The sequence below is a fragment of the Glycine max genome, chromosome 2 (genome assembly GCF_000004515.6).
Source record: "Glycine max cultivar Williams 82 chromosome 2, Glycine_max_v4.0, whole genome shotgun sequence".
Lineage (NCBI taxonomy): Eukaryota > Viridiplantae > Streptophyta > Magnoliopsida > Fabales > Fabaceae > Glycine > Glycine max.
In genome coordinates, this window is record NC_016089.4 from 42,215,202 (window position 1) to 42,286,288 (window position 71,087).

At 31.7% G+C, this 71,087-nt stretch overlaps 7 protein-coding genes and 1 pseudogene across 17 annotated transcripts; 5 read left to right on the forward strand and 3 right to left on the reverse strand.

Moving 5' to 3' along the window:
- The first annotated feature begins 7,170 nt into the window (after window positions 1-7,170).
- LOC100779493 (pentatricopeptide repeat-containing protein At1g09900) lies at window positions 7,171-9,938 on the forward strand. Of its 2 annotated transcripts, XM_041008186.1 has the most exons (3): window positions 7,171-7,340; window positions 7,578-7,688; window positions 7,783-9,938. In XM_041008186.1, exon 3 carries the CDS (start codon window positions 7,939-7,941, stop codon window positions 9,742-9,744), a length of 1,806 nt encoding a protein of 601 aa, XP_040864120.1. In that variant the 5' UTR covers window positions 7,171-7,340; window positions 7,578-7,688; window positions 7,783-7,938; the 3' UTR covers window positions 9,745-9,938. The 2 variants fall into 2 exon arrangements, with proteins under 2 accessions (XP_040864120.1, XP_025981968.2); XM_026126183.2 differs by lacking the exon at window positions 7,578-7,688.
- A 1,456-nt stretch (window positions 9,939-11,394) lies between these two features.
- On the forward strand, window positions 11,395-12,811 carry LOC100780561 (pentatricopeptide repeat-containing protein At1g09900-like; annotated as a pseudogene).
- A 6,309-nt stretch (window positions 12,812-19,120) lies between these two features.
- LOC100816213 (serine hydroxymethyltransferase, mitochondrial) lies at window positions 19,121-26,399 on the forward strand. The gene is made up of 15 exons (XM_003519160.5): window positions 19,121-19,429; window positions 19,533-19,577; window positions 19,655-19,741; window positions 19,861-19,982; window positions 20,098-20,174; window positions 21,302-21,426; window positions 22,205-22,297; window positions 22,947-23,039; window positions 23,133-23,330; window positions 24,289-24,393; window positions 24,538-24,603; window positions 24,761-24,838; window positions 25,538-25,649; window positions 25,731-25,841; window positions 25,931-26,399. The coding sequence occupies exons 1-15, from the start codon at window positions 19,346-19,348 to the stop codon at window positions 26,077-26,079; spliced, it is 1,545 nt and encodes a 514-aa protein (XP_003519208.1). The 5' UTR covers window positions 19,121-19,345; the 3' UTR covers window positions 26,080-26,399.
- A 2,541-nt stretch (window positions 26,400-28,940) lies between these two features.
- Window positions 28,941-32,577, forward strand: LOC100781103 (putative pentatricopeptide repeat-containing protein At1g68930). Of its 2 annotated transcripts, none has more exons than XM_014768918.3 (2): window positions 28,941-29,324; window positions 30,088-32,577. In XM_014768918.3, exon 2 carries the CDS (start codon window positions 30,278-30,280, stop codon window positions 32,270-32,272), a length of 1,995 nt encoding a protein of 664 aa, XP_014624404.1. In that variant the 5' UTR covers window positions 28,941-29,324; window positions 30,088-30,277; the 3' UTR covers window positions 32,273-32,577. The 2 variants fall into 2 exon arrangements, with proteins under 2 accessions (XP_014624404.1, XP_003518275.1); XM_003518227.5 differs by having other exon boundaries at window positions 28,942-29,324; window positions 30,101-32,577.
- A 1,072-nt stretch (window positions 32,578-33,649) lies between these two features.
- On the reverse strand, window positions 33,650-40,227 carry LOC100816735 (CBL-interacting serine/threonine-protein kinase 8). Of its 3 annotated transcripts, none has more exons than XM_003519161.5 (14): window positions 39,675-40,227; window positions 38,648-38,710; window positions 38,134-38,205; window positions 37,924-38,031; window positions 37,768-37,842; window positions 37,597-37,650; window positions 37,359-37,484; window positions 36,828-36,917; window positions 35,823-35,945; window positions 35,226-35,345; window positions 34,906-35,022; window positions 34,359-34,415; window positions 34,183-34,257; window positions 33,650-34,093 (listed from the first exon to the last, which is right to left on the reverse strand). In XM_003519161.5, exons 1-14 carry the CDS (start codon window positions 39,831-39,833, stop codon window positions 33,998-34,000), a joined length of 1,335 nt encoding a protein of 444 aa, XP_003519209.1. In that variant the 5' UTR covers window positions 39,834-40,227; the 3' UTR covers window positions 33,650-33,997. The 3 variants fall into 3 exon arrangements, with proteins under 3 accessions (XP_003519209.1, XP_040864132.1, XP_014624411.1); XM_041008198.1 differs by lacking the exon at window positions 39,675-40,227 and adding an exon at window positions 38,802-39,477; XM_014768925.3 differs by lacking the exon at window positions 38,134-38,205 and having other exon boundaries at window positions 39,675-40,180.
- Window positions 40,228-43,124: 2,897 nt separating this feature from the next.
- On the forward strand, window positions 43,125-47,796 carry LOC100817275 (glycine-rich domain-containing protein 2). The gene is made up of 8 exons (XM_003519162.4): window positions 43,125-43,552; window positions 44,471-44,588; window positions 44,709-44,966; window positions 45,259-45,717; window positions 45,854-46,386; window positions 46,769-46,964; window positions 47,095-47,247; window positions 47,358-47,796. Exons 1-8 carry the CDS (start codon window positions 43,392-43,394, stop codon window positions 47,466-47,468), a joined length of 1,989 nt encoding a protein of 662 aa, XP_003519210.1. The 5' UTR covers window positions 43,125-43,391; the 3' UTR covers window positions 47,469-47,796.
- A 934-nt stretch (window positions 47,797-48,730) lies between these two features.
- On the reverse strand, window positions 48,731-49,810 carry LOC102666247 (uncharacterized). Its single transcript, XM_006576002.1, has one exon. The coding sequence runs from the start codon at window positions 49,808-49,810 to the stop codon at window positions 48,731-48,733; it is 1,080 nt and encodes a 359-aa protein (XP_006576065.1).
- Window positions 49,811-62,328: 12,518 nt separating this feature from the next.
- Window positions 62,329-68,966, reverse strand: LOC100817808 (phosphoglycerate mutase-like protein 1). 7 transcript variants are annotated; one of them, XM_041008204.1, is made up of 11 exons: window positions 68,783-68,877; window positions 68,640-68,662; window positions 67,568-67,629; window positions 66,794-66,901; window positions 66,404-66,483; window positions 65,373-65,535; window positions 64,532-64,606; window positions 64,303-64,391; window positions 63,735-63,854; window positions 62,836-62,880; window positions 62,329-62,755 (listed from the first exon to the last, which is right to left on the reverse strand). In XM_041008204.1, exons 3-11 carry the CDS (start codon window positions 67,625-67,627, stop codon window positions 62,671-62,673), a joined length of 825 nt encoding a protein of 274 aa, XP_040864138.1. In that variant the 5' UTR covers window positions 67,628-67,629; window positions 68,640-68,662; window positions 68,783-68,877; the 3' UTR covers window positions 62,329-62,670. The 7 variants fall into 7 exon arrangements, with proteins under 7 accessions (XP_040864138.1, XP_006575370.1, XP_014624433.1 ...); XM_006575307.4 differs by lacking the exon at window positions 68,640-68,662 and having other exon boundaries at window positions 68,783-68,966; XM_014768947.3 differs by lacking the exon at window positions 68,783-68,877 and having other exon boundaries at window positions 68,640-68,776.
- Window positions 68,967-71,087: the final 2,121 nt, after the last annotated feature.

A 71,087-nucleotide genomic window follows, 5' to 3' on the forward strand; every position in this document is an offset into this window, starting at 1 on the left:
TTACAACACAAATAATGTCACATCAAGAATTAATCACACACTTATTAACAACCAAAACTCATTCACAATTTCACATCTCATAATGTCACAATCCACCATCACATGCTTTCACGTATCTCACAATTCAACACCTGTTCTATTTTACACTTTTACTCAATCTCAATAACAATATTATAATCTCAAGGCAACATATTATTCCATAATTCATCACATATTTCATTTATAAGCATTGCTCATGAATTATACAATATCACGACCTCACACTCATGTTTCAAACATGTTTAACACAATTGCGTTATAATTTAACACTGGTTCCTAACTAGGAACCTACACTTTCTCTTTAACACTGCGCATAAACATTGTTCGGGTTATTGTATAATTCATAGCTCACAATATAATTAATGTAACATCAAGTGTTAAACACATCCACTTATTCAATTCGAATATCATGTCCACACTTTAACATCTCATAACACCACATCAACCATCTCATAACATTCCTAATGATATTCATAAGGTACAACATACACATGTTCATCAAATTTAACCATAATATTCTCAAACTCCAACGCTTAATAATTTTTTGGAATCATACTATAACACTCTACAATATTATTTACATAAATTATTAATATAAATAACTACCTCTATATATATAAACTAGCATACATCATATTGAATCACAAATTACAAAGTAAGCTTTTAATGCACAAATTCTAAATAATTATATGAACACTTTGGTCAATTTCAATTATGATATTAATTTTTTAAATTATAAATAAAAACATAAAAAGAAAGAAAAAGAGAAAATACAAAATCAATATCTCTCTCTAAATTTCTCCTTACTTTATTTCATCAATTCATATTAATTAGAAAAAAAATACTCGATTTATAGGGTTCACGCTCAACACAATAGCATATCAATTTCACAACAATTAGTTTGCCAAACATATATAATTCACTGTAATAATTATAGGGATAAAATGAAAATTGCAAAAACACCCCAAAACGCATTCCAATTGATATCTCTAAGGATTCCTACACATGTTCTCACTAATTTCCAATTGTGAATAACTCATCCCTTACCTCTGAGCGGACTCACGTGTCTTCAGCTAGCGATAGCAGCATCTCTAGGGGTTCCCTGAGATTCCTCCAGTTATTCCTCCGACTGCTCCGATAGAATTCCCAAACGTTAGAGAGACGGAGAAGAGAGTGAAACCTCCACTTGTACTGTCTTCATGCGATTTCTTTTTCTCCCTCCAAAAGTTTATCTCGCCAATCCCAACGGTGAAAGTGTCCGCAATTGAATTTCGAACAACATATCCAAATTTCATGAAAATCCAACGGTTATCGAAATCAGGATCGTAATTTTACCGAGACAGTTTTGGGTTTCTGCGGGAAATTAAAAGGCTACAATGTGAAGGGTTTTACTATAAGCTCAGATATGATTTTGAAATTCCCAACGGTGGGAATTCTTGGAATTGGGTTGTGAAACTGGTGTTTAAATATCACGACGATCCAACGGTGAATAATTCCGAGATCGTCGTTTTTCTGAGACAGGTTTAGTGGGTTGCGGGAAAAAGAAAGAGTTTTGAGAGGAGAAGGGAAAAAATGAAAATGAGAGATAGAGGAGGCTGAGGAGTCAGTCTGAAAAACTTAGCATGTTGTTATTTATAGCTAGGGACATTTATGACCTATTATTTACTCTATTTATTTATTTTTTATTATTTTTACTAAAAATCTTTTTAAATTTATTTATGAAAAAAATGGAATGTTACACTTTCTACATGTTAATGCACCCTTGATGAGATATACACGAGAGTGAAGAATAAAAACAATGTAAAGAGGGTAAATAATCCCTTACAAAAGCATAAAGAATAAATATATATCATTCCACAGTTTTTTTTGGCAAAATCCACAGTTTTTTAAATAAATTGTTTCCTTAACCTAGGTTCTAGATCCACCACTTCAATTTGGTGTATTAGGCTAAGCAATTGTTCCAAGTGTGACCAGCTTACAAACTATCCCATACCTCTGATAAATCCCTCCATATCATCTTCCCCTTATATATGTTATATGCTTAAAATGTATCAACTCCCAACCAACACCAATCATACTATTATGCATACATTGCTTCAACAGAAAAAACTCATGAACTTATTACGCAGACACAGTTAAACAAGCCAGCGGATTTGCATACCAACTTGATAGAGGATAAACTAATGAAGCCCTGGTTGCTTCCGTGACCTTAGCCAGTTCTAGGACACAAATTAATCTCTGTCAATCAAAACTTTCCCTATGAACATACTTGTAAGCATGTAATCCCTTGAACCAATTCCCTTGAACCCCCAGAAAATCATACAGTTCAAGAAATTCAAATAGATTTGTTTCTCTATTTCTCTTTGATACATATTCACAAACATATGGTGGTCACAATCTATCTCAACTCCAAATCCATTCAATTCACACCCACCAACATATCAAAATCACGGAAACAAAATAAATAAAATAGAAAACGAAACAAATAAAAAAAATCAAGCAACCCTTATAACTACAAAAATGAAATCAAAATCAAACAAACATAAACTTGAAAAAAGAAAAGAAAAAAACAGAGATGAGTGAGGGAGAGAGGAACTTACCAGCGAGAGGAAGAAAAGTCACGGAGAGGGAGTGGTAGCTTGTGACGCTGTTGAGAGGGAAAGAGAGAGAGCTTGTGATGGTGTGTTGAGAGGGAGAGAGAGAGCTCGTGGTGTGTGGTGTGCTGAGAGAGGGATACAGGGAGGAATTTTAATTTCTTTGCTTTTTAATGAGAATTTCAAATTCTCTCAAATTAGTATATTAAAATACTTTGTAAAAATGACAGCATTTTAATTACTTTTAAAATACTCCATCCAAACATATTAGATTATTGGAAGGCAATTTAACATCTCTGTTGAAATACTTTACCCGGTTAAATTTTCCCATCCAAACACAGGGATTCTCCTGATTTAAAAATATGATCGATCAAAACTTGTAATTTTTATAAAGTTTTAACCAAATATATAAAAAAATATTAGTATAAAAGTATCAAAGAGAATGTTATCAGTTTTTCTCATTTTTAATATACTATGATTTTTTTTAGATTTATCGAGAGGAATTACCATTTTCACTAAAAAGTTGTCTTAGGAGATCTAACTAAGAAACTTCACTTGAAAAAAAATAGATTAAACATATTTAATATTTGAGCTTTTGTTAGACAATATCATTTATATTGGACTTAAATCATAAAAAGACATTCATGTCCCTGTATGTTTATCTCCCTCTCTTCCCTCTCCCCCTTTACCTTCCCCGATACAAGTAGCCATGTCCTCCGTGCCACCTCCAATGAAGAGATTGTACCCACCATCGAGATGCAAGCAACCACGTCCTTTGCACCACCCCCAAAGATGAGACTGCATTCACGCTGTATAACAAAATTGTGTTTTGTTATTTTGTTTTTTTATTCCCTTTGTCAACAATGAAATACAATCAAGTTATACATTATATAAAGAAATTATACTTTTATTTTTTTTTTCATTTTTATGTGGACAACAAAAATATAATTTTGTTATATAAATCTACAATAGAATCGTGTTTTTATGGAAAGGGTAGTGAGAGTAACATTTTTTGTAGTGACAATAGTAACTTCCTTCATTTTTTTTTTTTTTACTTTTAATATTTTTAGCTGTTTGGGCTTTTAATAATTGACCTTGGTAGTCTTTAGGTCTATAATAAGAAAAATGTTAAACTTATCATTAATTTATGACACATTTTGAAATGATACTTTAAAGTTTTACTATAGAAAATTCTTTTTTGGTTCTTATCTTTGAATTTTTTAATTTAAAGTGATGAATCTTCATCTTAATTTATCTTTAAATTTAAGGTATTAGATGTAGATATTATACCATAATCCACAAACACTACTAACATGTGTTAATTAGGATGATCATTGGTCCTTCTAAATCCATAGACCGTTAACGAGTGTCATGTAATAATAGGGATAAAAAAAATAAAAACTTAACTTTTTGAGAGATAAAAGTCAAAAGAATTTTTTTATAAAGACTAAAATCAAAATTCGTTAAATTTACATAGAAAAAAATATTCAAGCTTTAATATAATAACCAATAACAGATTTAAAATGTTATCAAATGCTTTTAAAGAAAACAATGCTTAAATAAAAAATCCATATTGAATATAGTTTATTTTTTTGTTTTAAAAATACTTTTTATCACCCTTTTGAATTTAAAGCCCTTAATAAGTCATTCAAAGAAAGGTACTGATATTATAAAAAAGAAAACATATATTAAGTTACAAAAAAATATCAAAATAATATTTAATTTAGTCAATTAGTAATTTGTTTTAAATACACATTCAAATTTCAAACAACACATATAAAATGAAAAATATAAACAACACATGTATAATGATGTAAAAAAACACATGTAAAATAAAATAATATTTAAGAAGAAGAACAGTGATAACTCATTCGTGAATGAAATTTTTTGAGATTCATAATTGATTATTGACATAACTACAAGATTTTAAAAGCATTACTTTTTGTTTATTAAATGCATATATTATTTTAAAAAAAATATTCATAGTAAATAATAATTTATAAGAAAAGCTATAAAAATATAAAATATTCATTTTTAACACACTTTTATATATTTAAATTATATATAAAAATAAAAGTCCAAAATGATTAAAATTATATATTTATATATTAAAATAAATTCATAAAATAAAAACATAATTGAAAAGAATGACTCGCTGAAAATAGTAGCAAAAATTGACAAATACCTCTCATCAAAATGGTCATTCAAAATAAAAAAAATCTTTTTATTTTATTTAATTTATAATTTCAGTTTTTTCATTTTAAAATAAATATATTTAGTCAGATTATTTTAGAAAATTTGTAGTATTTATCAAATTCTTTATGCTTTATTTATTTTATTTTTATCTAATTAAACCTTAAGCCTAACATATTTATTTAAAATATCATAAAAAATAATTTAATTAATTAAAATATAAGAAATAAAAAAAATATAGCAAAAGCTAAGGATTAAATCAAAATTATAAAATTTTCTAAACAAAAAATTAAATATCTTTATTTTAAAACAACAAATGTTAACAAATGTCTTAGAAGGTTAGTTAAAAAATTAAAAGAATATTTTTCTTAAAATATACAAAATTATGTTTTTGATAAAAAAAAAATTACATTCTCTTGTAATTTTCCTATTTTTTTTTAATTCTTGATCAGTGTCATAAGCACGACCCTTTTAAGATAGTAGGTAGAAATACAAATTTGGGTAAATAGTCACTTTTGTCCCTTAATGTATAATTCACTGACAAATGCACTTTTGAAAGATGAAAATACAAAATTTAATCCCCGAAAGTGTAAAAAGTACGATAAATATATCCTGACGTTAATTTTCGTTCGTCACCGTTAATAAAGTCGTTTACATAACATAGAAGAACAAATTTATCACTGAAATGATGACCAATATGGATTGTCAGCATATGGATATATTTGTCATAATATTTTTTTTAACTTTTTATCTTTTCACTCCGGTGTGACAGATGCATTCCTGAAAGATAACAATACAAAATTTAGTCCCCGAAAGTATAAAAGTGCAACAATATATACCTGAATGCTACTAATAGATTGTGACTAATTATTATTATTATTATTATTATTATTATTATTATTATTATTATTATTATGTGTTTATAATTTAATGCTCATGTTTGTTTAGTACTTATCTAATATATTTTTTAAATTGCCTTTTAACATATATATATTTTTATTATTTTGATTTTCTTATCAAACCTTAATCTTTACAATTTTAAAAAATATTATCTTATATCTTATAATTTTATCAAATTTCTACTAAATTTCTCATTTTTAATCTTTAAAATTATTCTATATCCCAATTTTAACTAAAGTAATCTTATATTTAGATTGAAAATAATATGTCGAGATTTTTGAGTAAAAAAAACACAATCGGCTGCGAGACCAAATTTATTTATTTCAGAAAAAAAAAATTAATCAACTATATTTTTTTAAAAAAGTATCACAAAATTTAAACTAGATAAAACTAAAGTAGAATTTTTTAAAAAAAGTCTCACAAAATTTAATCAACTGAGTTATCATTTTAAAAAAATAAAAGTCTTTTAATTCTTGAAAATTTTTTTCTTCAGTTAATTATTAATCTTTATTATGTGCTCTTCTATAATATATCAAATGGAATTTAAGGTCGCTAAATCCTCTAAATCAGCGAGGGATACAACTCTACTTTTCGCAAGTAATAAACTTTTGTATTAGTTTTTTTTAGTTAACCTCTATATTAGTTTAAACATTATTGTATTTTTTATTTAAATTTATTTGGATTCTTTATTTATTAGTAACTGTTTTTCATTTCATTCATATTATGTATAATAACTTTTGTTTCAAATGGAAACACATAAGGTTTATCAATGAGATTCTTTCATATTTGAGGTATATATATATATATATATATATATATATATATATATATATATATATATATATATATATATATATATTGATTAAGGAAAAAGACTTATAATTTCAATTTAGTTCTATCTAGTTTAAATTTTCTGAGACTTTCTTTAAAAAAAATAGTTGATTATATTATTTTTTAAAAATAAATTAATTTAGTCATGCGGATCGTTTTATTTTTTCTACTCGAAACACTTGACATATTAATTTGAATCTAAATATTAGAGTACTTAAATTGGAATTGGGATATAGAATCATTTTAAAGATTAAAAGTGAGAAATTTAGTAAAAATTTGATAAAATTATAAAATATATGATAAAATTTTTTTACCAATAAAAATTAAGGTTTGACGAGAAAATCAAAATAATAATAATATATATATTAAAAGACAATTTAAAAATATATTTTATAAATATTAAATAATAATAATAAATTATTAACACATAATAATAATAATTTATTAACATCTGATACTTTTTCTATTTTTAGAATTAAATTAAATTTTATATTTTTATCTTTTAGAGTTTATCAGCGAAATCAAAAGATAAAAAAATAATATTATGAGAAATATGTGATATGAAAATGAAAATTCCAGCAACAAGACAATGATATTTACACAGATGCACTACTGCGGAAACCGATTCCACTTAGGCTTGGCGCTATATATGAACATTGAACCCTCTGCTGTCTCCCTAAGCTGACGCACAACCTAGTACACACACCTTCGCAGTTTGCCGCTCAACACTGCACAGCGTTGCCACAGTTACCTCTGTCGTAGAGCAACCTCTTCACCCACCGGGTAAGTAAAACCCTCGCTCTCTCCGCTTTTTCCCTCCTTATCATTATCCCGTTTAGAAAAGGTTTAGGGATTCTTCTAGCATCAGTGTGATACCGTGGGGGAATACAAGCAAGGATTAGTCTGAATTTCTGTTTCAGAAACTTTGAGGTTTTCCTCTAGAAAACCATGAGTTAGGATTTCTGTGTAACTTTGTGTGTTTTAATTTTACTTGGTTTGTTGGATTGTTTACTGTTATAGGTTCAGATTTGATGAATGACTAGTGAAGTAACTATGTGAAAGTTTGCCCTTGGTGTTGTGTTGTTGTCGTGGATGCTTAGATTTTGACTATCATTAAGGCAGTTACTGCAGGTTTCACTGTTGGCTTGCCTCATTTTTATAGCATACTTAACCTTTTTAAGTATATTAACTTGTGCACTTATGAAATGCGTGATTTTGGTCTCAGGTTATGGGAGTTGGTGAAAATGGATTTGGTGGCATGAGAGTTTGTGTAGCAAGTGTTGAAAGATGGTGAAGCAATGGACTTGGTCATTTAAACACTTCCACTGAGAAAGTTGTAACACTGATTCTGCATTCAATTTGGTGAGAGTATATAATATATATGGCCTGCAAATCTCACGTATTTGGTCTGTCTGGTGGGGTTATTGACTTTAGAAAACCTAAGGGCACTTGGTCTAGAAAGCATTTGGGCAATTGTGTGTTTGCTGTTTCGAAATATGAAAATTCTGGTTTGAAAGGTAATCTGCAACATTCTGAAAGATTCTCTAAAGGTGCTTTAAATGGGGTCAATACATCCTTGAATTTTGAGGAGTCTGAGATTCATCATCTCTGCAGGTTGATTAGAAATGGGGAATTGGAGGAAGGTTCTAGGTTTCTTGAGTATATGACTAACAAAGGAAAAATCCCTGATGTTGTTGCTTGCACTGCTTTAATCCGTGAGTTTTGCAAGATTGGTAGGACTAAGAATGCAACTCGAATCATGGGAATTCTGGAGGAGTCTGGAGCTGTTATTGATGCAAACAGTTACAATGTTTTGATTAATGCTTATTGCAAATCAGGGGAGATAGAGGAAGCCTTGCGGGTTTTAGATCACACGAGTGTTGCTCCAAATGCTGCTACATATGATGCAGTTTTGTGTAGTTTGTGTGATAGAGGGAAATTGAAGCAAGCCATGCAAGTACTTGACAGGCAGCTGCAAAGCAAGTGTTACCCAGATGTAGTTACATGCACTGTATTGATTGATGCAACTTGTAAAGAAAGTGGAGTTGGTCAGGCAATGAAGCTGTTCAATGAGATGAGGGGAAAAGGATGCAAACCTGATGTGGTTACATATAATGTTCTTATAAAAGGGTTTTGCAAAGAAGGTAGGTTGGATGAAGCAATTATATTTTTAAAGAAATTGCCATCCTATGGTTGTCAGTCTGATGTGATTTCTCACAATATGATCTTGCGTAGCTTGTGTAGTGGTGGCAGATGGATGGATGCTATGAAACTATTGGCTACCATGCTTCGTAAGGGGTGTTTCCCGAGTGTTGTTACTTTCAATATCTTGATCAATTTCTTGTGCCAGAAAGGCTTACTAGGTAAAGCCCTTAATGTCTTGGAGATGATGCCAAAGCATGGTCATACTCCTAATTCCAGAAGTTTCAATCCATTGATTCAAGGGTTTTGTAACAGAAAAGGTATTGATAGAGCAATTGAGCACTTGGAAATAATGGTATCTAGGGGTTGTTACCCAGATATAGTGACCTATAATATTTTGCTAACTGCATTATGCAAAGATGGGAAGGTGGATGATGCAGTTGTGATACTGAGCCAGCTAAGTTCCAAGGGTTGCTCTCCTTCTCTAATTAGTTATAATACAGTGATTGATGGGCTTTTGAAGGTTGGAAAAACAGAGTGTGCTGTTGAACTTTTTGAAGAGATGTGCAGAAAAGGTCTTGAAGCAGATATAATTACTTACAATATAATAATTAATGGGCTTTTAAAGGTGGGAAAAGCCGAACTGGCTGTAGAGCTCTTGGAAGAGATGTGTTATAAGGGTCTTAAGCCTGATCTAATTACTTGCACTTCAGTAGTGGGGGGCCTAAGTCGTGAAGGAAAGGTTCATGAAGCAATCAAATTTTTCCATTACTTGAAAGGGTTTGGTATTAAACCCAATGCATTCATTTATAACTCAATAATGATGGGACTATGTAAAGCTCAGCAAACCAGTCTTGCCATAGATTTTCTGGTTGATATGGTGGCAAACGGATGTAAACCTACTGAGGCTTCCTATACTACTCTCATAAAAGGCATTACTTATGAAGGATTAGCTGAGGAAGCTTCGAAGTTGTCAAATGAATTGTACTCCAGAGGACTTGTGAAGAAAAGTTTGATTGTAAAAGTAAGTCAAGACGTAGAATAAAACATCAATAACAATAGCCAAATCTTATCCCATTAAGTTGGGTTCAGCTACATGGTCTCGTTGATCCCTTTTCAGTTCTATCAAGAACCAAAATTTCAAATCAATAAGACCATTTTTGTGATAGTTCTATAAACCAATTGAGATGTAGTATACAATGCATTTTTACATTGCACTACTAAATGGCTCTTTCTATTTATGAACTTAGATTTTGTTGTCCCCTATTTTAGTTACCACCGATCACTTGGTCTAGTTTACAGATTTTCGTTTTTACGTTTCAATTTTGTAATCCCCCCTTATTATAGATTATAGTTTGTGTTTCACTTGTTGGTCTAGAATATAAATATTCAATTGATCGTCTTCTGAAGCCAAACTATATTTTTGTGCTGGAATTCTGTAATTATGATGAATTTTGTTTTATATCATCGATTGTCTTAAAACTTTAAATTATGAAAGTGTAGGAATTATATGGACATTAGTTGTTGTGTGAGATTTTGGCAAACAAATTTATGCGTTTTTCTTTGGGTCAATCATTTGATAATTTCATGATTGATCTCTGCCTTTCCAGCCTTTTTTTTCTTCTTCTAATTATTCTTTTACAAAATAACCTCGATAGAAATTAGTTTTCATTGTGTATGACTACAGAATGAAGACAAGTCTTTGTTTTGTACATGGACCAAATACACAACTAAAACTAGTTTCCGTTGCCTAGTTAATTTATCTTTCCATTTGTGTGTAATGTTTTTTTATTATGTAATTTAATAACTTTAATGAATTGAATAATTTGTTAAATAAAATATTATTTGTTTTGAATGATTTTAGCAGTTGAATAACTTGATAAATAAACAAAAATGAGGCAAAAATATGGAACAAATCAAATATTTGTACAAAACTAGTATTCTAACTTATGCAAGGAACATGATACTTGTCTTTTTTTATACATATAAACTAAAAAGTATAACAATATGTTTTAAAATAAATAAATTATATTATAATCAAATTTTTTAATAAATAAATATTTTTGATCATGTACATTATATTTGTGGTTAATGATGAGCAATTTATATTATAATTCAAGGTTATTTTTAAATATTGATATTTTTTAAAAAAAGTATTAAAATTTAATTTAGAAATAAAGATAAAACTATAAATTGAAAGAGATAAATTGTTAAGAAAATCCCTAAAAACGTCCAAGAGAAAAAGATGTTCTTGTTGAAGAATAACTCTTAAAAATATTTTTATATAAGTCAATTATTCTAATTTTGTATAGAGACGATACAAAATAATAGAATAGAGTAAAAAATAATATCAAAACATCATTGAAAAAATCATGTGATCCATATAATAACTAAAGGTTAAATTGATTTGCAGGTTTCTGAATTATTATTTTTTTCAGTTGGATCCCTGAATTTATATTTATTTTTTAAATTTTCAGGAACTTAATTAAAAAAAATAGTTCAAGAGCTTAAATAAAAAATTATCAAATAGTTCAGAAAATTGTAGATAATTTAACTTAAATTAAACTTAAAATATGTATTTGTTGGGGTAACTATATTATTGATATGATTTTTTTTACAGTATTTGTATGAAAAATTTAAAGTACGTATTTAAGTTCATCAATGTTTTTTTTTTTAAAAAAAAAAAGTTTCGTTAATGGGTCCATACGTTGATCGCGTGCGTTGATCAAGTAATTAATCAAATACGCTTCCCGCTCTTCTCTCCTTCCCTTTATATACAGAACACAACACAATACAACCTTACTACTCTACACTGCACACCGTTCCCACAGATTCCTCCGTCGTAGATGTCTAATGAAGGATTGAGAGCAGTGTGAGACTTGGGCAAGGGGGAATCGAAATTGAAGCAAGGGGTGGTAGTACTTGACAGACAGTTGCAAAGTAAGTGTTACCCAGATGTAGTTACATGCACTGAATTGATTGATGCAGCTTGTAAAGAAAGTGGAGTTGGTCAGGCAATGAAGCTGCTGATTGAGATGATGAGCAAAGGATGCAAACCTAATGTGGTTACATATAATGTTCTTATAAAGGGGATTTGCAATGAAGGTAGGTTGGATGAAGCAATTAGATTTTTAAAGAATTTGCCATCCTATAGTATTCAGCTCGATGTGATTTCCTATACTATTATCTTGCATAGCTTGTGTAGTGGTGGAAAATGGATGGATGCTATGAAACTATTGGCTAGCATGCTTCGTAACGGGTTTTCCCCCAATGTTGTTACTTTCAATACCTTGATCAATTTCTTGTGCCTGAAAGGCTTACTAGGTAAAGCCCTTAATGTCTTGGAGATGATGCCAAAGCATGGTTGTACTCCTAATTTCAGAAGTTACAATCCATTGATTGAAGGGTTTTGTAATGAAAAAAGTGCTGATAGAACTATTGAGTACTCGAGAATAATGGTATCCAGGGGTTGTTACCTAGATACAGTGACCTTATAATATTTTGCTAACTGCATTATGCAAAGATGGGAAGGTGGATGATGCAATTGAGATACTAAACCAATTAAGTTTGAATGGGTGCTCTCCTCTTCTAATTACTTATATAGTGATTGATGGGCTTTTGAAGGTTGGAAAAACAGTGCATGTTGTGGTACTCTTTGAAGAGATGTGCAGAAAAGGTCTTGAACTTGATATAATTACTTACAGTGTAATCATTGATGTGCAGCAAGGCTCTGAAGCCTAATCTAATTACTTTCACTTCAGTAGAAGGGGGCCTAAGTCGTAAAGGAAAGGTTCATGAAGCAATACAAAATTTCCGTTTCTTGGAAGGGTTAGGTATTAGACTCAATAATTATGGGACTATGTAAAACTCAGCAAACCAGTCGGGCCATTGATTTTCTTGCTTATATGGTAGAAAACGGATGTAAACCTACTGAGGCTACCTATAATATTCTTGTAAAAGGCATTACTTGTGAAGGATTACCTGAGGAGGCTTCGAAGTTGTGGAGTGAATTGTAGTCCAAAGGACTTGTAAAGAAAAGTTTGGTTGAAAAAATGAAAAGTCAAGATGTAGACGAAAACATCAACTACAACAGCCAATTCTTATCCCGTTAGGATGTGTTGATTACTTGGCTACATGGGTTGGTTGATCCCTATTCGGTTTTGTCAAAAACCAAAATTTCAATAAAATCATTTGTGTGATATTTCTATAAAGCAATCTATATGTTGGATGCAATGCATTTTTACATTGCACTACTAAATGGCTCTTCCCATTTATGCACTTAAATTTTGTTGTCCCCCTATTTTAGTGTCCACAAGCCACTTGGTCTACATTATAGATTTTTCATTTTGAGGGAGAACAGATGGTGAAATTTAAGTCAAGCGTTTTTATGATAACGTGAAAAAGACTGGGGGTATGTTTGGATGTAAGGTGGAAGGGCCCAAACATAGGAAAATCAGTTTGAAATCATATTTGATTACCATTCAAAAGTATGAGTAAAATTTTGCATGCAAACTTTATTTTGGAGAAGCAACACTTGATACTTGTACAGAATGAAACAATACATTACGATCTAAGTCATTCCATATTAGTTTAGGCTTTTATTAAACACACCTCCCATCTTTACTTGTACACCTCCTTACACTCATTATTTTTCCAACTATTTTTTAAAATTTTTTCTAGAAGTTAGTGCACCCCCTTCTTTATCCCCTTTATTCTTTCTTTCGTTCCATATTATCTTTTTGTCATCATCACCGAAAGAAAACATGCAAATGAACACATTCAAGCAAATGAGTAACACTAAAACTCCAAAACCTTATCAAGGAATCTGAATAGGGAAATCCCTTGCCCAAATTCTCTCATAGTAACCCAAAAATGTTCGTGCAGTGAACCTAGTCATGGCAACACAAATCCCAAATTTGCAGGCCTACTAAAATAGACCAAAGCAGGATAAGGAATTCCTTTATTTTGTAGAATTCATCAAATTATTTTTTGAAGCAACCATCAATCAATTCGGATAACATCAATCACTGCAATTAGAGTTTGATACCTGAGTTTAAATCAAATTGAAGCAACACGTTCTAGGGCTTGGGTGCTGCGCAAACCAAACGATAAATTGAAACTAAAATTGTGCGAACCAATATGTCGTAAGGTTAGTTTGATTTGGGTGCTTCCTTTGGATTTAGGTAATTATAAGAGATGGGGGTTTAAGTTTTATCTTGTGTTGCAGAATAGAGGGAGTGTAGTGATCTTCATTAAAAGAAAAAAAAATATACTTGGAAAAAAGAAGTGAAAGGAGGTGTAAAAGTAAAGATAAAGGTGTATTTGGCAACAACCTTAATTTAAACAATGCTAACAACGACTTGCTGAGTATAATTCCGTTTCATGCCAACAACAATTTGCATGGTTTTACAATTTGAGTTTAGGTTTAACTTAATAATCTTCACGCTCAAGATTTAACATCTTAATTGTGAACCTTGCAAGATTAGACATTTAAAGGTAATTTGATAATAATAGATGTTTGATTGGTCCAATAATACTTGATAGGATAAACTCTAAAATCATTTTAAAATTTATTATCATTTATTTGTATAATTTAATTTGTTCAGTTGACCTAAAATTTCAAATATATCCACTTTAATATATATCCCTTTCAATCAATCTAAACTTAGTTGTCCAGAAGGAAAAATAAATTTGTTAAATGAAAACTTAACTGCCTAGTTCTATACAAATAAACACCTGGAGCTCAATATGATTTGATTGAGGTAAAATTGACCTATTTGAGATAACAAATAGTTTTGAACCTCATACTTTACCATTTGATGCTCGTATCATACCCTTTAGATAATCTAAATTCTTATTTTCTTATTCTTTGTTAAATATTTGGCCTGAATCTTTGAATAGTAGAAACAGTCCCAACTTACCGTCCAGGATAGCTGGGCCACATATTGAAATGGTGGGACTAATGAATCGTTCACTATCCCACAGAACCGAAAAAAAGGAAATGACATTCATATTCATATGAACAAGATAATTTCGTAAACGTCACAATTCTGTATGCCCACTAGGATTAAGGGACAAGTTGTGTCTCCTGCAAATATTCTCTACCCAAACCTACTCTAGATCTTTGCCCACGCTGGATTGAACCTTTTAATTTTAATAATCATCACACCTTAATGTAACAACTATCCATGTAGGATACCTAGTTGCATTGCATTGCATGCATCCTTTTTAGGAATTATTTACTATCCTCAGTCCTCTATTATTAACCTATGATTGAATGTGGAAAATTATCTGCTTCGGATCGACTATGTTTTTCACTTCCTGATTCATGACCAAAAACTGTCCTGGCACCACCTTGTTTTACTATCTGAATGACAACCTTACTGTACCATTAGATTCTCTTTACATACAACTAATCAATTCAAAACGACAAATTTTTATATTCTTCCACTTTCATTTCAACCCCAAAGGCGTTAACTTCTTGACCATAGGATTTTGTAAATTGAGTTTAATTGCTACATAGTACATATTAGTGTATATTTTACATTGTCAATTATTTAAAAATTATTGTTAATTAATATGACTTGTAATATAGTGACAGTGAAAAAAAAAGACTACTTGTAACCTATTAAAAATAAATTCTCTAACATACTTTTTTATTAATTAAAATTTATTGAAAAAAATCAAGAAGTAAAGAGATTCAATAAGATATATGGTTCACAAAATTTATTATTTTCATTAAATTTCAACCAATAAAAAAAATATGTATTTAAATGAGTGAGTTAAGTATAGTATTTTTAAATTTTTTCTAACATGATTATTATAAAAATTAATAATTTATTATAATATATATAATATTTATGATATAATAATAATATAATATTATTTTATATAAATATTTTTTCATCCGTATAATTAAATATATTATAAAAAATTTATAATACTCAGATCAACTAATTGACCAATACCTATTAGTATAGTAGTATATATAGCCTATTTTCTCTTATAATATTCTCTGCCACACACTTATAATCACTGGCATGACAGCAAAGTAGTGAATAAGAAAGGCATCGTAAAAGCATTTGATACTGATCTTTCGTACTTTCATTCCATGAAGCACTCTGGAAGTGATGGAGAAAAGTTCATCAACTCGTAGAACAAGCTTGCTTTCGTGTTGGGGGTGTCTCAAATTGAAGCTTCCTTGGACAAGGAGAACAAGCACTTACAAACCCGTTGGTGGTTTTGGGTATGACCCTTTAAGCTATGCTCAAAACTTCGATGAGGGTTGCATGGACGACGAGGAAGACGAACCTACTTCGCGTCGTAGATTCTCTGATAGATTTGCTGCCCCCGTATCAAGTTCAACTAAAACTCTCAAATAAGGATAAGGTTCAAGTTTTGAAGGTACGCTAATTAGTAACATACAATATATATATATATATATATATATATATATATATATAATATATATATATATATATATATATATATATATATATATATATATATATATATATATATATATATATATATATATATATATATATATATATATATATATATATATATATTCCTTAGTTTAATGTACGCTATATGTGAAAGTGGTTGGCTCTACGAGATGATCGAGGGGATTTTCCTGTTCTAAACAGAAAACTACTACAGGAGTTTGAGAGATATTCATTTTCATTCCTTTTGAGCTTATTGATTTTCCTTTTTCTCATAAGATTTCTGATTACAAGTCCTTCATCACTCACTGATATTGTATTAATTCTTACTTCCCTGAACCCCACCCCCCCCCCCAAAAAAAAAAAAAACACAAGATAACTTTAGTGAACAAAGAACATGTTTATTATATATTTTGCAGCACGCCAGCACCTAAACCTCAATTTTGCACTGCATCTTGGAGAAGTTTACTGCAAGAATTATTTTGGAAGTAAATTTTGAAGTGGGTTATATATTGGAAAAGAAAATAATTTAAAATATTTAATATAAAAAGAATTATTTTTTTAAGCAATTAAAAGATTTTTCTTATAGGAAGAAATTAAAAGAATTGGTGTAGTGAGAAAGATAGTAATATTTAATGTAGACGTTGAAATGTAAATTATTTTAGAGATAAAATTATATCGATCAAAAGAAAATTTAGTATTTTTTTAATCGGTATAACGATTTTTTTATATTATTATTTTCTAATCAAAATTGTCGTATATAATAAATTAATTGACTTATAATAATTATTTTAAAGGTTATAAAAATATAATTTTCTTACTAATTGACTGTTACAATTACAATTAATATGTCTATTAAAGTCTAAATTTATTTTAAAAAATAAGACAGTCTTTTAGTATTTTTTCTAGAATGGAGTCTTTGACTGTTAAAGGATATTGACAGTTTTCTTTGACTGTTAAAAAACTAGAAATTACCTTAAGAAAACGACAATGATATACATAAAGTACAAACTAATTTTCATCTTTGAATCTTAGTATTGTTGGTTGAATCATTTCATTGAACGCCAGTTTTGGTTTCTTCAATACAACAATAAACCATACGTATATGAACCAATTTGAGAAAACAATGTCTCCCTGTGTTGCTTTGATAAATTTGACAGTGGTAGCCAACTTGTATATAGAATGGATAATTGGTAAAGATATAATTGATGTTTGAATAAACCTCGTAATAAACTCTTATTAAAGAAGAAAATAAAAATAAATGAATTAAATTTTTTCTATAAGATAAAATTATTTGTTTTACATAAGCTAAATGAGAGACTTTAATTTACAAATTAACTAGTACATGAGTTAATTTTAACTTAATGAGAAAAATTAATTTTATTTTAGCTTTTATATATGTTATTCAAGACTTCACCTATAAATACTTGTTCAGAAGTTTATCAACCGTAGTTACAAGAGGGACGAGGGCATTACAATTTACAAAATGTCGAAACCCCAAAGATCTCATGCCAACAAAGCAACCGCAATATATAATTCTTAATAAAATGAATAACATCTATACTAATAATTAAAGAATACTCCCATTTAGTGTTCACACTTTATTAGCTAATTTTATCCTTATATTATTTCTTAAACTTTCGAAATTTTATATTAATCTACGGTAACTTTCCATTACTTTTACATTTAACTTCTATTTTTTTTGTTTTTTATTTATAAATTTTAGAGAGGCCTCTCTTCCCTAGTTATAATAACTAAAACCGATATTATGTATTTATAAGTTGCAAAAAATTAGAAAATGAAAGGCTCCAAACAAAGCACTCAAACGACCTAATCCAACAAATATTGGCAGAAGTATATATAAATTTGAGTTTTCCCTAGCACATCATTTTACCAGAAAATTTGCTGGAAGTGAAAAAACTTAATGCTGCAATGTGATGACTGATATGAGAATCAATGCACATGGCACCCATCAACAACTATAGCCTTCTGCTATGTGACATTTGGCACGTCCTCAGTATATGACATATGTTCCCCCACCAGGACAAGCTCTGTGTACACCATGGTAATAAATTACTATAGTAATTGTAAAATGGAGCCGAACTGCAGATTATATTCCCAACACATGCTGAGGATAGTGTATGATTAGGATAAAAAAAACCATGGTAAAGAAAGAGACAATGACAGTGTCATAAATAGTAAAAATTAAAGAATACACTCAATTTGACAAACCAATCCAACTTCGGTAGGTTAGTTACTTAGTTTGAGTTGAGATTTTTTTTTAAAATCCAGTTGGTCGGGTCAGTTTGAATTTTATTACAAGCCCAAATATATGGACCGATGGACGTTTGGCTTGTGTGGTTTTAAAATGGGCTCTGCTATTCCCACCTTGTTTTCGCTTTTTCACCCCAAGCTTTGTTATTTTTCATTTAGGAAAATATCCCTAACAAAAGTACGTTTCTGTTGAACAATAAAGAATAGAATTGTGTTAGGGAGAGTAAAAACACTATAGTAACAGTCTAACATAATCACATTTTTATTATGTTTATTCTAACAAAATGCATTTTGATTGCGTATAGATGATTCACACTCTAACACAACAAAAAAAAAATATTTTTCTTGTCTCTTCATATTAGTATTTTCATTTTGTTTAGGTCAATATTCTTGCATGTACAAGTTCTAAAAACCAATACTTTTTACTAGGTTCTTCAAGTAGTATTATCATCTTTAAAAAAAAAAAAGACAAATACTAACTGATAGTTGTAGGACATGGGTTAAATAATTAAATTTTGTTGATTGAGATACCTAAAATTATACTTTTATAACTTTTTTTTGTAGTTTCTAATTTCCATTATAAATACTTATTTCTTTTATTTTTTTTAATCTAATTATTAGCAACTACAAAATATTCATTAAATTTACATAATAATTTAACCCATAAATAACCTTAAGAACTTTTTGGTTTGAAAGAAATTTACAAACGATGTCGTGTGAAGGTGCCTATTGGTAGTTGCGATGTGGTACTGAACGAGTGAATGTCCCTATCCTCCCTGCTTTTCGATTCGCAGGGCCCACACATATTGCAAAAAAACACATACAAACCACCACCAACCTCCGCACCCACCCTCCCTCCCTCCACCGCCAACCCGTATATAAATACCACCTTTTGAACCCAAAAACCAAACACTCGCTATAATCGCAATGGCCATGGCTCTTCCTCTTCGCAGACTCTCCTCCACCCTCAACAAACCTCTCGCCAGCGCTACTTCCATTTATCATCGCATGGTATAAATATACATTTCTTTACATTCATTTCCCCTTTCATTCTCTTCATAACACTGTGTGTGTGTGTGTGTGTGTGTGTGTGTGTGCTTCTTCGTTGTTGCAGTCCTCCTCGCTCTCCGCTCAGGAGAAAGACAAATCTCGCGCCGATGTAAGCCAATTCATATTCTCTCACTAACCTCGCGTTCGTTCGCATCTGATTCAATTTTCTTCTTCTATGCATGTCAGTGGATAAAGCAGCTCAACGATCCTCTCGAGACCATCGATCCCGAGATCGCTGACATAATCGAACTCGAAAAAGCGCGTCAATGGAAGGTGAATCCAAGTTTCATTGTAGTAGAGTGCTTTGCTTTGAAGTTTGGATTGATAAATAGCGTTTCCGATTTTATGCATAATTGTTGTTTATGGAAGTTTATTTTGTACGGAATGCGTAGGGGTTCGAACTTATACCTTCGGAGAATTTCACGTCGCTGTCGGTGATGCAAGCCGTTGGATCGGTGATGACGAATAAATACAGCGAAGGATATCCCGGTGCTAGATACTATGGAGGAAATGAGTATGTGGATCTGTTTTTGAACGTTTTGTTTTGAATTTAGAAATTTAGAAATCTATTGTAGAATATGGATTGCTGTGTGTTGATTTTGGGATTGCGTGTATTATTCGGGGTTTAGGTATATTGACATGGCTGAGACCTTGTGTCAGAAGCGTGCACTTGAAGCTTTTCGGCTGGATCCAGCAAAATGGGGAGGTTAGTATTTGTTTGTTTGGTTGTGACTTTCTTTTTATGGTTCAGATTTGTTGCTACTTGCATGAAAGCTACTGAGCATAGCTAATATATTATTGGAGATCACGTAGGTTGTATTGTAGGTGCTTGGTAGATGTCTTAGAACAGGACACAGGGTTTTACTTTACGTTTCATGCATTTTAAAAGCATAACATGAGATTACAAAATGGTATATCCTGGTTCTGCTAAAAGGGGAGGAACCAAGGAAAACAGAACAGAACCTTGTTGTTTGCGTACCAAATGTTCCCAGTCCCAGAGAGCATATTCTGATATATTAATCATTTACTGTGTTCAAATGAACATTTTAAGTGGTTTGAGTTTCTTTTGTGGTAATAAAACAGCCATCTATTATTGCAGTAAAATATTCAACACAAATTCATTGATGTTTTATTCCTTGTTTTCTTCTTTCATTTCCTTTTATTTGTTTTTTTGTCTCTCTTTGTACGTTGTATATCGCCTCATGGGATGAGATAATGCTTTTGTTGTTGTTGTCATCTCTCTATATATTGTATACTATCATGACCGATGTTTACTTCATTTTGTAGCTTGCTGATTGAAGGTTGAGAATTTTGTTTGTTGCATTATATATATATATATATATATATATATATATATATATATATTATATGTATATAATGCAACAAACATATAGAAAACTGGTGTTAATCACTCTTTCCAGTATTCAATTTTATATCTGATCCTAGAAATTTGTATATCAAGTGATAATCTTTGAGAAGTTTTGAATATATTGGAGGATTATCTTAAAATCATTTTTTATTGGACACGTCATGTACTTAACATATAGAAAACTGTTTGGAGTAAAAAGAAAAATATAATTTCTTTTGTGATAGAAATTTACTAATATTACTGGAGAATCTATAGAATTCTCCTGCTTTGGAATTTTAATGCATCTTATTTTTTAGCATGTTACCTTGTTGGATAAATAGTTTGTTATTTTTTTGGTGAACTGGTGTTATTCTTTTGTTGGATCGTTCATATGTCTTTTCTATTATTTTCCTCCACAACTTGGGGGAACAAAATTTTGAGAATGTGCTTTCTTGGAGAATCTTATGTTCTCTGCTTTTTGACAGTCAATGTGCAATCATTATCTGGATCCCCTTCTAACTTCCAAGTTTACACTGCTTTATTGAAACCTCATGAGAGAATTATGGCACTTGATCTTCCCCATGGTGGGCATCTGTCGCATGGTTATCAGGTTAAGTTCTGCTTATGATTATCAGTTGTGGTCATTTTACCTGCTGCCATGAGTTGATAATCATACTAAGTCTGCAATAAGACATGATGAATGAATGTCGTAGCAATAGCTCATATTAGTTTAGTTTTTTTTCCCCCTCCTTTTTGGCCAAATTGGTACTCATGTGATCTGTATGTAGACTTTATTTTCGTTTTATTTTGTAGATCAGAGTTTTCATTAAGCAGGAGCTAGTTTAAAAGGGATTACTTCTAAGACTATAAAAATTCTATTTAGTAAAGAAAGAAAAGAAAAAAATTAATTCAGAAGAGAAACCCAATCCCTTTGCATGTCACACCTAGGAGTAGGAACACCCTTAAAAATCCTGTGAGCAGCAATCCAAGAGGAAGCAAAGAAAACAAGCTTTTCACATAAAAAGGTGAGGGAGGAAAAAATTTGTAGACAAAAATTTTGAAATCATATTCCAGCCACAAACTTTGTGATTGAAATCAATTCTCACTAAACTACCTTGTTAGATTAATACAAAGACTAGAAGCAATCTAAAAGATTTCAATTGGGCTAGAACATTTCTGAAATTATCTGCCCCTTATGAAATCAAAAGAACAGTGTTGTCTGAAACTGCAAATGAACAACTTCCTCACTGCTCAATATCACCATAAGACCCCTTATCTAACCTCTAACAACCATTCATTAGCAATTCCCCTTGCACTCTTTTTTAACTGTAGCAATGTGTGCCATATTCTTTGTAACAAGTTTTTGATTATTTGTTTGTGTCATGCAGACTGACACCAAGAAGATATCAGCTGTATCTATATTTTTTGAAACAATGCCATACAGATTGAATGAGAGCACTGGTTATATCGATTATGACCAGGTAGGTAGGTACCATTGTATTCTGTGTTGTGGATATTTCTTCTTATCAAAGAAAATCTTTTAAGCAGTCAGACTGTTTCTATTTCAGTCAGTAGAGATTATGTTATTAAAATCATTATCCAATTCCTTTAAATTATTGCAGTGATTATGAATTTTAGAGATATATTGATTGGTCCACTGGCCCTCCCCCCAATAAAAAAAATCAATGTGTATGGTAGGGGAAGAGGAAGTAGTAGGAGAGGATTGGGGTCATCAGGCCATGTGGACATGTATGAAAGGTGTGTGGTCAGTATGTTCTGGGTTTGTTTTGTAACAACCTGCTTAATTTCTAGATGGGGATAGAGGGCAGAATTGGTCAGTTGGAAAGTATTAGGAAAGAAAGGAGAGAAGATGTTTGTTCTAATCTTTCAAAAGTTAATCATTTCACAGCCTAGATCAAAATATTTTGTCCTCTTAGTAGTTGACTGCCACAGCATTCATTGTTCTGTTATCTATCTGTATTGCATAAATATTTCCTTTCAAATGAGAAAAAAGATATTTTTCTGAATGTGATGAGGGGTTAGATTCACACTTATTTGCAAAGTCCCCCTTTCATGCATACTGTTGGTTGAGACTGTTCTATAATAGCTTGACTTATTTAATATTCGCAGTTGGAGAAAAGTGCAGTACTTTTTAGGCCAAAATTAATAGTTGCTGGTGCTAGTGCTTATGCTCGCCTTTATGATTATGCACGTGTTCGCAAGGTAAATTATATCTGATACAGAAACTTAGGTATTTAATGTTTAGAACAATTCAGTCATGATGATATTGAATCTTATATGCTTGAATTTGTACAGGTCTGTGATAAGCAGAAGGCAGTTCTGTTGGCTGATATGGCACATATCAGTGGATTGGTTGCTGCAGGTGTTATTCCTTCTCCTTTTGATTATGCAGATGTTGTAACAACCACAACACATAAGTCACTTCGTGGACCACGTGGGGCTATGATTTTCTTCAGGAAGGGTGTGAAAGAGATAAACAAACAAGGGAAGGAAGTGAGTTTTAAATTATAAATTTAATGTTTTATGGAGATAAGGAATTCAAAAATAGGGTAAAATACACTTTAAACCCCTGAAGTATAGCATTTCCATAACTTACTCCCCCAGTCCTATGAAGTGTTTTTGTTATTATTTACCCTCAAGTGGTTTAGTTTAAGTCAAAAACATTACTTTTTCAGATAAATCAAACAGAAGTTAACCTTCCAACACTTGAAGCCAAACTCCAAGGGGGTTATGTGATAAAGAAAAATACTCTATGGCGGTGGGAGTTGAATTGTTAAATAAACCAACTTCAGGGGGCTTTAAGTAATAAAATTAAATTGTTTTTGTATTGGTAAGGTCACATGGTGTGCATGTGCCTTGTGTTCCTTTAATTTTAAGAAGTAAACATTTCCACTTAAAATCAACCATCAAGGGGGTTAAGTGATCAAATGAAAACTGACCTTTTCTCTCTTCCTTTATGTGAGGGGAGATGGAGTTGAGAAAGGGCGATACTTCAAGGATATAAAATACATCTTATCCTAAAAGTATAAGTTCTCCATTTGTAGTAGTTGTAGGCTGTGTTCATAAATAATATTTATAGACATGCTTGTTTAATACTTTCTTAAAACAATTTGTCAGTATTTTGGATATGTAAAAATCCCACACCAGCTGAATATTTGGGTGACAAATATGACTTGAGCAATCCTTTCTCATTAACTTAGCTTTGAGTTATGCCCTGTCTTTTCTCAATTCTAACATTTTATCAAAGCCTATGTAAAACTTCATGTTGGGCCACTAGAGATTTCCACGTTGGTTGGGTATATAGGCAAAGTACCCCTTATAATGACTTGAGCAATACTCTTCACTTGAGCTTGCTTTGAGGGTCGAGTTAGGCTCATTTTTTTTTCATTTGTAACCATTTTGAAGTTGGGTAACCTGAAAAAGTTCTTTATTTGCTGAATCCATCCTACAGGTGTTGTATGACTATGAAGACAGAATAAATCAGGCTGTTTTTCCTGGACTTCAAGGTGGTCCACACAATCACACTATTTCTGGCTTAGCAGTTGCACTGAAGCAGGTTCTATAATTGACTAGGCAAAGAAACTGTAGTTATTATAGTTTTCCATGTAAACATTTCATTTTCTATAAAAACATAATGATCATTCTTGTACATCTGTTGCCAGGCTTAAGTTCAGTTCTTTCTTCATTTCTGTAAATGTAGGCTATGACACCAGAATTCAAGAATTACCAAAAGCAAGTACTTAGCAACTGCTCAGCATTTGCACAGGTAAAATGAATGATATTTGTATGATGCACACCAATGTTGTATAAAGCCATTACAAACTAGTTATTATTTATTAGTTGTATCTTCTACAGTTCTACTAAATGTTTAGCCTGACATTTTTTCAGTTATAACTGACCCTACTGTGTTGTTTGAACTACAGAGTTTGTTAGAGAAAGGCTACGAACTTGTATCTGGTGGAACTGACAACCATTTAGTGTTAGTGAACTTAAGAAACAAGGTAAATGATGTGATCCTTTTCTCTGAAAATTTCTTGGTTATAATTTTTCTCAAAAGAAACCCAGATAGTGCCAAATTGTTTTTACATGTCAAATAGACCTGTTCAGAGCAGCCTTTCTATGCTTGGTTTAAATCATACATTGAGTACTTGGTGAGAATGGAAGATCAGCTATTAGTATGTGGATAAGTTGGCTTCAAAAGATATTTATTATGGAACATGGAATATTGTAACGTATAGATACATGACTGGGATGTTTTTTTTTTAAAAGAATTATGTTATGTGAAGAAAATTTTATTGAGAGCTCACTGGAAGATAAAACCCAATAGACATTGATAGACGTAATATGAAAATGACGCTATCTTAGTACTTATTGCTCAGTAAGGAGTTAGAAATTGACATCTAACATGTATCATTATAGTTATTCTACCAACCCAAACTACTAGAAACATCTCGAACCTTTTACGGGCATTTTATTAGTTATTCTAGGCAAACAAGTCAACAACTTCTTCAATGTTTGTCAAGTGACCAAATTATTTTATGGAATGTTTCCAGTGTTGAGGTTTGGTAATTAAGGTATTTATTTGGTAACCCAAGATTGTGAAAGATGTTAATATTTTTGTTGGGTTCGATTTCATGAGTAGTATTTATATTTCATAGCATCAAGGAGAGAGCAGTTTTACATGCTGTGCTGTTTGACAGGGCATTGATGGTTCTAGGGTTGAGAAGGTACTGGAAGCAGTTCATATAGCTGCCAATAAAAATACTGTTCCAGGGGATGTGTCTGCTATGGTTCCTGGAGGCATTCGAATGGGTACAGTCTGTTGCTCATCTTTTTTTATGCTTGTTAGTGGATCTATAATTACATGTTAATGAAGATTAACTTGTGATTCAGGAACCCCTGCTCTCACATCTAGGGGATTTGTTGAGGAAGATTTCGAAAAAGTAGCTGAATACTTTGATGCAGCTGTCAAGTTAGCCTTGCAGATTAAGGAAAACACCAATGGTTGATCCTACCTTACCTTCGTACATCTGAGTTCTTTGTTATGTTTGCAGTTTTAACGTCTCATAAATCACTCTTTTTGTTGGTTACAGGTACAAAGTTGAAGGATTTTGTGGCAGCTATGCAATCAGATGAACAAGTTCAATCTAAGATTGCTAATCTCCGTCATGAAGTAGAGGATTATGCTAAGCAGTTTCCCACAATTGGTTTTGACATAGAAACAATGAAGTATGGCAAATGAAGATGACATTTGGAACTTCTTGTGGAGTATTATTTGGAAACTTCTGGAATTAATAACACGGAATTAGATGTGTTGTTCAATGGATTGTACCGGAGTCTTAGATGAAAATGAGAATTATACTATCAATGGTTTAAATGAAAGAGAAAAGGGAGAAATTCCCTTTCAGCTTGAGAAAATATATTATTGATTTCATGGTGAAAATTCCTCGTGATCGCCAATGTACTACTGGTGTAGCAAAAAGGAGGTCGAACACTTGTGGATTTTTCTATTTGGTGAATTTGTGCCATAATTTGAAATAAATTACCATAATTCCTCCTCTATTTACAAATCCCATCCTCTCTACTTCGAATTTGCAGAAATTGAAGTACCCCATAAATTTTATTATGGCATCACCCTTAAAGTTATTTAATGTAAAGCTAGCACTCGCACCAGTTCTCGAACTTGCAGAGTAATATTTTGTACTATTAGTGTGATGATAATGAGAACCTAGTACAGGAAGAAATATCAATAGAAGGGAGAAGAGAGGGACCCCGAGGAGTTCAAAAGTAAAAAAAAAAGAGGAACAAGTTGTTTATGCCTATGATGATTAAATTATTCATTTAGTCTATATGTTTATCTCCATACTGTATATTATAATTTATAAATAGTAAAAGTATAAAAAATTATGAGCTAAAATGTAATTTTGATCTTCCTAATTTTTTAAATTCATGATATTAGTATTCTTGATTTTTAATTATAATATTTGGTCCCCTAGTTTTATAAATTTACGATTTTAATTCCCTTGATAAATTATTATCTAATAATTGTGATTATTAGAAATATTAAATTAATTGTAAATTAAATAAAATTATTAATCATTAAAAAACTTTTAAAAAATTATTAACTCTAATGTAGTGTTATTACCGGTGGAGTCACGTGTGATAATGGAGGTAAAATAGGTGTTTGTAGAGAAGATGATGAGGACAATGTTATGGAAAATTAGGATTATTATTTTTTATTTGATTTTTAATAATTGATAACTTTTATTGATTTATAATTAACTTAATAACTCAATTAATAAAAAATATTTATCAATAATCTATGAGGAGGACCAAAATTATCCATTTATAAGATTAGGGAGATCAAATGTTACAATTAAAAATAAGGAGAACCAAAATTGCATATTAGTCTAGTTTCTATATGTACATAAATTTTAAGTTTTGATTTGTGCTAAGAACATAGATAAAACTTTTTGACAATATAAAATTATCACAAAAGGTAGAGATAAACAGCTAGAAAAAAATTGTGTAAGGACGAAAACTAACATTTTTTTTCTACATAAGAACTAAAATTGTAAATTTAGAACATTTATAAAGATCAACTAACTAATTAAACAAAAGAAGAACTTGTTTGAAATGTTGAACCTCACTGGATACACAACATGTTGTTGATGGTCAAAGCTCGAATGAGTACAACGACTATACAACAATGGAGGAGAAATTTAGTGGTGATCACTTATGAAGGCTATGATGCTCAAGTCAATATCCGGGAAAATTGAACAAAAAATAAGAATTAGATGCATACTTCATATGCAAATGAGTCTTGTATACAAGTTGTTTGAGTGGTTATAGGACACATAAGACACGTGGCAAGAACATTATGATGCATGTGGGGTGTGTGACTGATTAGTTACCCACAAAGTTGGCCACACAAGTTGGTCAAAAGAGGTCAATGTCTTAGAATTTGAGTGTAGGCTTAACTCAATCCTACACAAGGTTTGTAAGGTGAGAATTGTCCCACTTATATACTTTTATTTGATCATATCACTAGTTGATATAAGATCTCCAACACACCTTTCTCACGCTTAGACTTGGAAATCTTGCCTATGATGTTTGTAGGATTGTACATCTATGAATGGATTAATAGCGATTCAACAATAAGTGACATGATAGCTCAACAACAATCACTTGGATAAGCTATGATATCATCTTAGAACTTGAGTTTGGACATAACTCAATTCTACAAATCAACTTGCAAGAGAAAAGTTGCTCACACTTATAAATTTTAATTTAGCCACATCATTAGCTAATATGGGATCTCCAACACAATGTTGGTTTGGAGATCCCACTTGACACATGTCTATCATAGAGGTTGGCCATGCAAGTCAACCATAAGGCCAATAAGTCCTAATCCAATGAGTGTTGCTCTTCAATTAGCACAATCTCGTTGGAGAGAAACTCTACTTTTGCCACAAAGATAAACAATTGTTACGTAGAGAAATTGCATTTGTTTGTTTTTTATGAGTCCTAAGAAATTTTAAACCGTATAAAATACGTTGTGGAGTCCACATAAACAATTTGTTTTTGAGTTGATGAATTGGAACAACAATTTAATTGGGTTGCTTGAAATACTAGAAATGTTATGACATTGTGAAAAAAAAAGTGAAAAATAATATAAAATTCCTTTTAGCAACTCATAATAGTTTCTTCGATAAAGTTGTCCTAAACTTTTCTAAACTTAATTGCCCTAGCAACTCATAAATATATTTTTAATTAATGAAATATATAGTTTTTCATTATAAAATTATTATTTAAATGATTTTATAATATATATATATATATATATATATATATATATATATATATATATATATATATATATTATTCTTGTTATTTTGTTGTAATCTTTTTCGTATATTTATCTTTCATTGTAGTCTCTATAATATTTTATTTAATTTAAATTAGTCTCCTTAAAGAATATTTAATAAGAACTAAATTATCTATGCATTATAAGAAAAAAAATAAATAAAAGTGAATATTGTAAAAGAATTAAAATAAAATACAAAATTAAAAAATAAATTGACAAAGACCATTTAAAAAATTATAAAAAATAAAATTAAAAAGAGTACATATCAGAAACAATGTTTTTTTTTTTTAATTATGAGAAACATATTTAAACCTATTTTAAATGTTACTATTTTCTACTTACGTTCCCATGCTCAGGGAGTGGTTGTCATCAGATATCCGTTCCCCTCCTTCCCACAATTTTTATCCGAGCAAGAAAGAACGGTATATCATTATCAGTCATGAAAGCACTATCACTAGAAAACTCATGCCATAATTCCCCTTTCTTTCCTTCATAGTCACAGTCATAGGCATAAGGCTCACTCTACCATGGCTTCTTTCTTTTCCTCTGCTGTCACTGCTACTCTCAAGCTCCACCCACAATTCCCAAAATACTCACCTAGCTCCTATCCCCCAGAGAAGGTACTCTCTCTCTTTGGTCCTTATGATAACTCACCTTTACATTTTTGTCTATTATTAACCATTTTTCTAAACTTAATCCAACAGTTCTTAAAAATGAATAGTGTTTATAATAAAATAATAACAAAACTCGAGCTGAAATCAAGTATACCACTAGTTTAGTCCCTGATATAACGCTGTTACATTAGTTCTTTAAATTAAGGAAATTTCACATAAGTATTTGAAGTGTCAATCATTTTAGTCCAAATTTTTAAAAATTTGCGCGACTTAAATGATAATATTAAGATATTTTAGAAATTAAAACGATAATAAGTGGTTTATATTTGGGATTTAGATGAAGCAACAAGAAATTTCAAGAATTTTATTTGAAATTTCCTTTGTTTCAAAGACTAATGAACATTTCGTTAGACTTTCAAGAACCAAAATGGTAGTTTACTTATTGAAGTCTGTACTGAAGCTATTTCAATATCATTTTAAGACTTTAATTGGTTGTATGCATAAGCAGTGCTCACAAATAGATTCACATCACATACAATTTTGTATTTTGGTCTATAGTGCAACCATTTTCTACGGATTGTTACTTCAAGGAACATAGCTTAATTTAATACAGTACTTATATTAAAATAATAATAAAATTCATGTTGCAATCTGTACTGAAATTATTTCAATATCATTTTCAAGACCTTTAATTAGTTGTATGCAATGTATATAAGCAGTGTTCACACAAAAACTACTTACATCACATATACAACTAATTTAACTGCAGCTTATGTTTTCAGGGTCAAAGCATTTCTTTCCAGAAAAGCCACAGATTCACACATTTGGATTTTGGGGAAGCACTTTTGTTGAACAAAGAGGGGACAGAGGAGGAGGAAAAATTGTTCTACGTTCCCTTGTTGCAACAATGCTTAGACAAGCGCTCCTATTCAGGTACACAAATTGTTCATGGTCATGTCATGAAAACAGGTTGCCATGATAATTTTTTTGTCATGTCATTTCTGGTCAATGTTTATGCCAAATGTGGGAACATGGAGGATGCTCGCAGGGTGTTTGAGAACATGCCTAGAAGAAATGTGGTGGCGTGGACCACGTTAATGGTGGGATTTGTGCAAAACTCACAGCCAAAGCACGCCATTCATGTGTTTCAAGAGATGTTGTATGCAGGAAGTTACCCTTCAATTTACACTCTTTCTGCTGTTCTACATGCTTGTAGTTCTTTGCAGTCTCTCAAGTTAGGAGATCAATTCCATGCTTACATAATCAAATACCATCTTGACTTTGACACCAGTGTTGGCAGTGCGCTTTGTAGTTTATACTCCAAATGTGGCAGGTTGGAGGATGCTCTTAAAGCATTTAGTAGAATCAGAGAAAAGAATGTTATTTCGTGGACTTCAGCTGTTTCTGCTTGTGGGGACAATGGTGCACCTGTGAAGGGGTTGAGACTTTTTGTTGAGATGATTTCTGAGGACATAAAGCCTAATGAGTTCACTTTGACCAGTGCCTTGAGCCAGTGTTGTGAAATTCCATCTTTGGAACTTGGGACTCAGGTTTGTTCGCTGTGCATTAAATTTGGCTATGAATCAAACCTACGTGTTAGAAATTCTTTGTTGTATTTGTACCTCAAAAGTGGTTTTATTGTTGAGGCTCATAGGTTCTTTAATAGAATGGATGATGTCAGTATGGTTACATGGAATGCAATGATTGCCGGGCATGCGCAAATGATGGAACTCACTAAGGATAATCTTTCTGCATGCCAAAGAGGAAGTGAAGCACTGAAAATTTTCTCCAAGTTGAATCAATCAGGCATGAAACCTGATCTGTTTACCTTATCTAGTGTCTTAAGTGTATGCAGTAGAATGCTGGCTATAGAGCAGGGGGAACAAATTCATGCACAGACTATCAAAACCGGATTCTTGTCGGATGTGATTGTAAGTACTTCACTGATTAGTATGTACAATAAGTGTGGAAGCATTGAGAGGGCTAGCAAAGCATTTCTGGAGATGTCTACTAGAACTATGATAGCATGGACTTCTATGATTACAGGTTTTTCACAGCATGGTATGTCACAACAAGCATTGCATATTTTTGAGGATATGAGCCTAGCAGGAGTTAGACCAAACACGGTCACTTTTGTGGGTGTTTTATCAGCATGTAGCCATGCTGGCATGGTCAGTCAAGCACTCAACTACTTTGAGATTATGCAAAAGAAATATAAAATTAAGCCTGTTATGGACCACTATGAATGCATGGTTGATATGTTTGTTAGATTAGGTCGGTTGGAGCAAGCTCTGAATTTCATAAAGAAAATGAATTATGAGCCTAGTGAGTTTATTTGGTCAAACTTTATTGCTGGTTGTAGAAGCCATGGGAATCTGGAATTGGGGTTTTATGCTTCTGAACAGTTACTAAGTCTCAAACCAAAAGATCCAGAGACTTATGTATTGTTGTTGAATATGTACCTCTCAGCTGACCGTTTTGATGATGTTTCAAGGGTGAGGAAGATGATGGAAGTGGAGAAAGTTGGAAAGTTGAAGGATTGGAGCTGGATTAGCATTAAAGACAAAGTGTATTCATTCAAAACCAATGACAAAACACACCCACCGAGTTCACTAATATGTAAATCATTGGAGGATTTACTTGCCAAAGCAAAGAATCTTGGATATGAGATGCTAGAAAGTGTGGAAATAAGTGATGAAGAGGAGGAGGAAAAGACATCCTCCCCTACCATTTATCACAGTGAGAAGCTGGCCATTACATTTGGGTTGGAGAACTTGCCAAATTCTTCTCCAATAAGAGTTGTCAAGAGCACCTTAATATGTAGGGATAGCCATAACTTTATTAAGTGTGTCTCAACGCTAACGGGTAGGGAAATCATCGTTAAAGATAGTAAGCGGCTTCACAAATTTGTCAATGGAGAATGCTCATGTGGAAATTTTGGCGGTTTCCTCTAAAAGCAGCAGCTAAAAGTTTATGTGTTGGCAATCAAATGCTGACCATCAAATTCTGATAGTTTTTTTACACATCTCTTACACTTATTAATATAACACGTCACACTACATTGATTAGTTTCTAATTATTGTGATTATAGCTTCTCGCAAGTTTAGAGCATGTATTACTAGATCATACATGAAACTGTTAACATGTATTAAACAATGTACAAATGGCAAAAGGCTTGCCTGTCTAAGATGGTTTAATGATCTTAGCTGTGCAGAACATGAGACATTGGATTTCTAGAGTTTGACTGAAATTTTTGTCTTACTGTTACATGTTCAGAAATAATCCAACACAGCGGTTTTCAATTGAATCAAATAATTTAAAAATGTTTAATTTGTGGAAAAGAATATATTTATACATCACTTTTTCTTCCTATTTTTCCATTAGATCATTCCTTACATTTTCAACATGGCTCAAATAAGAAGGGTGTTTATAGCTGTCACATCTACTAATTTTGTAAAAAGTTTGGAACAGAGGATTGCTTGGATGACGTTACTCCGATGGCATTTGCTGAGCACCACGCACAACATACAAATGAAAATTCAAATTTCAAATTGTTATTTCTAGGACTGCATTAGGATAATGACTTTTTTTTGTTTGCAATGCTAGTTGTAAATGCTTCCATTCCAATAATAAGGTGATCACATTGCAATTTATAAATGCTTCCAATTATTTGAGATTGGAGGTTCTTTCCATTTGAATTTCAAAAAAGTTTGAAATTTAACTAAGAGTAGAAAAAAAAGGAACACTCATGGTACTTGTTTTTTTTTTTTTTTTTTAATATGTAGAACCTTTGTTCTTATATTACCTTCAATTTGAAATTATTCTTTGAATTCTTTATTTTTTTATTTCATTTTTTTTCATTGAATATTCAATCCACAATTTGAGATGAAACGGAAAGATTTTAATTTTTAATCTCTATAAAAAATTTACAGTAGTAGCAAGACAATTTTAGATATAAAATATTAATTATTTTATTTAATATATATAATAGATATGGTTTTTTCCTTATTATCGACCCTGAGGCAAGAATCCAGGGTAGTTATCTATAAATATTTATTTGATTTTTTTCTTCTATAAATAAGTTTTCTTTGTCATTTTATATTGTAAAAGATATGAAAGAAGGGAGTTAGAAAATAAGACAAGATTTAGATATAGTTATATAAGAATTTTTGTGCTATTATTTATAAGAAAAAAATGATAATTTGTAATTGAATGATGTAAAATCTCTTCATACTGGTTGTGCATACTCTATTAAAATGAGAGCCAGACAGAGAGGTAACTGAAATTATATAGGTAGATAGACAACTGAAATTGAAAACAGATTCGTACAATTCAATCAACAATAGCACTCTTCTTACTAGGAACGGGATACAATGTAATGACAGGATAAAAAAAAGGAGATAAAAACTAAAAAGAGATGTACAAACATCAACCTTACAAATTGTAGATATATCTGTCTTTATACCTGATTCCTATTTTCTGTTTCGAATTTGAATTTGGTCTTCTATTTGTATAGGGATAAAAAAAACTTGGGTTGGTTAAAGATACTAAGGAGGTGGCATAGCCGAGCTGGCTTAGTGGCTTTTCAGCCTTTTAAAGATATATATATAAGGCTCAGGGTCTCCATAACTATGTTTTTGTTCTTACAATCAGAGCAGAATTTGCTTGTTTCATGAAACTCACTGCCCTTTGGTCTTGGAGTTCCTTAATTTGCTTGTTTCGTGGGGCGGTTTCCACATGATATCCTCAAGATTGCTAGAAAAATTCTTGTAAAACTGCAAGTCATAAATTAAAAAAAAATAAAAATTAAAAGGGTGGGAGGTGAGGTCACAACCAACAACGAAAGCATCACTAACCAACTGACCTTGAGATATTCACCAGCATCTCCAGCTGCTTTCTGAATATCCACCATGAAAAATGTAGGAGCAATTTCAAAGACCTACTTAAACAGAGGGGGGAAAGGAGGGATCAAGAAATGGATTAAATTGTTAGCCAAAATATTTAAGGACTTTGAAAGTCTAGAAGAGAATATAAACTTACTTCTAGTATAACTGAGAAATAAGAAGCCTTATTTGTTGAGATACTCTCTATTCTCATCTGAAAATGTAGACCAATATCATCAGTTCAGGTTAATAAAATTAAGAAATTATGGCAAGTTTTTTCAGAAGAATTAACTCTTAAGTATTTAGGTTGATGATGGGAACTAGGAGTTGGGGACAATTATGGCAGTTATTGGTAGAAAGTAGGAGGAGTAATTTTTATCAAAATATGTGTAATAGTAACTGTCATTAGCAGCTATGTATTATTATATGTTATGTTGTATTCTAAGCATCTTAGGGAACAAAGTTTGGAGCAATTACATATTATTAAATATGCGTGTAATAGGGTGAACAGAAATATGCGTATATGACTCTGGGACAGCAAATACTGTATTCTAAGCATTTTATGTGATTTAACTCAGTTAATTTTTTAGAATAGATGAGTGAACACTGAACACGATACAAAATAATTCAGAACAGCAAAGGTAGGAGGGCATAAGAGAAGCAAAACAATGCAATTTACTAAGCATACATTACAGGCTACAAACCTTATAGTTGCGAATATGTGTCTTAAATCCCATTGATTGTGCCACAACTTCCATACTTGATAAAATCACCTTTGGTGGCTTTTGACTGATGAAGCGCGTTTCGTATTTCATAGAGTCCTGTAAGGAAGAATATAAGAGAAACAAACACGATTCACACCTCAAGATAATGACACAAGATGGGATGAGCAATGGTGCTTTTGTCACAGCATGCCACAAAACTTGGTCAGGAATACAAGTACAAGCTATGCTTATGCAAAGTTTCATTAATAGGTTAAATGGGCGATTATTTGACTGTTTGCAGATACATCATGGTTAAATACCTGTCCACGATCAAATAGGGTTGCAAGGTTTAAGCCTTGAGATAAAATTATCATGTCGAATGCATTAAGAGTTAGAGGACCCATGTCGTCATTCTCACATTGCTGGTTAGTCCTCTGATCCTTCAGTGACAAAATAATCAATATGTCAACAAAACTGAGAAGATACATTTTATATGAATGCATCAGAAAAAAAAAGCAAGCTTTCTGAATTGAAGAGACATAAAAAATTAATAAAGATAAACAGTGTGATAGTTTTTGCATTTGAATCAGTTCCTTTCTGTTAATATCCCCATCATCATTGATCTTTTTGAGATTTGAGTACACCAGAGGTTTGAGCACCATTAATTGTCTTCAGACATAGTACAACTCAATATCATTTGCTAATATTGTTATTCTGTACCTTTGAACTACTCTAGAAAAATATTAAGGTACATAGGAGAACAGGCCATTTACAATACATTAATATTGAATTCATCCTATGGATAAGAATCTCGTCGTGTACATTTGAAAAAGTTATGGTGAATTAGCTTAAATAGAAAGCTTTTTTTCTATATAAAATTAAACTTGACTTCAGGCAGAATTAAAAAGTAAACAGACCTCATCATTGTCAAATGCAGCATTTACATCATCCAGATTTACATCTTCATACTCGATGAGACTGACCGGAACATATTCCTTTTGAAACCACTCATCATTCCTTATCTGCTCAATGGTTATACGCTGATATCAACATGTACACACAAACACACAGCAATGGGAATGAGAGTTGTGAGAAACAAGTATTAGAAGTAGACACTAAATCCACTAGAATATTAATATTAATACATTATAGTATTCATGTAAACTAAACAAGCTCAAAATGGAAGAAATCCTTGAACTGCAAGAATGAACCGAGCATGTTCGTTGATATTAACGGAACCAATTATCTAGAAAAGGATCAAGAAGTATATGGTGAAACATAATTTAGTCTAATTTGGCTTGATGGAGAGCGTATAGATTTCTCACTAACAGGATAAGAAAAAATATTTTTATTTTCATTTTCTGTTTTTACTTTTAATTATATCATTGTATTTTTATTTCTGTTTTCAAAAGTTAAAATAGAAAACATTTAAAACATCATTATTGGTTTTGATATCCAAACGATCCATGGCACAACAGAAAAGCCACCAAGATTGTTAGTACAATAAATTTATTTTGGTAAGAGACCATATTCCATACTCTACCCTAAACTTTATCCTTTTTACAAAAAGGAACCTTCAACTTCCATTTCTCCCTAATTAGTCCATAAACTAAAGCTATTATCAGATTTCTTCCATTAACTCGAGGTAAACTTATTAATGACAAACAAGTTTCTTTTTTTTTTCCATCAATTTTTAAAGGGAAAATAGTCACATAGTTCATACTTATGCTTGACAACTACATATCATCATACTTTAGGTTTTCTAGATGCCTTCTAATGCAACATGAACCACATCATAAACCACAACTTATTTTCTGCTTGTGTTCAGACAATATTAATTATAAATTAACAGTGAAAGGCAGTGTCTCAACAATCATATGACATTAAGAAAAAAATCTTGCTCCATGAAGCCAATTACTTACACGTTCAGGATTTGGGTCCAGCATTGTGTGTATTAAAGACTTTGCTCCCACAGGAAACGAAGGAGGGCACGAAAACTGTGCTTTCTCAATCTGCAGAGTAAGAAAAAATCAACAGCGTTAATAATAATAATCTAAAAATTTCATTTTGAACAAAAAATCTTGCTAAAAATAGAAACTATACACAAAACAGTGTTTCCTGAGCCATTTGACACCAAGAAAAAAAATCTTTATCACCAGAACTTGCAGGAAGAGCAGTCACTATAAAAAAATTAACATATCCCAGTGCCCAAAGGCTCCTCGTTATGTGAAGGTATGTGGGAGGGTCATTGTACACAACCTTACCCTTGCATATGCAAAGAGGCTATTTTTGGATTCGAACACATGACCAATTGGTCACCAAGGCACAACTTTACCATTATGTCCGGGAAAAGCAGTCACTATATGCAAGATAAATGTTTTAAGACATATTAACAACTGGGGATCCCATCTATTGCATAGTAAAATACATATTTGACGTGTATAAATTCATGCCTTACTGTACAACGTAGTTAGATCAAGTTCGTCAAAGGGAAGATATCCAGCCAATAGAACGTAGAGGATAACTCCACAGGACCAAACATCTGCTGGAGCCCCATTATAACCCTTGTGACTGAGTACCTGAAATCATAAAGATAGATGATAAATGCAGAAGCCAAGCTACATAAATAGTAAGTAGCTCAAGATTACACAAAAATCATATTAACAAAGAATTAAGTCACCCATGTATTACCTCAGGAGCTACATAATTAGGAGTCCCACAAGTTGTCCGAAGCAAACTGACCCCCTATGAGAATTTCCACAAAACAACATTGGACAAGTATAAAAATGTTTGAATATCATTTGATTTCATACACATGAAATTAAAGTCAATTTTAACAATTATTTGTTAACAATCTCTTACCTGTTCTGGAAATGCACTCAAACCAAAATCTGAAATCTTTATATTTCCTTGTGAATCAAGTAAAAGATTTTCAGGCTGCAAGAAGGGAAAAGAAAATACTAAGCAGAAATCATGATAAGTATGAAGACAGCATTCCATATCCCAGTCAATACAAACCTTTAAATCTCTATGATAAACTCCCTTGCTGTGGCAAAAATCTACACCATCAATAAGCTGTTGGAAGTATCTTCTAGATTCAGCTTCACTAAGACGCCCATGGCTTACCTACATCATTACTTTCTTCATTAACAACATCAACACTGAGAAAAATATTGATAAAAATCACACTAAAAGCTTTAAAGCATACATCCACCTTGAGCTACTCACAATTTTATCAAACAATTCACCACCTGTAATAAACTCCAATATGATATAAATCTTAGTACGGCTTGCTAGAACCTGAAGAAAGTCATATATCAAAACAAAATGAAGAACTTGCGAATATTGTGGTGACAGCCAACAAGAGAGAAGCATTAAAAGACTTATCAAAGAAAATATTTAGACATTGCGCCTCTTCTTCTATAACATTTCAAGGAAGAAAATGTATTGGAGAAAAGGAAATTTTCAAACCACGACAAATTCTGAAATGATTTTTCTAATATTGTTCCTCTCTCCAAGCTACTAATAAGCAGGAATTTCTATAATTTTGATTTTACATTAATAGCTAGAAAAGACTCCAAAAACTTGATAGTTGATATCATATTTCATATAGTTATTTGAAAAATAAAAATTGTTTCTCATGCAAAATCTCTTTTAGTAAGTCTTTAATTAAAAGTTTATCTGCCCAAAAACACGTTATTCCATACACACTATAAGAAAGGAGAAAGAAAATATCACATGCCTCGTGTAGACGAACGACATATGGATGCCTGACTAGCTTCATGATAGAAATTTCCCTCTTGATCTGCATTATATTAAAATAAATAAATAAAAATCAAATGCAGTCCAAAAATAGAAACCATAATAATCACAATTCACCAATATAATCATCAAACCTCTAGCATCTTGTGAGAGGCTTGGTAGTTAGCATGAGGTCATTGGTTCAAACCATACTGATACCATTGTACCAAAACAAACTGTCACATCTTAAAATGAAATAAACCCAAGCCTAAACGTCTTAAAGTCACCCTCACTCACAGGAATTTCAATTCAATCAAAGTATTAGCATCACTCAGCAGCAAAGAGATTTATTAATATTCATAATTCATATTAATATATTAATAAACTCGCTGAAACCACCATATATAACCAATCATCATATGCACCAATTTAATACATCTAAGCTTTTGGTTGGTGTGTTCATGTAAGAATTGCTCAGGGAAGACACTTGAGCTCTGTGCTTTACTAAGGTTATCATCCACGCTATGGCTAGAACACATATAAACAATAGAAATAAGCAAATCAGAATTAATTTATTTTGAAGAAATACTTTTGTATAGCTTTTTTTTTTAAATATCATTATTTGTCATCACTTTTAAGTAGCAAAACGTAAAGAGCAATACTCCATATTAGTCCCTGAACTATTACAAAGATGTTTTAGTTCCCCAAACAAATTAATAATTATTAGTCAACTTGGTTTCTAAAATTGCATCATCCATCAATTCTATTCCTAACATTACAGCATCATCCAATTTGTCAGTTAATTTTGAAAATTATCACTCAATTTGGTTCTTCACATAAGAGATCAAATTGAGTGATAATTTTCAAAACAAGAAACTAAATGAACTGATAGCAGCTAGAACAAAATCAAATTGACGGTCCATAACATCATGACTAAACAATTTTATTTTCATAAATTCAGTGACTAAATGAACTGATTCTTGTAATTTCAGGGATTAACGTGATGTATTACTTAAAAAAAAAAATACCTGGTCGACCATTTTGTGCTTGATGATGGCGCTACGGTCTAGCACCTTCATGGCAACACTCTCGCCACTCTCTGTGTTCTGAGCGAACTTTACCTTCGCAAACGTTCCCTCTCCAACGGTCCTTCCAATCTCATACTTACCCACTTTCCTCAACACCATGTTGATCTTTCTCTCTATGCTTTTTTCTTTCTTTTTTTTTGGTGAATTTTTTTTCCCAACAACTCTACCACAAAAAATGTGGAGATACCAATCAAAGTTTATCAACAACTACAAGCTTCTAATTTGGAGTATCTTGTGGCAGTTAATTGAATTATTATTTGTGTTGGTGTTGGTGAATGGTGAGATATGGAATGGAATGAAATAATGGAAGGAAAGGTGATTGGGTGGTAGCACAGGTCAGGTAATAAAGACGAAGGCCTAACCTGTGGGAAAGGTAGGGGACAATGTTGAAAATTGGAATTTCAAAATAATGTTGGTGGTGGTGATGCTTTATCTTGTTTTGGACTTTGGGATAGAGGCGGAAAAAGGAAACTCTTGAATTTGAATGAAAAGCAAATGTTGGCTATGCTAAGCATTAACTAATTAAGAGTAACCTCTCAAATTCCTTCTTAGAAAGTCCGATATGCTGATAATTAAATTTGAGTTTTTCTCTTTTTTTTTTCGGAAGAATTTAACTAGTCAATCAATTTTATAAAATCAGAATGATGTAACACAAGATTATTTGTTTAATCTAAGTTATCATTCAAGTTAATGTGTTAAGACTTATAGTTTGATAGAAGGATCAAGATTGTAAATATTATAAAAGTGAAGACTAAATGTCTATTTTAAAGTAAGAGACTAAAATTATAGATTTTAAAAAATATAGATATTAAATGTATCTATTTTAAAATAGGAGGATCGAAATTAAGGATTTAAAAAATAGAAATATCAAATTGCACTTAAATACAAAATAAGAAGGGTTTGACAAATGAAATTTAAATGTCAAAACACTTATATCCTTATATCTTTTTTCGAGTTGCTTAAATTTCTAGCTTGTTTAGCTTATAAAAAAAAGGAATAAATAAATATTTTAATCCTTGAATATATAAATTGATAACAAGTTAATCTTTTAAAAAATAAATATTTTGATTTAATTTTTGAATGTATAAAAAATATGAAATAATTATGTTTTACATATAGTTTTCTAAAATTATTTTTTATTAAATTATAATATTTTAAAATTAATTTAATGTTAATTTTATTTGTTAATAATTAATTTGACATTAAATTATAAAATTCAATGTCAAATTTATCATTAAATTATATATATAACATTATTGTCTCACTTTCACACATTCAAATACTAAATCGAAATTTTTGTTCCATCTCATGTTATATTATCATTGGAATAAAAATGATAATTTATTATCTTTTTTATTTTTATAAATTTTGATTGCCTACTCATTTTTTCCCCAGCATGTCGTGTTAAACAAAGATACATAAAAATGAGAAGCGTGTGATGATGATACTCTGATTGGCCAGTTCACACTCCCTCGTGCCTTTTCAAATTACGTCTCTCTGTTTATGTTTTCAACCATCACCACTTGTCCCATGTTTTTGTCCATCAACTTTTATCCTATAATTTACTATGACAAGTGTATGGGCAAAAAATACTAGTTAACATTTTCATCCTCTTTCATGTGTAAGACCTCAAAACTCTTTTCAAAGGGCTTAAAGTGGTGCTCTATTGAGCTTTGTTAAACTTTACTTTTGCTTCATAAAATCTCATATATTTTGGAACTATTCTTATTAAGGATGGTCTTCAAAATGGTTTGATCAATGGCTTAAAATGAATAATTCTTAACTTTCAAGCATTTTAGCTATTGTTCAACAACTGACTTTCTCTAGGCTTAAGTAAGCTTTGTTCCGTCTACTGTGGAAGAGATTTCCTTCTTATTTAGACTCTTAACATTCCTTTGAACAAAGCAAGTTTTCCACAAAGCATGACTAACAATCATAATGACCATCAAACTTAGAAATATCTATCGAACAAAAATAGTTTTAAATCATACCTCAATTTTTTTTTCTTCTTAAGAGAATTGCAATTTCTTTTCTTTTCAAACAAATTTAATGGTAGAGATGTTAGGAATATAAGCGAGTCGGTTTGGATTGAATTTGATCAAACTAAATTCAATCCAAATAAATTTAAATGAGTTATTTGGGTTGATTTTCTAAGAAAAAAATAAAACTCAAAAACTAATATGTTTGTAAATATTTTGGGTTGAGTTGGATCAACAGGTAAAACATTTAATTTTATTTGTTCTTTTTTAAAATGCAATATTTTTTATATGTTAAAATTTTTATTAAATGAATTAGGCACAATTATTTTTTGTTAGATTTTTTATTAAAAGAAATTGTGATACTGTCATATCCCACTTCACTCCACTCATTCATATCTATCTATCTATCTATCCATGAGAGATGGAAAATCAATCATATCATATTCGAGATAAAGAGTTTCAATAATCATAGTGAGGATGAGTTTTAAATATTTTTTTCTACCAAAATTAATGAGACATTATGAGACATACTATTTATAAATACATTTAAAATATTTTTAGAAGTCCATATGAAGTGACTTCAACTAATAAAACTCGTGTCGCTTTAATCCTAAAAGTTAAGGATGCGTTGATATTTACTCAATTCAGGTGAATAAGTCTATGTAATCAATAATCAATGGTATTTGATTTTTTAAAAAAATTAAAAATATATATTATATTTACACATACTAATAATTTATACAAATTAATGTGTCAATAATATTAAAATCCGTGATCCGATCCAAATTCAATGGATTTAATTGGTTCAACTTAAGTTTGATTCAAACACAAAAATTATCCAATCCAAACTGTTTGAATTGACTTACTCAATTTGAATTCACAAATGACCCACAACCATTTACACTCATAAAAGATCTTATACTAGACTTTGTTCAACTCTACTAGTAAGTTAGAAAACTTTGTAAAATAAAAATAAAACTAAAAATAACTTTAAACAAGTTGTGTCTCATAATTTTTAGACACACTTAATTTAGTTCATGAGTAATCCTAGTTGATGAGTAATCCTAGTTTTCATAAATAAATATTTTTAAACATATAGATTAAGTATGCTTTAGATTTATAATAAATAATTATATAGAGATATAAAATTAGTTTTAATAGTTGATAATTTTAAAAATACTAAAATTCATTTTAGAAATAAAAGAAAAAAGATAAGAATTTAAGATTTTTTTTTTAAAAAAATTCGTTAAAGATTTTTTCTAAAAAAAATCTGTCAATTTTTTTTAATAAAAAACTATAGTGAAATTATAATTCTTAAAAATACTACAGTATCATCCAAAATACTGTTTTTTTTTGGTGAATCATCCAAAATACTTAATCTATATAGAAAAAGATATTTAATGTAATCCAAATTATCAAATATTATGATCCTAGTTTCCGCGTAGCGTATGAAGTTTCAATTCAAGACTTTTATTCGTTCTAACCCGGTGACCGGCGCAGAATAAGAGAGGAAATTCATACAACTTGGCGGCCGAGGAGGAAAAAGAAACAGAAAAAGGAAAGGAACTTTCGTTGCGAAGTTGATTCAAAAGTTTTAATTTTTAAACAGCAGCTACCATGATCTCTTTGTCCTGCAGAGTTATGAATTTGATGTTGAAGCAGCAATAATTATCTTAGCATGGAGACAGAGCAAGAATTGGAATGGGCTGAAGCCCAGAACATGGTGTTCTTAAGCGAAGACCTCGTGGCCACGGCTAAGCAACAGCTTCTGTTTCTGGCAGAGGTTGATAGGAATCGTTGCCTTTATGATGGTCCAGTTTTACACAGAGCTAACTACAGGTTATGTATAATTACTCTCACCACAAAAACACTTAGTTACTTCTTGAAATTGAATTTATAACTGTCAATAAGTTTAGTTTCTAACATTTCAACGTTGTCATTTACATTTCTCATCTCTTTTCTATTTTCTCCTTCTTCCCTATTTCTCTTCTGCCAAAGACACCCTTATTCTTAAAATTGCTACCTTTTATAAATTATTGAATGTTGATGAATTCAATATGTGTATTTTCTCTTTTAAATTTATAGGTTCTATATTTAAAATTAAGTTTGATACTTAGGTTCCCTTAACGACTGAGGTGGGGTTTGATCTTCAACATGAGAATAGAGTTGTGACCCGAGATACCACTTTATTCCAAAATGAGTAGACCTAGTGGAAGAGGCTTAGCTAGGTGTTAAATTGAAGCTTCATATGCCTATATATTCCTGCTGATTATAAAAAAAAATCATTATTTTTGTTTTTAACTACTAAATGACATTGGCAATTATTTTAATCCTAAAATTATAAAACTAAAGATTAAAATAATTTATGTTAATTCATGCAGAAGAGATATCCACGTTTAATTTTGTCTTGACCCGGGATTACTTTTGGAAGAAGATATCTATAGTTCTATACGGAACCAAAAAATAATAATTGACGTTTGACAATTTTAATGATAGAAATAATAATTTTATAATTTTAAAGACTAAATTAATTAGTGCTCAGTATTTTTAGGTACTAATTGATGTACTTAATTAGTGCTCAGTATTTTTAGGTACTAATTGATGTACTCTTACCAAGTTTTTCATAGGCATGTAACTGAACTTCTATATCTGTCAGTGTCTGCAATCTCATGTTTCCTCTGTTGTAAGTTGACCTTTATTTCTAAAGGTTGTGCTTTAATTATTAGTGTTTGTGCATGTCTTTGTTCATCAATGTAGGTATAAATATTGTTGGCTTCCTTTACTAGCCAAACATGCTGAGTCACATGTGACACAAGACCCTTTTGTTGTTCCTCTTGACTGTGAATGGATTTGGCACTGTCATAGGCTTAATCCGGTAAGCTTGAGCATCAAAACCAAAACCGCACATACTTCTTAACTCATTTGTGAACTTGTTTTCTGAAAAAAAATTGTTGTAATTACCGAACCCTTCAATATGTGTGCACATGTTTGTCAGGTGCGTTACAAAACAGACTGCATGGAACTGTATGGGAGAATACTAGGTGATCGGAATGTGGTATCTTCAACTCAGGGAACCAGCAAAGAGGAAAGTGAAAAACTCTGGGAGACAATGTATCCAAGTGAGCCATATGAACTTGATCTAAACAATGACTCAATGCAAAATTTTGCTGAAAATTTCTTGGAAGCCAAACAAAGTAGCACCGACTATGATCTGATTTCAGCAGTTAAAAGGCAGACCACTTTCTTCTATCAGGTAATTAAGAAATTTAGATTTAGAGTAACATGTATTGTCAATTCCTAACCTACAAACTGTACTATAAACAAATAAGCTAGTATCAAATGCTCTTAATTACTAGTTGGCCATACATTTTATTTCTAACAAATTACTGAGTATGTGTAGTAGAGTAAATTAGTTTTTGAGTAACATTTCAATCAAAGGGTGACTTGTATTCAAATAAAGTATATATTGAAATTACTCTATCAATAAAACGACTGAAAACTGTACCAGTTTATGCTTAACCATTAGTCTCCAACTTTAATTACAGGTTTCAAGGCCTTATTGGAATGATGATACTTTTCTTGAAGGAGCTGTGGCCAGATACAAGGGGTTTCTGCATTTGATCAAGAGGAATAGAGAGAGGCATGTAAGCTGCTTTTGTGTTCCAACTTATGACATTGACCTAATCTGGCACTCTCATCAATTGCATCCTGTGTCTTACTGTAACGATCTAGTGGCAATTATGGGCACAATACTAGAACATAATGACATGGATTCTGATCGGACCAAGGGCCAAAAGCTGGATGCTGGCTTTTCTGAAACCACCACACAGTGGGAAGAGACATTTGGTTCAAGATACTGGAAAGCAGGAGCAATGTACAGTGGTAGTCCACCATCACCTATTACTGTTGATAAGTATAAAATAGATGCTATACACAAAATCTCAGCTCCATCCAATAAGACAAACCAGAATGTGATTCAGCTTCCACAGAAAATGCTTGTGCAGGTAACCTCCAATAATTTTTTTCCCTGCTATTTTCTTTGTTACATGAGAAGACACTAGCAACTGTAACTTGTCACATGTATTTTTGGTCATCAACAGTTGTTAGTTGTAACATTTTGAGTTCATGACTCTTATTCAGGTGATGCTTGAGATTGTTGATGTGAGAAACTTACCTTTGGGGCATACAGGCAAGCTACTTGTATCCTTCAACAAGAAACAAGAAGACGTGCTTTTCAATACCAAGAAGCAATTATGCATTTCCTCAGAGTCACAAGGGAAACAAGTTGCTGTTTTCCAATGTGAAAGTAATGGAGAGTTAGTTCTTGAACTCATTTCTCGCCCAAGTTTCAATTTTAGAGGAGTAAGGCCAGCCAAAGTATTGGGAAAAACTTCAATCAATCTGGGGGATTTGCAAGATGTAGCATCTAAATTGCCAAAAGAGAAGTGGTTAGATTTGACATCTACAGTCAATTGGTCAAAGCCTATTGGTATTCGCATTGGTTTGTCTTTAACTCCTCCAGTTTCGGCACCATATGAGTTGCACTTTGTTTCTATGTATCCATTCAAAGGAAGTTATTTTTCCTTCCTGCTTCCAAGAAAGTTCCAGCAAACAAAATGTTGGACAAATGTTGTGGATGAAGCTGGCAATGAGATCATTCACATCCAGAAAGGGTAAGCCAAACTGACATGTGGAATTTAGAATATCATTAGCTGAGTTGTTTAGTAGTTAAGAATGTTGAACCAGGAATTCATGTTTTACCATGTGACTGTTAGATTAAACAGATGGGTCTGGTATCATTACTATGTGATTAGTGAAAGAGTTTTTCTTGCATCCTACTAACAAGTTCTTATTCAGATAAGACAATTAACTTAAATACGAGACAGTATTGATATTCTAAATACTGCCATATATAAGATTTGTGTAGTTTTTATTGAAGATATTGTGAATTGTCTAGCATTTGTCTGCACTTGCTTAATTTTTGGGTCACCTGCTTGGACACTAAGCTTCATGCTCCCTTGACATTTTTTTTTCTCATTTTGTTTTTGCAAATAGTAACTTGTCAAATGAGAAGACAAAGAGTAGTATCAATAAAGAAGTGATTGGCAGGACTGCATCCGGTGAAACTCATCTTCTTGCAGAGTTAAAAGGAACAATGTGGTCTATGATGAACTCTGACTGGATGCTACAGATAAAAAAGACCAGCGCTGAAGATCATAAACGTGTATTTGAACTCACAGGCACTCGGAAGGTAACCTTGTTATTCTTGTCTTTAGATTCTTAAATCTATACCTAGTGTAGACTGTAGAGTTCTTGTGCTAGACATGCATTCATCTAAGGTTCAATATTATGTTCATCTTAACATTGGTGTTTTTTCCCAGGTGATTATTTTTCCAGGTAGAAAATTGGAGTATGGAACAAGATACTACCGAAATGAAAAAGGAAATTGCTTCATGACAGCAGTAGAATTCTCTGGAACACATCCTTATGGAAAAGCAGTGGCTTTGATGGATTTGGCAAATGGATTTCTGGAGGTATTGTACTTGTTCAGCAAAAAACAGCACCATTTATTATTGATTTATCTTCTTCATACCTAACATCACTAGTTTGTGTCTGTTTTAAAATTTGTTTGTTTGGTGAACAGATCAAGGAAGAGTGGCTGGTCTTGCCTGCCTTATTGTCTGCATTTGTTCTCTCTAATAATTTTCCTGATTTCAGTAATGAGACTGAGAAGGCGAATGGGACTAATGCATAAAAGAAAACCAGAAAAGCTGCCGAAAAATACAGTTGGCAAATGTTATGTTACGTTCCTTTCCTCTAGAAAAATCCCAGGATAGGAAGCTGGTCCATAGTGACTACTATTTAATGTGCCTCGTTTGTCGGCCAAGCACACTTTATACAATAAAAAAATTCTTGGAAGTTTAGACAATAGACCTGTGTACGGTAGGGTCACTTTTTAAGGTACTAACACCTTGGTGTAATCAGTTTTAGACTTTAGTTTTAACTTTGACACAAATCATTTGTAGCGGATTTTATGTTGTTGGGTTTGGCTTAAAGAATAAAAATAAAGAATTTGAAAATAATTTATATATATATATATATATATATATATATATTTAAATTAAAGTGAAATGTAAAAAAGATATGAGTTTCACATGATATCCACAAACTTTTTCTTATATTTTTTTCTTCTCTTTCTAAATCAAACACAACATTACAATATTCAAGACCAACTAATCTAGCTTATAATGTATCTACCTTACCCAATTATGTACCCGTAAAAACTAAAAAAGTGTCGCCAGAATTTTAAATAAATAAAGGTATTATTCTTTTTTGTAGAAGGGACATTGTCCCGCTGCACAGCACAAAGATATATGCATTCTAAAATATTTTATCAAATCCAGTTGGAATTCATGTTATTTTATCTTTTCTGTCTCTGAAAGGACAAAAGTGATTTCAACCCCCAAGCGTGTGTTGTGTTGTTTATGGAATTATGGGTTCGCCAAAGTCCAAACTATTGTATTTTTTTTTCCTATTATATTATATCAAAATATAAACGAGAACTTGGTTTAGAAAAATATATACTATTATTAACGAGAATATTAATTTCTCTTGCCTATCAATGGCAGACAAGCATTACGTCAAAAACATTGAGCTAGTCAGACACAGAACATCATACTTTTTAGTTATACCTTTGTTAATGGTTTAATTTTATACTATCAAGAAAAAAGAGCACAATAAACAATTAGCGACAAACATGGATGGAACACAATGAAAAATTGCAAGAATAAAGGAGACAATTAGTCAATCAATCACTGATACGAAAATCAGCAATGTACTGATTTGAAAGTAATTACACTTCCAAAAACAATTCCTGAACTGAATTCCTCCACTTCACCACCTATGCACAAGAAACAATGCCCAAACCAATATTCCAAACAAGTTAAAAAAAAAAACTGAAAAACCAATATCAGTACCCGAGCACTATGCCACAAAAACGAACAAATGAAACGACCTTTATATCCTTCCGTCACCACCGTGCACCGCCGCACCAACCTTCGAATGCGAAACCGGACCGGGTGCGTGAACCAGATAAACCGGTTGACCAACCGGCCCAGTAACGGGCCGAACCGCTTGAAACATTCCAGAAGGAGTCTGAATGAGATAAATCTCATTCCCCGTAGTAGCAAACGCCAGCGAATAACCCGCGTTATTATTATTCCTCTCCTGCATGAACGACACCGTTCCAGTAACCGAACCAGGATGAACGAATTGCGCGTGTGCGTGTGCGTGTGCATGCGCCACTAACGGCGTCATTTTCTCCGCGTTCTTCTGGGCATAACAGTCGCCCCCGCCGTTAACGCCGTAAACCCTACCCTTATTGTTATTATCATCTTCCTCTATCTTCATTTTCCGTTGCAGAAGTTGTTTACTGTTGTTCTCATTCTCAATCTGAGGTTCGGCTTCACGATCCTCGGGAAAACACTCCGAGTCCTTCGCCAGAGCATCCTCCGCCGCCGGCTTGTCGAGTCCGAACAGAAAATCCGGATTCGCCGTCGCCGGAGGCGGCGGCGGAGAATCTTCTGGAACGTGAACGGAATTGAGAGCGTCGACGAACCACTGGCGCTCGGATTTGGATTCGGTTGGAGCGAAATTGCAGTTGTTGTGGAGAGGGAAGAGGAAGAGACGGAGGCGCGCAGGTCTAGGTGAGGCGCGGGAGAGGCGATCGTACTCGATCATCATCTGGTGGAGGTCGTCGTCGTTGGTGACGGAGATCAAGGCGTCGAGATCTTCCCCGGGGAGCTGGTACTTGAAGAAGGAGAGGTTGGAGGGGGTGTTGTTGGCGAGGGAGGAGAGCTTGGCGATGAGGGAGGGGAACTTGACGTGGCGGTCGACGGCGAGGATCTTGGTGTCGCCGGAGACGTAGGTGAGGTGGTTGTCGTGGGGGCGGGGCTGGATGCTGCCACCGAAGCTGCACATGAGCTTGACCTTGGGAGGGGCGTCGTCCAAGGAAGGCTGGCGGCGGTGGTGGTGGTGGTTGTTGTTGTTGTCGGCGTCGGGGTCGCGGGAGCGAGGGGAGGAGTCGCGGGAATCCATAGAGGAGGTGCTAGGGTTTCGGAGGGAATTGGGGAAATGAATTTGAAGAGAGTGTGTGGGAGTGGACTCAGTGGAGTGGTTGTTGGAAGAGTGTGGGTTTACATATTATGGTAGGCATGATGGGGAGCAAAGGGGGACGAAGAAAAAAAAAAAAGTGACAGATTCAGCTGAGTTGGATGCCCATTAATTATATGCCGCGTGAGGTTAGTTTAATACTCATGTATATATATAGTATCGAAAAAAAAAGAAGCCAAAAATTGTAAATTTGATCCCATAATTTGTTTCCAATTTTAATTTTGGTTCTCTTTTAAGAAATAATGCATAAAAACGTCATACGTCATAGTCAGCATTCTATTGTAATAGTTAACAAGATTATTGAATAAAATAGGAGGATAAAATTTATCAATTATTTTAAAAGAGGACTAAAATTGAAATTGAAGATAAATTGAACGATCAATAATTTTTTCAAAAAAAAAAGTTTATGTATGTGTATATAATAATTCCTTTGTTACTATATATAAAATTAATTATTTATTTAATCCGAATTAAGAAAATATTATTTTAATTAATAATAATAAATTTATTTTAAATTTATACTTTTTTTTAAAATGATTTATTATTAATAATTTTTTAATAATTTTTCAATATATTTTATTTTTCTTTTAATAAATGAGTTTTAATTTAAAAATAATCAATGTAGATTGAATATTATAAAAAGAAGATATTATTTCAAACTTAATCTTATAAGCAATCAAAAGATTATAACAATTCACTGTTTAACCAATTAAAGTTAAACTCCTTAACATATCTATATAGTATATTTTGCTGGAAACAAAAATATGAATGTACTTCATATTTTATCATATTAATAACTAATAATGAAAAATGAATACAAAAGTGTATACCACATTCGTCTTATGCTTTTTATTCCTTATAAAATTGTTAACTTTAGATTCTACTAATTTATTTCTCATGTAAACTTTTGATCATCATATCAAAGTTTAACTCAATTAATTAAATATAAATATATTATTATAAATCTTTTTGGTATTTATCTTTGATTCTTAAACATAAAAAAATAACCATATTATTATTATTATTATTTAATTATAAATAGTCATAAGTTTGTTAAGTTTTTAATAATTGTCTTAAATCAATTTAAAAAATTTAATTAGTTAATAATATAAAAGTAAAAATATAAAATTTAGTTTCAGTTTAAAAGGCACGTGCAATAGTGTAATTTTTTTTCATTATTAATTCATAAAAAATCATTTGAGATATGACTTTTGAAGTAGTAATTATTTAAAAGCCAATAAATTTATCATATAAGTTGGCTTATGATCAATGATAATATAATTTTTTATATTTTTACTATTTATAAATTATAGTATACAGTATAATAAATTTATTAATTTGTAATAGCCATATTAAAAAACATATACAAAATAATTTTAAATTAATTAATTATAGAAAAACTTAAACTAATAATACACTAAATTCTATAATAATACTTTTCTACCTAATACGTTATGTGTATAAGTCAATGACCTAAAAACATAGAATGTTATTTTATTAAAAAATAGAAAGTTTTTATTTTAGATTTGATTCATTTTATTTAGACGGATTAAAATTATTAAAAAAATCCCTTTAAGTTATAGAGAAAAAGGGTTATATATTATAGTAAGAAGTTTTACATAATTATTTAATCTCAATTTAACATGTATGCTAAACTTGATGATGATTTTTAAAATTATTATTTTAAAATAACTGAAATGGTGACGTGTGATTGGATAACGATATAAAATTATTTTATATTTTCAATTAAATTTTAGTTATAACATAAATAGATTTCAAAGATTTAAATTTGACACTACAAATTAAATTATAATGATTTTTTTTGACATAAAGTTATAATGATCTTCTATGAGTTAATTTTCGATTTCAATATAAAAATACGTTTTTATTTTTAGCTCATTATCCTAGTATCTATATGCATAATATAAAAGATCCAATAAATTTATTGAAGATTTTTTTATATATTTATGAAAAAAATATTTTAAAATGCATTTGATTTTAAATTTTGATAAAAATTAATTTTAAACAATTAATATTTAAATTTCGTATTTATATTTAAAACTAATATTTCACAAGTAAAATGAAAAAATAAACATGATATTGATGATTTATGTATCTTAAGTCAATTTTATTTAATACAAATTTAAAAGCTTATGTATATTTAAGACCAACTATTTTAAGATGAGGCTACTTTCAAATTCAATGGCATTTGTGAAAAATATCAAAATATATTATGTTGTATGGCATTCCTTCACCGTGATTCCGAAGCATGAAAGAAGTTAACAAAAGGATACACATAAATCAATTAAATATTTTGAATGATATATTAACATTTAAATCACTATTTTTTAATAATACTCCATCCATTAATCAATTAATTAAATATCATCCCAAAAAAATGTATATTGTCTAATAAGTTATTATATGAAATGAATTTAATTAGAATGTTTTGGAAAATATATTATTATTTAATGACTAAGAGAGCCTTACCTGATGTGTGAGTTATTGTAAATTTATTGGTATCTTTAGTAAAAAAAAATTTATTGATATTTATCTTTAATATTTGAATAAAAATTATTATTATTATTCAATTATAATTTATCATGTATTAAAATTTATATTTGAGATAATTTAAATTAAGGCTAATTTCAAATCACATATCACAAAAATGAATGAATTATCTTATATCACATATTGTGAATCTTTGAGTTATGTCACTGCCTCAATAAGAGGTTTATTAAAAAAAAAATATAAGAGATTTGTATTGATATAAAGAGGGATAAGAGGGAAGCTAACTAAGAAATTTTATAGATTTTTTTTTATAAAAAAAAGCAAAAATAAAGGTAAGTAATAAATGAAAGTTTAATAAGCATATATATTAACAATGCAAATTTTTTATATTCTCAATCAGTAAAAATTAATCATATATATGAATTTTGAATAATTATTATAAAGATAAACAAATTATTCATACATAGTGAATGGAAATATGCAAGACTTTTCTTAATTATATATAAAATTATTTTAAATTATTATTTTTAAAAAAAATTGAGTTTTAGTTTAGAAAAAGATAAAAAAAAATGAAAAGATATATTAGATTAAGAAAATTAAGTATATAAATAAAGAAAAAGGAAAGATAATTCAAGATGGATATGGTTGAGATTTTGGGAGAGATTTTTAGCTAGTTTTAGGAGTAGTATATGAAATACATTTCTAAAGAAAAATAAAATAGAATATTAAAAATGTTTAATTAAGATATTTTTGAAATCATGTATTAAAAGTGGTAGAATGAAGAGACACTCAAAATATGACTCGATAGAGTGTCAAAAATATGTTGTAGTTGTTAGCACATACTTACCTTAAAGTCAAGAGAATCATTGTACAATAACAATAACAATACACTTTTTTTATTTTTTTAAGAGAGAAATGCTAACGTCGCTCTATTTGACACTCTTTCTAAAACTCTTATGTGATTTTTAACAATTTTCAACTAATCAGATAAAGAGTGTTGGAAAGACAGTGTTAGAGACAATGTTGCTAGCATTTATCTTTTTAATATCATCAAAGTTTCTCATGATTCCACTAATAAAGAGTAAAACAAACTGCCAAAGTATGTTTTTAGTTCCTACAAAATTGGTAAAGTTTATTTTTGGTCGTTATAAATTTTTTTGTTTATTTTTTGTCCTTGTAAAATCAAAATATGTGATTTTTTGGCCCAAAGTTAGGTGTGGTGAAATTCGATCCTACGTTCTGTTTGAGTTTCCACATCAGCCACTCCGTTAGGCATCTGAACATCAACATGTGTTAAGTTTTCATTGGTTTTATTGAGGTTGCACGTTGACCACTTCGTGGTTGTTGTTTGGAAGCCAACAACAATTTCATTTTCGTTTGTAAGCCAAAGTAGATGAAGATTCGTGTTAGAGAGAGGTTCCTAAGAGAGAATTTATAGTGGTTCCAAGTAGTTCAACCTGGTTATATTGGTGGTCCCAAACATGAAGAAGGTAATTTTTTTTTAGTTTTACAATCTGTTTGGGATTTTTTCGTGGTTTCTCGAATTCAAAATGGGTTAAGGTTAGTAGGTTTTGAGGGAGGTTAGGATTCATGTGTGTTCTAGGTGTGATTGGGGTTGTGCGAGATCAAAATGGATGGTTTAAGGGGTTAGGGTTTTTCTGAACACGAATTGGGTAGTGGTGGTGGGAGCTCAAATTTTGTATGATTTGAACAATTTGGGGTATGGTTCGTTTTGAATGTAAATTGTGTAGTGATGTGTGGGTTCAAATTCTGTACGGTTAAGTTTTGAATTTTTTTTTCTATGTTTGACCTTTGTATTTTATTTATGTTGTGGCATTTGATTTGATGATAGTTGACATTATAATTTTGTTGAACATGGATAAGGATGAGATTTTCTATTGTAGTTCACTTGATGGAGGCATGGGTATATAAACTGACATTGAAGTGGGAGGGTAAAAGGAGCATGCTTATCATAATCTTCATATTGACACATGGTCATACTTTGAAATTTTGTGGCTGATGAAGGGCCTTAAATATAGTGTTACTAGTGGGATTAAAATATTTTGAAAAGGAAAATATGTTGATTATGACTCCCTAAGAGATTTGGTGACTGATCAAGACACACTGGATTGGGCAAACTATGCTTTGGAGCATAAATGTGAAGATCATATTTATATGGTGCCTGGTGTTTCTTAACATGAAGAAGTTAGTGGATTTTATATGTTAGAACATACACCAACATCCCTAATTCTGAAAACTACAATGAAGTGACCAATAATGTTGTCAATAAGGAAGTAATCAATGGTTAAGATTTTGTTGAAGTGTATTTTGAAGGTTATGATTTTGACTTAGAGTATGGTATAAATGATGTTTTTGAATGGGATGTTGGTCTAGATAATGGTCAGTCATTTGTGAAGCAGAAACCAAATAAGAAGGTGGTTGTTGAGGATCCTTTTGAGATGCCTAGTGACAATGAAGTCGACCCACCACATTTGTATACACATCCTAAATTTAGGGAAATGTATCATTTAGAGATTGGTTATGACATTAAAGAGTTATATGTTGGATTTCCCCTACGGTTACTTTTTGTTCTACTTTTTCTTCGTACAAATATATTAAAGGGAAATCCGGTTTACTGGAAAGCGCATCGAATAGTCAAGTATTTAAAAATTAAAACGGATGAATCCGAGTATCGAACACAGGGAACTAATGTTAGCCTAAGTTAAGTTCAGAAATGAAGCATTGTTGAGAGAACATGTATGATTGATAATTTCAAACAGAATTTAAACTAAACATTTATGCTAAAAACTATAAAATGCAAAGTAAGTAAAAGTGACAGTAGTACGTAGAAATGTTGGGTCTTTCTAACAAACAAGCTAATGCATATAAATATATTTATCTAATCAATCATGCTCTTGTGTTCTATGTTGTAGCCTAAATTACTAAACCTCAATCCCTCATCAGATCGAATCAATCCAAGCTTCGTCCTCAGATCCCTCTTGTTGGACTAGGCCCAATTTAGACGACCCTCTTAGGTTTAGACTAACTTAAACTGAGTTTCGTCCGTAGATCCCTCTTGTAAGACTAGACTCAGCTCAAGCAGCTTACGAAAGTTTAGCCTAAGCTTCGTCCGTAGATCCCTCTTTTAAGACTAGGCCTAGACTAAACAACATTATTGTAACAACATAATTAAAACCAAAACTTAATCTGCAGATCCCTCTTGTAAGACTAAGTTTCAATCCTGCTTCAATCAAGTTCTAAGGCAATAGTACATTTCCCAATGCTAAAGTCACCTAACTATGCACACAAATGGATGATCAGACCAAAAGCATACAAACATTAAGCATTGAAGGAAGCATTGAACACATAAAACATAATCAATTAGATATTAAGTATTTACATCAGCTGTTCATTAGAAATCCCCAACTAGGGTGTTTAGCCAACCATTACAGAAGAAACCCTAACAATAATAAGCTTACAAAACCTAGGTATCTCTGCAAAAGTTGCTCCTCTTGCTGCCTCCAGAACTCTATTCCCGAAATAGGCACTGTGGTGTGTTGTGGAATTCTGTGCCCTGGCCCTTCTTCAAGTTCTTACCTTAATTCTGCACAAGATAGGCTTTAAATAGGCTTTGAATTCGCGACATTGTGCTTAGCGCCACCCTCGCGCTTAGTGCGAGTAAGTGGGTTTGAGCTTAGCGCCAGTTCGTGCACTGAGCCTGGCTGAAGACAACTGCTGCGCTTAGCGCACTGATCTCGCGCTTAGTGCGCGACCTTGATATTGATGCCCTGCCAAATTCTTCTATTGCGCTAAGCGCGCTGAAATTGCGCTTAGCGGTGAATGCGCGCTTAGCCCACTGATGAGCTAAGCTCAATTGTCACTTTTGGCACTCTTTGACTTAACCTCTTTTTCACCTGAAATTGCACATATTTCACCATTAAATCCAATGGACATATTCTAGAGACAACTTTATCCATAAAACAAAATTTATTTACAAAAAATCACTACAAAATAACCAAAAATTGGGGAACTATACAAGTTTTGGAAAATGATTTCTATACAAAAGTTAGTCGTATAAGGCGACTAACATTATACAATATGTTGAATCAGAGGATGAAACTACAAAGCCAAAAAACAAATATCCAAAGTTCAGGAAAGAGAACGTGTGCAAGGATTTTAAATGAAAATTAGGAATGCAATTTACCTCTTTGAAAGATTTCAAAGAAGGCATAATGGAGTTTTCTGTGTTGAATAATTATCAAGTAAACTTTCCCAAAAATGATCATTTAAGGTTTAGGGCAATGTGCAAGACTAAGGAGTGTCCATTTCATGCATTTGTATCAAAAGTGGGAGAAAAATCTACCTTTTGATTGAAGACCTTGGAACTGAAGCACACATGTGCTAGAGTATGTTACAACAAAAAAACTAAAACAAGATGAGTTGTAAAGGTTCTAGTTGACAAATTTAGAACAAGTGAAAGGTTCACATTGACACATATTATTCAAGAGATAAAGCCCACTTATGGTATTGGAATAACTAGATCTTGTGCAATCACTACTAGGAAAATAACATCCGAACAAATTGAAGGTAATGCAATGAAGCAATACTCATTACTTAAGAGGTACAATGATGAAGTCAGATCTAGAAATGAAAATAATACATTTAAGATTTATGTAAACAAACCTATTCTTACGATGCCGCCATTATTTTGGTCCATTTATATGTGTTTGACTGCTTGCAAAAAAGGATTTGTAGAAGGTTGCAAACCTTTCATTGGGGTAGATGGTTGTCACCATGGACCAAATATGGTGGACAGTTGCTTGTAGCTGTGGCCAGAGATGCTAATGATCAATATTTTCCATTAGCCTTTGCTGTTGTGGAAATTGAAACCAAAGAGAGTTGGAAATGGTTTTTGACACTGCTATTTGGTGACATTGGAGACCTTGAGACCAACAGATGGGTGCTTATTTCTGACAGACAAAAGGTAAGTTAGTGTTCATTATTGACTGCAATTATATTATTCTTATTTTTTGTTTTAATGTTGTACAATGTTACATAGGGACTGATTAATGCATTTGAGGAATTAGATGACAAAATTGAACATAGGTTTTACCTTAGGCATATGTATGAAAATTTCAAAAAAATATTTAGAGGAGAAGTTGTGCCTAGGGACTTGGTGATGACTGTTTCAAAAGCTACATATATGGAGGCATAGAAGAGAAAATGAACCAGATCAAAGAGATCAACAACAAGGCATGAGTGGCTCACTACCGAATTCCTTAAGAAGACATGGTGTAAGCATGCTTTTAGTGTGTACTCTAAGTGTGATGTTGTTATGAATAACTTGTGTGAGTGTTTTAATAGTGTCATTCTACTAGTAAGAGATAAGCCAAAAATTGCTATGCTTGATTGGATTAGGACTTATTTGATGACTAGATTCAATTTTATAAGGGGGAAAATGAGTAATTTTGAGGGAAACCTGATTCCCAGACCTATGAAAAGGTTAGATTGGGAGGTTGAAAAGGCTAAAAGTTGGTTTATTGAGCATGTTGGAGAATTTTTGTTTAAGGTAACACATACATTGTTCACAAAGAAGTTCATTTTGAATCTAACAACTAGGAATTGTTCTTGTAATTTTCGGGAATTGGTTGGGATACCTTGTAGGCATGTTGTTTCAGCAATATAGTATAATAGGGAGAAATCGGTTAATTATGTTGATGCCTACTATCACATACAATCATATGTTAAAAGTTATAGTCAGACAATGAGTCCTATTAATGGTGAAAACAGATGGCCAAAGGAAACTACTGACCCTATTATGCCTCTTAATTACAAAGTTAAGCTTGGAAGACCAAAAAAATTGAGCCATATAAAGATCCAAGACTAACTAAAATGAGGAGAGAAAATACCAAGAATAAGTGAAAAAGGTGCCAAAAATATGGACACAATACTAGGACTTGCGAAGAACAACCACAAGGGGTTGCATCTAAAGTGTCAAATGTTGGATCTCAAGTTCCAACAAAAGCATAAGAGGCTAGATCTGAAGTCCTAATTGTTGGATCTCAAGTCCCAACAAAAGCACATGTTGCATGTGGCATACCTACACAAGGATCACAAGTTGGGAGTAAGTCTACAAAGCATCAAAGCCAGACAATGCCAAGGGCAGCTACTCAGCCTGCGAAATCAAAGCCAGCTATTGAAGGAAAACAAAATCAACCATCAAACAAGGTATTTCAAAATCAGTCATTAATTGGTTTATATATTTGGTGCTTCTAGAAATTGGTTTGAACTAGTTTTAACATTATAAATTGGTTTACTTGAAACAGGCAAAGGAAATTTGAAAATCTGCTACTCATGACAAAAAACAACAATGAAAAAGGCATATCTTTAATGGTACTTGTGATCCTAGCTTTTGTAAGAAATTAAGTCTTGGGAAATTACTAACAAATATGATGTTGGGTGATAAAAAGGTTGTTTTATGAATTGCATGACAAATCTGAAATAATTTGGTAACTTATGCTTACTTCCATGTTTGTGCAGGTTATTGAAGAGAAGGAAAAAGGTGGAAATATGGAGAGAGTTGGTGGTTCTGTTACTGCCTCATCTCATATGAATGACAATCAAATTGGTTGATTGATATGTGGGCAATTCTGCACAAGTTTTTTTTTGGGAATGTATAAAGGGAATCTTATGTTAGTGCTGCATTTGGTTGTATTCACTGGGGTCTTTTTTTGGGTTAAATATAGTATTGGAATCTTATGTGTAGTCTTTTGATGGATACCCAAAATCAAAACACTATTATATTTTGCTTTTTGACTAGAAAATTGCATATTATATTATGTAATGGGATTATTATCAATGTTAAAGTTTGTTTGCAATGATTTAATATAGCAAATTACTTTGTCCAACTAATTTTGTTGAATATAAATGAATACATGGATAAATGCTATTAATTTTCTCCAACTTACTTTCTCATACTCAAGTAGGTAGGGAACTTTTAATTTATTTACAACAACTTCTGAAACTTGCAAGTGCAACTAATTTAACCAATTGTTTCATTACTTTAATGGGAAAAATCATTTGTTTTTTAATGTTCAAATTGCTAAATTTCAATATGAGAATGAAATTTGAATTGAAACATTAAATTGAAATTGTTTACGAGATTACATTAAATTGAAACACTAACATGATTTGTTTGTTACAAACACATTACATTTATACACTAACATCATCACAAAAGCAACTAACATTCCTAACTTTATGACAAAAGCAACACTAATATCGTTTGCGCCAGCAACACAGTGACATTAACCCCTTTACACCAACCCATTAACACTTAACATTGGCACTTCAAAAGAAAAATTAGAACCATGGCCAATAACTTTGAGCAACCCATGACCAAAACATCAATCAACATGTATAGAAAGTTTCTTTTGCAGTTTGTTATTCTTCCTTTCAGTCTCCTCTAATTGCTACAAATGCTGATGCTTTATTTTTTGTTCACTCCTTTGAAATGTGCCTTGTATTGCATCAAAAGGTTAAATGTGTAAAGGTAATGGGGCATTTAAGAAAGGCTACCAAAATGAAAGCAAAGACACTAAGAATTTAATTCTTAGTGAGCAACTGGGTGGTTGGTTGCTCATTGTTGGGGCAGAGGTGGAAGTACACCTCGGTGAAAAATAAAAAACGAGCCTCATTTTCATCACCTTCTATGTTCAACATTCATAGAAGCACTTTTTAACACCTACTACAAATGACAATGTCTACCACCTTCCATCACTTGCTCTATCACGACCTTCATAGCTTCCAGATCTTTCCATGGCAAAAAGAAGAAGCATCGTGGGTAACCAAATGCCAAGGTTTTTAGTGTACACGAAAAAAAGACAATAATGATGTGGGAAACAAAATACATGTGTCTATTCTTTAGCGAGATAGTCTGACAACACGTAGGATCGATTTTTACCATACCTAACTTCGGGCCAAAAGATCACATATTTTGGTTTTACAAGAATAAAAAACAGATAAAATATTTTATAGGGATGAAAAATAAACATTACCAATTTTGTAGGGACTAAAAACATATTTTTGCCAAAATAAAATTATTAAATGAGATTCATGTAACTTTTTTAACAGTAAATTATTAAATTCCATCCGAAGTTAGGTGTAATTTGATTCCATGGAATTCATATTGTCGCCTTCCATAGGAAAATGCATAATACGTGAGCCTTTGTGGTTTACATTTTTCATACACACCATAGTTGTTCTCCACCAGAGACTCCCACGTAATAAAAAGGCATGGAGGCTCCCATAACTAAAGTCTTTCAATGGATATTCTCTGAAGATAACTAAAACTAACAACTCTCAGCCACTTCAGATGCTTCCATGCCACACATCGCTAATACAACTCTAAATCACAAAGTTCAAGATAGAACCATTGGCATTCTGTCTTTTAATGACATTTATGATATGGAATAGAATTAGATTGGGTTATTTGTGTTTTCAATTTTTCATAATGAATATCTCGAAGAATCTGTCTAACTTAAATATTTCAAGTTTTAAAATTATAACTATTCTATTTTTTTTTTTCATTTTAGTCATTATAAATTGTGTTTGTTTTAATTTTTATTCTTAAAACACTAAAATGGTTTAAACAGTAAGAAAATACTATAAACCATGGAAAAAACGTTATCTAAAATGCTTTAAAGAAAAAAAAAAATAAAACAAACGCACCTTACAAGAATCAAAATGTTTTTTTTTTGCAAGGACGAAAATGAAAAAAAAGACTAAATTATAGAGATGAAAAATATATTTAAACCTAATAAAAATTATATAATAATTTGTGAAACTTCTTAACTTAAATATACAATTATTGAGAATTTACGAAAATAACATGTTCCTTTGCCTTTCCTAAAAAAAAAAACATGTTCCTATGCCGGCAAGGAGTTGGATATGCTATAAAAGAATTTGCTTTAAAGAAATTTTTGTAGCTTTTACGCTACATATTTTTCAAATCTCAGATATTTCAAAGAACACTTTATTATTGGAAATAAGCACTCAACAACAAAATCATTACTTCTTTTAAATAAAAATTCAAGTTGATGAGATACAAATTTCTTCTAATAGTAAAACTGTAAAATAAAGCATGAGATAAAAATTTAGTGATAATTTACTTGAAGAAAAGTAATTGGTACTACTTATATTAATAAAATGCATATATTTTTTTATAGCCTATTAGTTAAGAACTCCACAATTAAATATGCTTAATTTGGAGTAGTTATAAAATGGATAACCTGTTAAGAAATTTTCTAGAAAGTATATGAGTGAAAACCAAACATGTTTAAAAAATCTTATGTTGATTTATGGAGAATAAAGAATTGAATAAAGAAAATCTATTCACAAATCCTTTTCAAAACAAAAACATTATAGGCACAACAGCAACAAAACAAAGGGTGTTCGTTGGAACAAGACAACTTTGTCATAAAGAGTATATGACGATGCAAAACAGTATTTACAAATCCAAAAACTTTTCTTCTAAAAAATAACCTTTAAAAACATTAAACTTATAAAATAAACCAAAAAATCTACAAAATGGTTTAAATCGTCTAAATTAATAACCTGATTAGTCCCCCAAACAGCTAGTCAGTCTAATCTGATTCAAATTTTAAAACTGTCATAACCATAAATTTAAAAAAGGATGAGGTCTCAAATTGGTTCTTGGTGCAGTAGTCCCCATCAGCAAAATAAATAAAGGAATGGGAGGTAAACTAGATAAGTAAATAATTCAATAAGGTCACATAGGATACCTGCATCAATAAATAAAGATACGTGGAGAAGATGAAAGTGATATTGAACTCTTATTCTGTTCATTCTCATCACAGCTCCTAGCCAGGATCAATTTGATTTAATTCACTCTACCATTACTCTGGCAAACATAGGAAGTACATGCTTATAATATACTTGGATAAAATGGAAAGACAGTGTCAATTGTTCATACATGAATGTGGAAGTAGCTAAACTTGGTATAATCATTGTTGACATCCTTTTTATCATCTTAAAAATTGGCACCTACATATGTTACCAATCTACTTTAAGCCACTAAAAAGGAATTTTGAAACTGCTCCTACGGATTAGTTTGTTCGGGTAAAACAAAATATTGAACACTTGCCTGTAAATGCAATTAAGAAATAACCCTATTATACCAATGAAAATTCCAATATACGACCAATGATCACAAAGAGGAGCTATTATTTGGTAAGGATAATCCCTGAATGGTTTTAGTCAGCAGCTTCACTGGGAACATCGGGGCCACGAGGAATCTTGCCAGGATAGTTGGTAGTTGATTCACTTGATCCAATCATACTGCAGATATAATAAAGCTCAAATGAATTTTCTGCATAACATTGAATATAAGTTGTGTTCTGAAAGTGCAAAATGCTCACCCTCTATCAATGATGACGATTGAACGCAGCTCACAATTAGCAAAGCTGTAGAACAAAATTTTGTCAATTAGTCTTATGAAAGAGTAAGACAACAATTAGTTTATAGTTAACACATTTACACCATATTATTATTACATATAAGAGTTTTTCCTGAACATCCAAAGTCTTTCGATTTGTTTCCATTTTTTCTAGGCAACAAAATAATATTCTGTAAGGGTAAAGTTAATTGTCAATTAACTTCGCGATGAAGTTAGAAAATTCCAGTTAAATAATAAAGGTTTAAATATATTTTTGGTCTTTGCAATTCAGTGTTTTTTTCACTTTCATCCTTTTAAAATTTTATTTTTCATTTTAGTCTTTTTGTTTTTGGTCCTTAAAGTGTTTTATATAACATTTTTTTTACGGTTCAAAACACTTTTTTTTCTGTTCAAAATACTGTTTAAAACACTTTTAAGAACGAAAAATAAAATAAACACATTTTACAAAGATTAAACCAAAAAAATAATTTACATGGATGAAAATGAAAAAAAAATATTAAATTATAGAGACAAAAAATATATTTAAGCTAATAATAAATGTAGAAGAAAAGGATACAAATGAAGATCTGTTAAGATATCAGAAGTTACCAGGTATATGAGTACTTTATTTGAATTATTGTAAAAGAACATAAGATGAAGTCATGCAGGTTCTTTTTTTTTTTTTTTATTTCCTACCTTTTCTTGAAGGATTGAGATTGATCCTTAGTGTTCCGGAGACATTTACAAAAAGCAGCTTTTGAGGCTGGTTAAGTTCAAATATAAATACTAAGAATCTTATTATTTATTATTTCAAGCATATATAAAAGCCAGAGTATGCTGTTCATCAATTAGACAGGGCAATCTTTCAGGAGAAAGACTTACTGTGTGCATATTTCACTCTTTATATCTGGGTGGCAATCATTTCCAAAAGCACGGAGCGTATTAAACAGAAAACTGCTGTGGGTAACAACTGCTATCTCCTTCTCTTCACGTGTCCACAACCTAGACCAACAACAATATTTGGGGAAAAGATGTCAGATCTTTGGCTGTAGCCATTCTGCCACTAGATAACACTTGCAAGGAATTGTCTAGAACATATTCAAGCTGAAGAATTTAAGAATCATCTAAAAAGTGTATTGTGGCATTATTGTCAAATTCACACCTTCCAACATTCTTTAGAATCTAAAGCCACAGAAACTGGAAATCAGTGCTTCAAATGCAATGCAAAAACACCGGCAAAAATATGCACAAAAACTTGAAGTGATTCAATCCATTAAAGTTTTTTTCTTATTCTTTTTGAACTTCAATTATGTAAATATGAAGCTTAGTTTTCAGTATGCTCATGCCTTTTTGGCTATGCCTACTTTTTTGTTCAACATGATTATTTTTCCTGTTAAATATGCATAGTCATTGGCAAGAAACATAGATAATATTATTTAATCACACTCACCATTCCAAAAACTTCAGGCCCCTAGCAGAAACTTCATCTGTCTTCTCTCTGACATCAGATTCCCATAAAATGTCCTCGTCACTTTCAATCTAAAACAGGTTTTATAGTAAGCATGAATCTCATTCAACCAAATTCTGATTATCTTCTGGCAACCAGTGCAACAGAATAAACTTTATTGTAGTAGTGGCTAGACCATTATGAGATTACAATAAAAAGATCACTCACTTACAAGTGAAAAATCAATTGCTGGAAACATATTCCGGTACTCGCTAATGGTTCTTCTCTTATCACAAGGATGAACTCCCTGCATTACAAAAACAAAGCATTATTTAAAACATATTGATTTTTATAGCTAATGAAATTTAAAACTATAGGAGGGAGGTATTTCAAAGTTTTTTTCCTCCTCATCTGTGTTTAATCTTGTTACTAGCTACAAGTCCATTGGCCACATACATACATACAGAAACAAGTAGCCTCCAATAATTGTTTAGTGAAGAGAAAGGGATATTGAAAAAGTTTCTGCATTGCAAACTGCAAATTATAAAATAATTCAAAGAAGCCATACCCACCGCATACTCCAATGCACCAACCAACTTTGGACAGTTTAAAAAGATTCAGGAAACCCAGTTAAAGATATAATAATCAGAAGTTACATAAGAATGAACAATACTGTGCGGCGTTTAGACTTTGAACTGGCAAGTATGATCTTATAGCCATTCTAAACCTCAGAAAGCTGATATAATGATTTTAAATTAATTCAGTCAAGGTCACAGACAGTAAATGCACAAAAGATGAGACTGGCAGACATGATTTTTATCAGTTTACTTGAGCAGTGTTAAAGCTCAAGATGACAGGGTCAATGGTCTAGTAGCCATATTGTAACATAGGTAGTTTATCTGTATATTTCCAAAATGCAGATGCTGTGCCATCTTGACAATTTTAGGAACCAGGAGAATTTAAGAAACCAAGGGAATGATTGATGTAAATTTAGTTGATTCAATCATCTAAACTCCAAAACAAGACAATACTTATCATGTGGCATTTGTCATCATCATTACAAAATTACGTACTATTTGCTCTCGGCAAAGCTCCACAGCTATGAATGGAGGGCAGTTCATACTAGAAACTGCAGGATGATCACTGTGTCCGACATTTTCCGTCATCAGAGGTGGCTCACCAATCCCATCAGTGTATGCTTCACCACCAAAGACTCCAACTGCTGTTTGCATGGTCCTGTGATGTAATAATTATCAATTTCAATGATCGATAGCTTCAAAAGACATATGGATTCTTATTTTCTCACTAAATGAAAGACATTTAAAAATGATTTCTTCACACATACCATCAATATCATAATTCATAAGATCAAGTTCAAATAATTCCTATCACCAACTAAAAGGTCAGATTCTATCTCATTATCAATACTTAATAATCCACACATTAAACATAAAAATATATGGTTGATATTATTTCCAACTTTTCTTCCTTTTTCAAAATTTAAAAGAATATTTTAGAAACCACTTCCTAAAAGCCATAGTGTGTTTGTGATTTAAACTATAGTACTTGAAAGACATTCCAATAACAAGAGTAGAGAAATAAATACATGCATCAATAGACCAGCAGACACAAAATGTTGAAATTCAAAAACTAATTTCAGATAGTTTCCCCAATTGTCCGAATATTTGTGTTCTATAGGTTTCAAGTCAAGGGTCATAAAAGATGTTGCAGGAGAAATCATAACAATCAGTTCATCCATGAACAATCAATAAGACATTTAAGTTTTTACAAACATCCTAATGTTCAGTCATTCTAGCCAATTTCTGGTGTTTTATCCACAGTGATCAGATGCCGCCCTATCTGGTCCCATCTTTGTGAAGGACTTTTCAGCCATTTCATAAATGTGTGTACTAGTGAGAATAATACATAACACATTCTTTGCACTTGCATTACCAATAAATATCATTGTCAGGTATGGCTCGTTATGCATTGCAAACTTGCTCAGATATACATTTTTAATAAGTCAGTAAAAGAAATTGACTCAAAGTGAGACTTGATTCTGATACATGTCTTGGCAAAATTCCAAATAACAATGAAATTATACCTTAATAAGGGGGAAATGACAACAAGTTCAATATTTTTGGAAAGTCCACTTGCCTTCACGTGCTTTCGCAGATTATTAACCTGTCACAGAGCAACAAAACACAAGCATTCCAACATGACATTTAAAGCACAGAAAAATTGATCAAGGAAAGAACTAGCCAACTAGGTAGAGATAGATCTATGCTACAAGATTGTTATTGACTCATTGATTTCTTTGATGAGAAATCAAATTATTGAATACCAGGGCAGAATACCTATACCAATCTCTACAGAAAGTCTGAAATTTGAAATATTTATCATGATAATTGTGATCACTTTGAGGAGTAATTTCACGTAACATAAAATCCATCCAGAAATACATGGCATTCAGGTAAATCTGACTAGCAATTACCTGTTCCCAGCCGAGAGAGGTTAGGTGTGCATCAAAAAACTCATAAGAATTGTATGCATCATGGTTTTTCTCTCCTGCTACATTATGAACTCCTTGCGCATGCCTAACCTGCATACAAATTTGTACAAGACATTAATGCTATAAAAAGTAATGCAGATAATGAATGATCTCAAGAATCAGAATACAACATGCACAACACATAAGCTATGAATTTCTGTACAATGTAGAACTGAAATACCAAGTTTATGAGATTTAGTCCGTCTCAACTGATTTCCATGCACTTCCTAATCTTTTTGAAAAATCACACAAGTATGTATGTATGATAAGGAAAAGTAAGCATTAAAAAACTGGAATGGGTCAGTTGGTTTGACTAGAAAATCTGTGAATTGAGTTGGTCAGGGATTCAAATAACTTAGAATGAGGAGTGAAAATTCAGTGAAGACCCAGTTAAAAACTGATGACAAAAAATTAATTTGAACCCCTTTGTTTTAATTTTATTTATTTATTTATTTAAAAGTATATATGTATGAATTGATGTTATCAGCCCTTGAAGGAGTGAAAATTCAGTGAAGACCCAGTTAAAAATTGATGACAAAAAATTAATTTGAACCCCTTTTTTTAATTTTATTTATTTATTTAAAAGTATATATGTATGAATTGATGTTATCAGCCCTTGAGTAGATGAGTAAACCATAAACCAGTGCCTTCACTAGTTTGATTTTTAAAACATAGAGATGAACACAAATATGCTTCAAGGATAAAATTGCCACAAACCAGGTGAACAGTTTTGCAACGGTGCAATGGATAGAGACTTTGACTTGCAGCAGCATCCATACCTGCAGACACATAAAAAGATAAAGCCAACAAGAATGTGTTATCAATGAAGGTTTCACTAAACTTGATTTATGAAAAAGCGAAAAACTACACACCCTTGTGTTATTTAATAATAGACAAGCTAAATAGACAAAACAATCACACAAATCAAGCATAGAAAAGTGGTCAATCAGCGTTTGTAGCAAAAGCTAGGAAGAGCTAACAGTTGAAACTTGCAAAACTATATACCCAAAAGTTGCAAGCAAACACAATAGTATACAGGGGGGAAGGACCTTAGAACTTAAAAGCACAAGTTCTTTACTTGTTCAAGAAAAAAAGTATGGTTTTATATTACATCTCTACAGTGTAAACTCAGGTGGCTTTTTGGACTCAAAAAGGCGTGGACAATGGCCATATATGTTGAAAGTTAACCTTTTGCTTTTAAAAAAAAATATAAAAGAATGGAAGCAAGAAAGTTCAAATTGAAAACCATCTCACCAAACAATTATTTAGAAAAATTTAAGCTGTTAGGTGCCGACACATGTCTATAAGTAAGAGAATAAGAACAAAAGAAGTCGGCTATGCATACCACATTCAGCTATTAAACTGCATTAAAAATGAAATTCTCGTGGATATTATCAGAGATCCTTTTAAGAATTTATTCTAATGTCCTTTTGATGATAATTTAAATCATAAAACCATGCGATTTACACTTTTCAGTAGTGCCTCCGGTAGAGTTCTTTGCAATAAAAAAGGATAAGATAAAAAAATTAAATTAAATTAACGAGGTGGATTTTGAAGAAAATCTGCAAACTCAAGGAATAAACGGATAAACTTAAAAGGCGATTCTGCTCCGTGCGTGTAAAAGCGCAAAGGAACGCTGTGAATCTCTGAAATCGGAACGGATAGACTAGAATATTGGAATTAGGAATCCGAATAAATCGGTTTGGTAATATAATTATTCTAGATGCATCATATCATAACATCATAAAAAAGCAATTTGATTTGACGTGCATTAACGGAGGAACAATACCTAAAACAACTAGCACAAAAATTCTGGTGCGAGTGAGAAACAAAGTTGGACCGAATCAATAGAAATTAGAAAACGAATCCAAACGAGTGATACTGATAGGCATGCAAAACGATTGAAAACGACGCCGTTGGCATTTGACATACCAGAACCAGAAGAAGAATCAATTGCGAGGAAGAGAGGGAGAAAGTGGAAGGAGAAGTAGAGAAGCGAAAAGAGCAGAGGAAGCGTAAGATTTGGTTTGGTGGGGACAAAATTGGAATTTAGAAAGTTTTGATTCGTGCTGAGTTCACATGGAAACGGTTGGTACTTGTTGACAGTTAACATCATTTGGAACAATAGGAAACCGACGTGGCAGCGTTAGGTCTGTGATTCCCCGAATATCTTTAGCATCTTTTATTGAAAGCTATTTTGTGTCATTGTGTATTTGTGTGTTTACTGTTTAGTGTTTGAGGTGCAGTAAAAATTAGAAAGGTAATGCAGTAAATTGGTAGCAATATTAATGTGTTTATATCGCATTCTTTGTATAATATGTTCAATTTAATTTAGGATAGTTGCATATACATACAAAATAAAATAATAATGTTGCACATATTCAAAATTAACACTTGTAAATACATGCATACTTTGGAAAAGCTAGTCAAGGGTTGGATGTTTGTCCTTCCTTTGCACACGTCTCACTTTATCATTGATTATTTACTTGGTTAATTGAGATTTTTTTTTATAGAAAATAATAATGAATTACATTATTTATATGTTTTAAGTTTGTTTATTTATTTCTTTTCATCATATTATTTTATTTCATGTATTTTTTTTATCTATCTCTTTTAAAATAGTTGGCCGAGTAAAGGATTATAAGAACAAATTTTTAAATCACAACAACAATAATTATTATAATAATACTAATAATCACATAATGAGAGGATGGATCAATGTATATAATTTTTAAACAAACAATATTATTTTAATCCCACCTTTTATAAATTTTTCTTACTTTTTTCTTATCATATTTTTTTTTTGTGAACATCATATCGTAACATTTATTTTATTTCATATTTTGATTTTTTATCACTTTATTATTAAAAAATGTTACAAAAAAATTGTATTCGGATTTGGGAATAAGGTTTTTCTTATTTTTAAATAAAGAAAGGGTGTGGGCAACTCAAATGGTTTTAGACTTTTAGGACATTGCCATTTGCCACACCTTTATCCCACCTACGATCTTCCACCTTTTCTCTGTCTAATTGTCTATTGGCTTCAACACAACACCTTCTCTGGTGAAAATTCCCTTCTTCTTCTTTCTCTGTCGACAGACACCACTCTACACGCCTCAACAAAGCCATCTTTTCTGCGTGACTCTAGCGGCTTCACTTGCCTCATGCCTCACTTCAACTTGTATTCATAATTTGAAGGCATCGCAAGGTTCCAATTTTAATTCTATTTAATTAGTTTCTTTGAAATTTGAATTACGTTGTTACTTTTTGTTCTAATTTTGCAAGAACAATTCAAATTAATTTTCTATTGTATTTTTCCATCCATAATTAAATTTCCTTAAAATCAAATTACTTTCTATTGTATGTTTCCATCCTTAAAATATGATGAAGTATATAACACGCTGGTTCTGTCCATTGTCCATGGTTGAAAGGCATGGCTTAGGTAGGAAACACTATGGTGCATCTGTTACGAATAGGAGAGAGGGGTTGCAGGAAGTAAAAGAACAGCAGCGTGAAGAGAGGCCCAAAAGGGAAACGAAGGCTCCAACGTACATGGAGGACTACGTGTGAGGCGTGAGAAGCAGGAAGATTCATGCATGGAAGTAGGGAGCAAATAACCACTTCTGTTAGAGGATCTGGAATATTCTAGATTCAGTTAGAATGTGATTGTAGTTAGCTAATTCCGTTAGATCTCAACTGCAGGAAGTATAAAAGCTTGTAAATAATCATACATGAAATAATAAGCAAAAAAAACACAATTTCCTTCTTCTCTCCTTTCTTTCTTCTCTCTGCTACAGAGGCCCTTGGTCCTCGAAGTCCAAGTTATAACATTGGTGCTTTCATTGAGCATCAATGGCGGAAGCAACACGCTCTAGGGTTTCCGCAGACCGATTGGAAGACGCCATTGCAAAGCTATCAGCATCTCAGCTAGTAATGAACACGAAGATAGATGATCTCCTGCAAAGGATGACACAACTCGAAGCAAATCAACAACCACCGCAGACGCCACCGTCTTCTTCGGCAGGACAAACACCAACGACGATTGGTTCCACACATCGTCTGAAGCTTGATGTTCCGAGGTTCGTTGGCTCAGATCCTACGAGTTGGACCTTCAAAATAACCCAGTTTTTTGAGTATCACAACACGCCAGATCATGAGAGGTTGACGATTGCATCGTTCTATATGGAAGGGCCTGCGTTGGCGTGGTTCCAATGGATGCACCGCAACGCTCAGTTAT

Excerpts from the sequence above, each read along its gene's own strand:
- LOC100816735 (XM_003519161.5), bottom strand. The coding sequence starts at position 39,833 with ATGGTGTTGAGGAAAGTGGGTAAGTATGAGATTGGAAGGACCGTTGGA. Across the intron at positions 37,843-37,923 it reads TTTATCATAGAGATTTAAAG|CCTGAAAATCTTTTACTTGA; the intron begins GTTTGTATTGAC and ends CCCTTCTTGCAG. Across the intron at positions 34,258-34,358 it reads ATTTCTCAGTTATACTAGAA|GTCTTTGAAATTGCTCCTAC; the intron begins GTAAGTTTATAT and ends CTGTTTAAGTAG.
- LOC100817275 (XM_003519162.4), top strand. The coding sequence starts at position 43,392 with ATGGAGACAGAGCAAGAATTGGAATGGGCTGAAGCCCAGAACATGGTG. Across the intron at positions 45,718-45,853 it reads CACAGAAAATGCTTGTGCAG|GTGATGCTTGAGATTGTTGA; the intron begins GTAACCTCCAAT and ends ACTCTTATTCAG. Across the intron at positions 47,248-47,357 it reads TGGCAAATGGATTTCTGGAG|ATCAAGGAAGAGTGGCTGGT; the intron begins GTATTGTACTTG and ends TTTGGTGAACAG.
- LOC100779493 (XM_041008186.1), top strand. The coding sequence starts at position 7,939 with ATGGCCTGCAAATCTCACGTATTTGGTCTGTCTGGTGGGGTTATTGAC.
- LOC100817808 (XM_006575307.4), bottom strand. The coding sequence starts at position 68,966 with ATGATGTTAACTGTCAACAAGTACCAACCGTTTCCATGTGAACTCAGC. Across the intron at positions 67,630-68,782 it reads TGATTCTTCTTCTGGTTCTG|GTATGGATGCTGCTGCAAGT; the intron begins GTATGTCAAATG and ends ATGTGTCTGCAG. Across the intron at positions 66,484-66,793 it reads CCTCTCTCGGCTGGGAACAG|GTTAATAATCTGCGAAAGCA; the intron begins GTAATTGCTAGT and ends GCTCTGTGACAG.
- LOC100816213 (XM_003519160.5), top strand. The coding sequence starts at position 19,346 with ATGGCCATGGCTCTTCCTCTTCGCAGACTCTCCTCCACCCTCAACAAA. Across the intron at positions 19,742-19,860 it reads AAAAAGCGCGTCAATGGAAG|GGGTTCGAACTTATACCTTC; the intron begins GTGAATCCAAGT and ends CGGAATGCGTAG. Across the intron at positions 24,394-24,537 it reads TAGCAGTTGCACTGAAGCAG|GCTATGACACCAGAATTCAA; the intron begins GTTCTATAATTG and ends CTGTAAATGTAG.
- LOC100781103 (XM_003518227.5), top strand. The coding sequence starts at position 29,232 with ATGGCTTCTTTCTTTTCCTCTGCTGTCACTGCTACTCTCAAGCTCCAC. Across the intron at positions 29,325-30,100 it reads GCTCCTATCCCCCAGAGAAG|GGTCAAAGCATTTCTTTCCA; the intron begins GTACTCTCTCTC and ends TTATGTTTTCAG.
- LOC102666247 (XM_006576002.1), bottom strand. The coding sequence starts at position 49,810 with ATGGATTCCCGCGACTCCTCCCCTCGCTCCCGCGACCCCGACGCCGAC.